The 72,089-nt window shown below is 37.8% G+C and overlaps 2 pseudogenes; one reads left to right on the forward strand and one right to left on the reverse strand.

The window, feature by feature from the left end:
• The first annotated feature begins 23,323 nt into the window (after positions 1-23,323).
• Positions 23,324-29,420, forward strand: LOC116854904 (annotated as a pseudogene).
• Positions 29,421-66,726: 37,306 nt separating this feature from the next.
• LOC116854889 lies at positions 66,727-67,673 on the reverse strand (annotated as a pseudogene).
• Between the last annotated feature and the right edge of the window lie 4,416 nt (positions 67,674-72,089).

Below are 72,089 nucleotides of genomic sequence, written 5' to 3' on the forward strand. Positions count from 1 at the left end.
TTGTTTTTGTTGCTATTTGTTTATCCATTCATTCTTTGAGGATTTATAAGTGCTTACTAAATTCTAGGCACTATCCTAGATGTTAGAGATAGAATGTGAAGACAAGTCAAAATTCTTGCTTCGGGGAGGCTCTAGTTTAGAGTGGAGAGAGAGGGTGAGTAAAACAATACAGTCCGATAAAGGATGTGATGTACGGTATCCTCAAGGGACTGTGGAATAGCAGAGGCAAGTCTGCTACGGATCTGAGATAAACGAGAAAGACTTTCTGGAAAAGTCAGGCTTTGCTTGATCTTGAAGGAAATGTAGGAAGTAGGCAAAGGAAGAAACCAGGGAGAACAGAAGGTATCAGGCTTCTCAGCCTCCTTGCCTTTGTCTGTCTGGCCTGTAATTTGGGGGGCGGGGTAATGGAAGAAGTATTTGGAGAAGTAAACAAGGGCGAGGGCCTAGTGCACTGAAGATGGTTGAAAATCAGTGAAGGATACTGGGTTTTATGGCCCTGAAATAGTCTTAAACTTAACACTTTGTAGGGGGCAATGTGCTGTAGTGAAAAGATCATCATTTTAGAGTCAGACAGATCCACATTCAGTCATTTCTTTATTGTGGACATGGGGCAAGCTCCTTAACCGCTTTAAGTATGCTACTTTACCATTAAGAGTGAGGACGATTATTTCTGCTTCCTGTTTGTGTGAACAAGTTAACGGTATACGTGAAGTTATCAAGCACAGAACTAGTAAATAATCAGTTTTTGTTCATCTTATACTCTTCCTCCATTTCTTTCTTGCTTCCTTCCATTTGTCTTCTAACTAATCTTTTCTTCCTTCTCTCCCTCTGGAGATTTGCTGGGTTTACAGAAATTATGGGTGTCTTATGTGGCTTGATGTCCTTGTTTATTTAAAGGCTGACATTTAGAAAACATTTTGTGCAAGTTCTGTCCTCAAGGTAGTAAATGTACCAGAGCACAGCAATGTCCACAATTGATTGGATCTGCTTGTTGTTGCTGGGTGACATATTTAAATGAACCTGTCATAGATATGAAACATGAAACATTTTTGCAATTTGTAATCAGAACTTTACCTAACAAAATTATTGCAGCTGTGGTAGGATTGAATTCACTCTTTCACTCTCCCTCTTCCCAAATCTATCAAACTGTCAGCAGCCTGCCTTTTGGAAAAAACTAGACATTGTTTTGCTATATATTTTTTTCCAATGTTACCCTAAGCAATCCTTCTGCTTGTGCTATGAAGATATCTGAACATTTTTTTGGAGGTGTAATTGACCTACAACATTATATTAGTTTCGTACGTACAATGTAACAGTTCAACACTTGTATACACTGTGAAATGACCACCACATTAAATCTTGTCACCATCCATCACCATAAAAAGTTACAGAAAAATTTTTTCCTTGTGATGAGAACCTTCAAGATCCACTTTCCTAGCAACTGTTGCATATGTGCTACAATACCATTGGCTGTAATCACCATACTGCATACCACATTTCTAGGAGAACATTTTTCATATGTTTATAAGAAAATGTCATTTCCAATATAATGTGTTTGGGGGAAAAAACTCAAGAAGTCAAGGATCTTAATAGGCTTGAGGAGAGTGAGTGTCCATACTATTCTAAATTAGAGTGACTATTGGATCCTCACTGCTCCTGATGGGTTGGGTATGGAGTTCACATACATACATTCCTCCTGTTTTATGCTTGAGTCCCCTGTTTAGCTCTGCTGTCAATGAACTATGGAGCCTCCACTTTAGCAGGTTCAGTGATTGGATGGGACAGTCTCTATTGCTTAAGGCAGAATATTTCATCTTTGAACTTTTGCTATTTAGAAGGTGCTTCCTGAATTAAACTAAAGTGTCTTTTTATAGTCTTTGGTCCTAGATTTATGACTTACAGCCAAAAGGAATAGGCTTAATCACTTTTTTCACCTTAAGACTTCTCAAATGTTTGGAACCAAACTCAAGCTTGACAGAGTCTCTCTTCCACTACTCTTTCCTCTCAGCATAATGTTTCCATTTCAGTCAGTGGTTCCCTATAAGAACTGATTTCATCTTTCTCTATCATTCCTGTCAAGTGCATCTGAATGTATTTGTCCATTTGCTTCTTAAAGCGTACCACCCAGAATGCTGTGTGTACTCACAGTATGCTGCAGCCAATGCAGGACAGTCCTACTGTGCTTTTGGTGGCCATACCACAGTGTTCTTTCATATCAAACTTACTATTGACTAAAACTCTAAACTTTCTATTATATACAATCCATCACAATCAGTCCCTTCATGCTCTTAAAATTTTGGTTATGCTTTCTAATGTGTCTTCTGTCTTTTCCAGCTCTGCCATCTCCAACCATGGCAGATCAGCCTTTTTGTTCTTCATCTAAAAAATTGATAAAGTTGTACAACATCAAAGAACCAGCTCCCCAGAAAGAACCAACCCTGCTGATATAATGATTTCTGACTTCTATCCGTCTGAATTATGAAGGAATAAATTTATGCAAGAGAATAAATGTAAGGAAGGAAGGGAGAGAGAGAAAGAGAGAGAGAAAAGAAAGAAGGAAGAGATGAAGAAAGGAAGAAAAAAAGAAAGACAGAAAGAAAGAACAAATGAATGAACCAGGAAGTATTTTTATTGGAAATATGCTAGTATAGAAGTTCTTTATTTTATTTATTTTATTTGAAGGGGGAGGGGCAGAGGGAGAGGGAGAGAATCTCAAGCAGACTCTGAGCTCAGTGTAGAGACAGCGCAAGGTTCTATCTCATGACCCTGAGAGCATGACCTGAACCAAAAGCAAGTGTTGGACGCTCAACAAACTGAGCCACCGAGGTGCCCTTAGTAGTCCTGGGATTCATGAACCAATAGAAGCTTGATGAATTTTATGCAAATGTGTGCATATAGGTATTTTTTTCTGGGACAAAACTCCATAACTTTTATTATATACTTAAGGGTGTGCATGGTCCAAAGAAATTAAGAAATCATGTTCTAGAATGGCATAGAAATCAATACTCTGGCTGCACATTCATTCAATCAGTTAAAAAATCTATTTGAAAGGTTTCTAGCCAATGGTTCTCCATCTTGAACACATGAATGGCATAAAGGACCATGTTAAATGCTTTCATGTATGTATACTTTTTATTTCATGTATCTCTGATTTTCAAGGCTATTGGCCATGTCAGAGAATGAAATGAAGCTAATTTAAGCTAATCGCCACTTATATTTTTAGTTGCTCATGAAAAATTCTTTTAATGGTCTATTTTAGAATTTTTCCCATGACTCAAGTAGTCTATCATTTATTCAATACATAGTTATTTAGTTTTGTCTCTGTGTTGGGAACTATTCTAAACACTAGGGCTAAAAGAGTGAGAAAGACAAGTCTTTGCTTATTCGGAGCTTATTTACTAGGGAGGGAGTCAGACAATAAACAAACACACAAGATAATTTGAGGTAGTGGTGAATGCTCTGAATAAAATAAAAAATAAAATAAGGACATTGGATAAAAAGTTCCTGGAATGGGGTAAGGGCAGTAACTAGATGGGTCAGGGAAGTCTTCTATTAGAGAATATTTTAGCTTAGACCTAGGTGACAAGGATTTAGTTCATACATATATAGGGGAAGAATATTACAGGCAAAGATAACAACAATGCAAAGGCCCTGGGGCAGGAATGATCTTGGAGTGTTCAAGAAACAGAAAGATGATCAATTCGACTGAAGCATAGTGAACAGTGGGGCAATAATAAGTGATGGAATTTAAAAGGGAGGCAACAAGTCACGGCCATGGTAAAAAGTGTAGACTTTGTTCTAACTTCAGTGAGGGTTGTTGGATGACAATGATAAAGAGTATATACTTTGTTCTAAGTGCAGTGAAGGCTGTAGGAAGCCACAGGGTTTCATGGTCTGATCTATGTTATTCAAAGAATCTAACTGCTGTGTGTGGAGAATGAATTGTAAAGAAGCAAGAGTAGAATGGAGACAGTTTACCTGTATTTAATTGTGGAATCTGCCTTCTTTCTTATCTTTTTTTTGTGGGGGGGGAGAGTGGCAAAGGTAGAGGGAGGGAGAGAATCTTAAGCAGGCTCCATGCCCAGCATGGAGTGTGATGTGAAGTTCGATTTTATAACCCTGAGATCATGACCTGAGCCAAAATCAAGAGTCCAATGCTTAACCGACTGCCTTCTGTCTCATCTTAAAAAAAAAAGAGAGAAAAAAGAAAGGAATGCCTCTTAAGCAATCTTCCACAATTTCTTCTCTTCATGATTGCTCAAAGGTAATTAAGATAGGTTCACCAACTGTATACATTCATGGAATTAATTCATTAGCCACAGGAAATTGGGTGTGGATTTATACACCTTAAACCATTTGTCCCATGTGAAGAGGCAAAAGTCAGTCATTGAGTAACCCATGAAGAGCCAGTGGATGATCTGCTGCACCAAATAGTAGAAGGGTTGTAGGACAAAGATGGAAGCTAGGTTGTTTACAGTTGGGCTCTCCTGAATTAGTTTCACAACCTGTCTTTCCACAGTAAAAATGAGGAATTCCAACTGGAAGCAGACCCAGTGGTCATGAGTGTAGGGTATGCCAGAAGGCCAACAATAGCAATGAGAATCCCTGGGATAGTTCCTTATCTCCAAGGAACTTGAGTCATTTGAAGAAGTAATGGGCCACCCAGACATTGGTATTGTCATAGAAAGGAAGGAAGGAAGGAAGGAAGGACGAACGAACGAGCCAGGAAGTTTTTTTATTGAAAATATTCCAAATATTGGAAATATCTTGAGCCTACTATTCATATTGCCTTATGTTCACAAGCCATGGAGCAAAGGAAAGTGAAGTTAAAGAAAATGGAATATTCTGGGGTGCTTTGGTGGCTCAGTGAAGCATCAGACTCTTGATTTTGGCTCAGGTCATGATCTCCAGGTTGTGAGACAGAGCCTTGTGTTGGACTCCATGCTCTGTGTGGAGGCTGCTTAAGATTCTCTCTCTACCTGTCCCTCTGCCCCACCCTCACCCCACGCATACACATGTGCTCTCTGTCTCTCTCTCTTAGAAAGAAAGAAAGAAAGAAAGAAAGAAAGAAGAAAGAAAGAAAGAAAGAAAGAAAGAAAGAAAGAAAGAAAGAAAGAAAGAAAGGATAGGTGGAAAAATCTATATAAATAGAGGAAGGTGGAATAAATAAAGGAAGGTGGAAGAATCTATATCCCTGGTGGCCTAAAGCAGGGTTGATGCAGAAACGTGTCTCTTTCCATAGCACTCCTTTGCCTCAGAGCACAGAGAACACAGAAGCTAGGGAGTGGGAAGACATGGTATTCTTAGCTTCTACTGCTAGCCAAGTCTTCATCTGGAGCCAAAGGGGAAACTTTCACGAGAAGAGTAGAGGGCCCATGTTTCCCTTCTGGGATTCCCCCATGCATGTTGCCTTATCCCTCTCCCTCTAGCCAGGAATCTGTTGTGTTTTTCTTCTGCCAATGTACTATGATTGTATATGTGCCTCTACCACCACCCCCCATGGTGGGGAGTGGAGGGGTACAAGGCCCTCTCTGCTCTGCTTTTTCTACCTTGGAATTATGCCAGATAAAATAATTTCTCTTCGTTCAGCTTTTTTTTTTTTTTTAAGAAATGCCTTTAAAACACCAGAATGCTAGGGTTTTGTGCACGTGCTCACATGTGTATGTGTGTGTGTGTGTCTTATAATCTTTTCAACCACCTCCAGCTTAAGTTTTTTCTCTACAATCGTTGTTTTTTACACTTTTCAGCCTGAAAATAATTCTCTTTGACAGGGAAGACAAAAATGAAATAGGATTTAAAAGAGTCTACTTTCCTCATGTCATCCATCACCCTGGACAGCTCTCTGGTTTATTTAGGTATTCACTTCTATTTTTTTCTGCTACATCAGTATAATTTACAATGGTATCATTAGAATTGTCTTTTTGAGTTTCCTTAAAGCACATCTTGAATTCCAGTATCCCATTCTAGCTCTGCCATTTACTATCTCAGACAAAGTATTTAACCTTTCTGTGTCTGTTCATGCAACTGTAAAATGGAGACAATAGTATCTACGTCATAGAGTTGTTGTGAGGATTTAATGAATTAAACATGTAAAATGCAGGACACTTGGGTGGCTCAGTGGGTTGGGCATCTGCCTTCAGCTTGGGTCATGATCCTGGGGTCCTGGGATCGAGCCCCACATCCGGCTTCTTGCTCAGCAGGGAACCTGCTTCTTCCTCTGTCTGCTGCTCCCCCTGCTTGTGCACTCTCTCTCTTTCTCTCTCTGACAAGTGAATAAATAAAATCTTTTAAAAAAAATGTAAAGTGCTTTTAATAATGCCTGGCACATGGAAAATGCTCAATAAATGTTAGCTGCTATTATTACTGCTGGTGTTCTTATTATATCTGGGACATGAGCTTCAGGTTCCATAACTTCTTCATATTACTTCAGGTTACCAGCAGCCTTACAATGTCTGTTATTAGATTCAGTGTTAGATTCTCTTAGTTTCTCCTTTTTTAAAAAAGATTTTATTTATTTGAGAGAGAGAGTGGAAGTATGGGGAGGAACAGAGTGGGGAGGATGAGGGATAAGCAGACTGTGCTGAGCACAGAGCCTGATGTGGGTCTCAATTCCAGGACCCTGAAATCATGACCTGGGGCTGAAACCAAGAGTCTGATGCTTCACGGAATGAGCCACCCATGTGCCCCTCTTGACTCCCCCCCCTTTTTTTTCTGTGCACTTTTTCAACATCAATTCCCAGAGCAACATTTGGAGGTAAGTTATACTGACTTGAGTTTGAGTCCTGGCTCTGACATTTGCCAGTTCTGTAACTTTGGAATAATAGGGATTTCTTTAGCTGCTTCTTTAGTACAACAGGAATAATATAATCTTCCCTTGTTGGTGGGGGGTTGCAATATATGTAAAGCTAGTAAAGAGTATAACATATGATAAAAGCTCAGTAATTTCAAATCTGCTTCACTTTTCAGTGTTTTTTGCTTCGCCAAAGTTGTTGTACTATCTGTAGGGAAAAAGAGAATGCTTCTTGGAGTACGATGCTCAAAATGGGATCTCTTGTCCAGTCTGACCTTCTGGCCAGCTAGGCTGCCCTTCTGAAGTTTTCAACCTTGTACCCATTCCTTGGCAGTTCTTGGCCCTTTGCTGCCCTTGAATAGCCACTAGTTATGTTTAACTACTTGAAACTTGGTGATTTCTCATGGTAGTGCCATCTTGAGCTGAATTCCATGTATAATTTATATCATAATCAATGTAGTTTTCAGGAAACAAATCCATATGGAATGCAAACTTTTCCTAATGATGTCATTCAGTAGTACTGAATCTGATACTGTCAGTCTGATCTAGTTCTTCCCCTTGTTTTAGTTTGTCTTACATTAGCTTCTGTTTCCTCCTTGGTAAAGTGAGGATGATTACTGTACTTAACTCACAGGGTATTGGTGAAATTATTAAGATATTCAGTTACAGTGCTTCACACAGTGCCTGACTCACAGTAAGTACTCAATAAATGGTAGATACATAGACATAGGTACATAGGAATACATCATAACAGATGTCTGAATCATCATCATGGACCCGTGCTCAATTCCCAGTATCGCTGCTGATACCAGGGATCCCCATTTCTTCTGATTTTCATGGAAAATCTATTGCTCTTATATTCTCTCCATTCAAGGCCTTGCTTCCTTGTTACGTAACTGTCTTCATAACGGCATGTACTGAAAGAGTTAGTTATTTGCCTCTGCCGTGGGGGTGGGGTAAGTCCCCTTAACTCTACAAAGAGGAAACTGTATTATCCCCTTTCTACAGATGAGAAAAATTAAAACTCAGGGAGGAACAACTGATGTCATCGGCATACCTGTTGGATTCCAATCTCTCCTGATCAGCGGAGCTGAGCTTCTGTTTCAAGGCACCCAACTCCTACAGTCCAGCATCCTGGCTCCACATCCAGGTTATATTATCACAAAGCTCTGATGCTCTGCCTGGCTGTGGTCAGTTCTTGCTAGTCTCTTCCCACAAAGTATCAAATCCTGTCCCTTAGGCCCACCATTTACTGGTTCAAGAGGTCTGTTCAGAACGAATCACTAATGCCAGACTATGATGTTTCTACCTTCCTGGCTTCAAGTATCCCATGCTTGGAACTTCCTGTTGCTGCTATGCTCCGCAGGGGAAACTTGGTCTCCCCTGGCTGATATGGCTAGGTAGAACCAAGGATGAGGTACCACCCTGCCCTGGTGTTTGTTCCTCACACTCCCTTGGGCCGGTACTGTTATGATCCCATCAGGCTTTATGCTGGAACCCATGGGGAATGAGAAAAGAATACTTTCAGTCTGTGTGGATGAATCTTCTTCAGATAAAGGCCTTCCTTGAGCCTTTTAAATTTCACTATCCATTTCTCCACTTAGTAAGTCTGTTATGCACCCTGGAAAAGCATTATAGAACCTTCTTTAATTATTTGTCAATATGGAGAAATAAATCTGCCCAAACTAATAATAATTGTGCATGGTGCTCTTACTTGCAAAATTTGTCAATAAATAAACCAATATGTTAAAACTAGAGTCATTTCCTTTTAGACTTGAACCCATCTGGTTTGGGGGTGGGGGCTTAAAAAAACAAATGTTATGGCCGTTGTAATGATTAATCATATACCTTTTTATTTTTTTAAAGGTCTTCTTATAGGAGCAAATGTTATTGTTCTGTCCTGTAGTTTTGGACTTGGTGGTGAAAATGAGCTTACCTAATGTGAAAGATACCATCAAATGCTGACATGCCAGGAAGTCTCACTTTAGATATGAGCATTTAGAAATTGAAAAGAGTGCCAGTTTTGAGGGAGAAAAAATGAGACAGAAGATCAATAGTGAAGAAAGAGTGAAGCCATCTTTCCATCTTTGTATGAGATGGAATTAAAGTAACTTCTAACTCTAAGGATTTCTGCGATGTCTCTTGCTATGGCAACTAACACCATAGAATTTATATAGATGATGAAAGAAGAGAATAAACTTTTATGTTCTGATCTATTAAATTGATCTAGAGTTTATAGATATATATATCAAGGGATCAGGATAGTGAGGTTCTCAGCTTCTTGATGGGCTTTATTTATGGTTTGAAGTTTATTTTGGTACTGAAGAGAGCTTAAATTCAAAGAATGTTATTTTTTAAAAAATCTCTAAATCTTAACAGAGATAAATTGCCTTAGTTTTGTGAAACCCTACTCTCTGAGAGTCAGTAATTTATTGTGAAATGTTGGAACAAAGGTAATTAAAGGTATAGAAGTTAGTGATCAATCATTTAACAAGTGACCAAGTGCCTTTAATGTGCCCAGCAGCGTGCTTGCAATTGGGCTAAATACATTTTGCAGTTTGTTCAGGTGAAACAAAATTGTGGGAGATGTCCCTTTACATATCCTCTTAAGTATTCTTGGATAGGTGTGTCTTCAAACTTTCTCCTCTAAGTTAGACCTAAAGCGAGTGAATCAAGTCAAGTCTGAAAGTGAGCTAGAAGTTTGCTTAATTAAAAAAACACACAAAACATAAGGTTTGGTGTCATGACTTAAAAATTGTCAAGAAAGCCAGGGATAGGAAAAAATAATCAAGCCAGGGCTCAGATATCCTCCTAAGTCAGGAAAACCAAGTATCAAGTGATGCTAGAGAGAATGATGGGACTCAGTACACTGGCATGCCTTCCTTCCTTCCTAAGAAACCTTCTCTTCCCTGATATCTGACAGCACCTCACATGTAAGGCTAGACCTACTCCTGTTTCTTGAAACTGTTGGAGTGACCACCACTCAGTTTAAAACAGTTAACAGTGCTCAGCCACTGCTTTATTGCTTTGTTTCCCTCTGTGCTTTGCACATGGTAGACGCTCAGATATTTTTTTGATGGATGGAAGAGCTCATGTAATGGTTGTTGAGGAGAAAGAATTCAAGACTGGAGGTAAACTGCCTTGACTGTTACATTTACTCCCCCCTAGGAAAAAAAAAAAAACTCGATTGCATCTTTTGTGTTTCATGTTAGAAGTTGTATGTAGTTCATTTTAAACCACCCAAAGAGCCCAGAAAATACAAAGAACAAAGTATAAATCACCTGAAGTCCAGATATTTATGAGGCCCACGGTCTCTGCATTTGTCAGATGGGAATAATAATAGTACTTGAATCATGTGCTTGAGGCCGGGTTAAATAAGGCAGTGCTGGGTACAAATAAAGTGTTGGATAAATGTTAGTTACAATCTTCATTAGTATCATTGCCATCATCATCAGAATTAACAGTCAAAAAAGGATAGAAAGAACTAAAATTTAGTAGTAGAGATGTTTCAGCAGTAGAAAAAAAGTGAAGTTGTGCCTGTCCCTTTGAGATTTATAGGAAAGGAGAAAGAAGAACTATAGAAATAAACATGATATGTGAAGAGTAGATCAGGGAGAACATTTTAGGGGTATTTCACTTTAAGAAAATAGATCATTTCCTGACAGCAAGAATGTAGGGGGTAGTAGGGGGAATTGGGGTTTGGATGAGAGGAGAAGGTCTAGTCCCCAAGGTGCCATTCAGCAATAAATTGTATGAATCTGTGCCTTGTTGCTGTAGGGAATGAAACAAGAAAGTATATTTTCCCTTTCCCCAGCTTTCTCAACTATCTAGAACACTGAAGATAAATTAAGAGAGCCTTGAGTGAAAATTTCAACTTCTAAAAGAAAGAAAATGGTGTGTGGGGCAAATAGTACCGATAAACAAGTGGATGTCTGAACTATGGCTTAATTTAAAATTCTACCATAATGGCTTTTTACCGCAGCAATTAGAACAAAAATAAAGCTCGTAGTTTCAGATAAACAAAAGCTGAGTGTTGATGGGGCTCCTAAAGAAACAGAAGCTACTGATAAAAATGGAAGTTCAGCAAGCACTCTAGGGATGAAGGGCAGCCAGGGTAGTCAAAGTGATAGGCTGTTAACAGGCCTCTCAGAAGAGCATATTGCCAGGCAAAAGGAATTGCATATGGGCACCATTTCCAAGGATTAATGAGTGAGAGGAAGGATAAGTTATTTTTGATATTTTTGTTTATCTTGTTGAAGAAAGAAAAACTAGTGGCTGGCAAACACAAATCTTGAGAAGTTAATAAGTTAGATGTTGAGTCTCATGTTTGAAGATGAGGCTGGATAAACAGGGAGCTAGGAAAGAGCTTTTATTAATTCTAGCTTGGTCAGGGGCAAATCAATATATCTTCTGTGGGTATTTTACAGATACCTTAGGCTCGTACCTCAGTTGGCTGGCTTAGTGGGAGATAAGGGCATTTTGGTTAGCTGGACTTGTTATTGTTTTAAGTGTTATTAACTCATCTATGCAGCAAAGATTCCTGACATGGACACCCCTACAAGCATAATACTTCTCCAGTTTTATTCATGTGTGTGCAATTGTATTAGTGCAAGTCGAGATTATGCACTGTTAAGAAATAGTAGCGACCAAATGTTATTTTTTAAATAGTGAATGATATGGCACTCTCCTACACTGTCGAAACCGGACCCGTTGGTCTCCTTTCAGTTCCTTGAATGTATCATGATCTCTTATGCCTCAGAGCCTTCACATGTGCTAGCCCTTCTGCTGGGAATGCTCTGCCTCCCTCCCTTTTCCCTTTGCTTACCCGAGCTTCTACCTTTTAGGTGCCAGTCAAATGGCACTCCCTCAGGAAGTCTTCCCTCATCTAGATGGCCTTGTAGCATTCTGAACTTGCCTTTTATAGCACTAAATACGAGTGTAGTTCATTATTCTTTAGTTATTAGCTTGATTCCATCTTTCCTACTAGACTGGCTTGTGGGGATAATCATCATTCACCCCCTAACCTTCTGGGTTCTAACCAGTTGAACCTATACACAAAGAATGGAAAACAGTGGTCAATACCCCAGAGATACAGGGAAAATTGTTAGAGGGCACAGACTGGGCTTAATGCTAAAATGGCCTTTCTGTTCTCCAGCCCCTTGGTCCCTGGTGCTAATATGACCCATCTACCCACCCTGGTGAGAAGCAGAAAAAAGCAGAGCCTGTTGACACAGGCAAATCCAAAAGTCATGAGGGTGCTGCCTTTCTTACAGTTGAGGCAGACAATAGAAGAGACAAAGTAAATCCTCTTTCCTGCTTTTGGAGGCAAAGGGACCTCAGTCACTGGGATAACATGGCTCAGTGAGTGATTGAATCCAACCAATCAGATTAGTCATTCCTCCTCCTGTGGAAGAACTGAATGTCTTAGTAAAGAGAGAGGATAGTAAAAATAAGTATTAGGGCTGGGGTAGGGGAAGGAAGAAATATATCTATCTGCACTTCCATCAGACTATAGGCCAGGGATCTTGTCTGTTTTATTTACCCACTGTATCTACTGTGTGTTAAAGAGTAGTTGCAAAGTTTAAAAAAAATTAAAATATGTTCTTAGCATGGTATCTGGCACATTGGAGCATTCAATATAGATTTGTTGAATCATGAATCAGCCTTTACTGGATTACTGACTCATGGCTAAATGGTCAACCAACCTTTGCAAAAGACATGGTTATTTAGTGGAAAATGTGAGGCAGGAAATCTGGTTTGCTACTTGGTGTTTGACCTTGATCAAGACACTTAGGATCTCCCTTGAATCTCAATTTTTCTCATATGAAATATAAGGTGGTTGAACAAGCTTGATTGTCATTGGTCCTGCCTAGCTCTAGACTGTGATTCTAAAATGCAAAGTTCAAATGCCCTTTGCTTTAACTAAGCAGAAAAAAACCTCAGGGCAAAAAGTAAATTCTCTTTCTTAAGAGTTATATAGCTGAAAAGTTTCTTTTTTAAGATTTATTTATTTATTTGAGAGAGAGAGAGAGAGAGAAAGAGTCTAGGAAAGGGGTAGAGGGAAAGGAAGACAGAGAATCCCAAGCAAACCCCCCACTGAGCATGGAGCCCAACATGGGACTTGATCCCACAACCCTGAAATCATGACCTGAGCCCAAATCAAGAGCCAGTCGCTCAGGCAGCTGAGCCACCCAGGTGCCCCATGACTGAAAAGTTTTCTAAAATCAGTCAGAAATGGCAAGTTTTGAAGAGAAAAAAATAATAAGAAATATAAGAAGCTACAGGTGATTCTGAAAAGAACCCAAAACAAATGCAAAAACAATTTCTTTTTTTTTTTTTTAAGTAGGCTCTGAGCTCAGTGCAAAGTTCAACATGGGACCTGAACTCACAACCCTGAGATCAAGACCTGAGCTAAGATCAAGAGTTGGGTGCTTAACTGATTGAGCCACCCACATACCCTGCAAAAACAGTTTCTTAAAAAAGGGCAATTAGAAAGTGTTATTAAATGTAATTAGCAAAACAATTTAAATCTCAGGTTTTTGCCTTGCACAATTTAGTAACCAAAGATAAATCTCTGTCAATTATTTCCCCCACTTCAGTTAAACCACCGAGGTTAAAAGCAGTAAGCTCTAGAGTTATTAAAGGGTTACAGGCAAAGCTATTAGTTATGTGGCTTCTCTTTATTCAATCTGCAACCCAGGTTTACATTTAATATATGTGACTCATTAATTTCTGAATTAAGGTCCTTAATTAATATCTGGCATTTTTCCTTTTATCTGAAAGCTTTACACACAATTACAGAGAGTGTATATATTTAGAGTGTTTTCTTGACTTACCCTTAGTTACGAATAATGATTTTCCATTTTATAATTGTTGAGGCTTCTATTAGCTGAGATGTTAGTAGTCAGGCAGGACTTTCCTGAAGTTCTGAATTTATGATTATTCACAGAAAATTACTTTGTTTTTTAATTTTTTATTATTAAACATGTTCTTTTATAAGCCCAAATTAATGCTTTTAGCAAAATATTTCACAGATTCTACTATATTTCAGGAATAATGATAGACATGGAAAATACAAAAATGATTAAAACCATCTTTGGTTTTAAGGAGTTGGCAATCTAATGGAGGATAAAGTCATGCAAAAACATAATTCCACTAGAAATAAAAACATTAAGTTCTTGAAGTTGACACGTGTACAAGGTGCTATGGGAGTATAGAGAAAGGATTGAATAATTCTTTCCCAGGGAGCCATAGGGAAAATGCCATTTGAATGGGTATTAAATAATGCATAGGGATTGAGTACATTTCTAACAGAGAGAACAGCACATACAGAGGAAAGGAGCTAGTAAAAGGAATAATTTGTTCAGGAAATGTGAGAAGAATAGTTTCTTTGGTATGGAAATATTTACAACAAAATGACAGAAGATTGACATCTGTCATATAGAGCTTTTATAATTCAGTGAGAAAAGATGAACACCTCATTAGAAAAATGGAGAAATATTAATATAAAATATTTCTTGGACACTTAGTATATTTACAAAATAGTAACAATGATATACTCCCTGACATCGTGGAGCTTGCCATCTAGTGGGAGACACATGTAAGTAAATATAACAATTACAATTTAGTGTGTTGAGATTATAATCAGAACACAGAAGAGGCATCTAATTCATAGTTGGGGAGCCAGAGAAAGCTTCCTGAAGAAGTCAAACTTCTAAGTTTTAAAGGCAAAAATTGGGTAGTATATAGACAGATGCAGAAGTGGGCTGGGGGTGAAGGGGCAGATGAGTAGTCTAGTCAGAGCAAACAACATATGTGAAGACCTGGAGCTGAGAGAGAGCGTGGTATATTTGGGGTAAATGAAGGCACCTAAGTATGGCTGCAGCAGAGTACAAAGAGAGAAGTCAGATAATGTAAGTTTTGAAAACTATGTGCATAAGTTTGGGTTTTCTTTTTTTCTTAAAGATTTATTTATTTATTTGAGAGAGAGAGTATGTGTGAGTGGGTGGAGGGGCAGAGGGAGAGAATCTCTAGCAGAAGCCACGTTGAGGGCAGAGCCCGACATGGGGCTTGATCTCATGACCCAAGAGATCATGACCTGGATCAAAACAAAGTGTCTGACACACTCAGCTGACTGAGCCACCCAGGTGCCCCAGATGTCTGCATTTTCTTCCTTTTTTTTTCTTTAAAGATTTTTAAAATAATTTATTTGACAGAGAGAGAGAGGGAGAAAGCACACAAGCAGGGGGAGCGGCAGGCAGAGAGAGAGGGAGAAGCCTTCTCCCTGCTGAGCAGGGAGACCCATGTGGGGCTTCATCCCAGGACCCTGGGATCACAACCCAAACCAAAGGCAGACACCTAAACGACTGAGCCCACCCAGGTGCCCCAAGTTTGTGTTTTCTTAAGGAAGCCCTTGAAATGTTCTCAGTAGGAAGGCAATACTATGACAGATTTGGGCTTTAGCCAATCTGACTGACTATAGTATGGAGAATGGATTGGAGTGGGCAACATGTCCATTTAAGAGGCTTTTTCTGTAACCTAGTACAAAGATGATGGTGGAATGATAAGGAGGGCATCACTGGTAATAGAGAAAAGTGGATGAATTTGAAATTTATTTAGAAGGTAGAATTGGTAGAACTTAGTGATTGATATGATGTATCAGGAGTGGTGATAAAAAGAAGTAAGAACAGCTTTGGAAATTAAGATGATAAATAATGTTCAGGACATGTTGATTTGTAGGTGTCTAAAGGAAATGGAAATTTCTGGAATTTACTTTTATGAGTCTGGAACTCAGGTGGGAGGACTTGTGGAGTGGAGGTATGGGAATCATCAGTCCTGAGTTCATCCGGAGACAGTTGAGTATTGTAAGAAGATGAGAGGGATAAGACAGAACCCTGGGATAGAACTCTGCCACATAGAAAGGAAGAAAAATTCTCAAGATGAAAAGGAATGGTTGAGAGGGTAGGTAAGAGGAAGGCCAAGGTATTGTTGTGTTATGGAAACAAAGGGTGAATAGTAATAAAAAAAAAAGTAAATGGTTAGCTCTATCAAATGTTGCTAAGAGGGGTGTCTGCGTAGCTCAGTCAGTTAAGCATCTGACTCTTGATTTCAGCTCAGGTCATGATCTGAGGGTTGTGAGATCGAGTTCTACATTGGGGCTCCACATTCTGTTTATCCTAATTCCTCCCCCTACTTGTTCTCTCTCTCTCTCTATTGTAAATAAATAAATAAAACTTTTAAAAAATGTTGCTGAGAGGTTAAGATAGTAGCACTGAAGTGAGTCCTTTAGGTTTAGTAACAAGGAGGCTGACAGTGGTCTTGTGGAGAACAGTTTCAGTGGAGTATTGGGGGAGGCATCTAATGTGTTCGCCAGTGGGTGGGAAGTGAAATGATAACAGGAATCAGACAAAATAGCATTAACACATCACTCACATAACAAGAAATACAAAGGGTCAAGAAACATAAAGAAATTCTACCTCTTTAGTAAAAACAAAGACAAAAACAAAAAACCCCCACACAAAATAAAATGAGACACTATTTTTGGCCAGTCAAGTTGGCAAAGATAGAAAATTAATATACTGTCATTCACCACTTGGTTGAAATGTCACTTGATACAACTTTTGAAGGTCATTTGGCAACATCAGAAATTTTTAAAATGCGAATACATTTTCAGGTCACAATTCTGTTTCCTCCTTGGCATAGAGAAAGATACATGCTCCTCATCATGCCTTTTCGTTCTTGTGTTCTCTACTATCACCACATAATAGCTTTTTGGAGCTGAGAACGACAATAATTCCAAAGGGGGAAATTTTTCTTGTTCTGCATGTCTCTTGTTGTTACTGCTGGTGTTTTGTATGTTCATACTCGAGTGAATGGTTTATTTGGGGTGTGCTGGGATGCCAGGTGAGATTATTAGGAGTGTTATCTGCTAGAGGACATGCCACCTCAGGCTTTTTAAAATACAGAGTTAAGAGGGGCGCCTGCCTGGCTCATTTGGTAGAACATGCGACTCTTGATCATGAGTTCAAACCCCACATTGGGCGTGGAGCCTACTTAATTAAAAAGTAAAATTAAGGGGCGCCTGGGTGGTGCAGTCTTTTAAGCATCCGACTCTTGGTTTCGGCCTCAGGTCGTGATCTCAGGGTCACGATGTCAAGTCCCGGACCAAGCTCCATACTTAGCATGGAGTCTGCTTAAGATTCTCTCTCTCTCCCTCTGCACCCCCTTCCCCACACACACTCTCTCTCTCTCTCTCTCTCTCAAATAAATAAATAAATAAATAAATATTTTTTAAAAGGTAAAAATAAAAAAAAAGGAAAGAGTAATAATAGAGAAAGAAGGATAAAAGTCATGCAGAGAGCCAGGCCACCCAAATAATTTTCTGTCACAATTTCTAAAGGACTTGGGATGTGTTGCCTGGCAGCAGGAGCAATAAAGGAGAAAGGAAAGCGAAAAGTTCTTGAGGAATTTTTTCTTCCAATTATCCAAATCTCACATAAGGAAAGAGGTAAACTAGTTAGCAAGAGGTGTTTGTTGAATAAAAAATATAAATATAAATAAACAAAATCAAAATAAAGCCAAAGAGAAGCTCCATCAGGACAAGGGTTTATGTCTGTTTCACGACTTCATTGTTACCCCCTAAAGGAAAGCCTGGAAATAGTAGGTTAATAATGGTTGAAAGTAGAAAGAACATTGAATGGGAAATTTGATAAGCTACAAAACCAGAGGAGTGACGTGTGGATTGTTGACAGTTTGTTGAAGTTTATCTTTTTCATCGTTGCTCTTATTTAACAACAAACATGAAATCTGGAGGCATCTGACTGCGGTTGTTTCTTTGTTTTCTTCTTTCCTTCTTCCAGAATGAGAAAGCGTTAACTAGAAATCAAAACGGCTTTGCAGATAGATGGTGATTTTAAACTAATTTTGTCATCTGCTCTGTGGAGAGAGGAGAAGGGAGAACATTATCCAGACACGAAGCTTGTGTTAATATTAATTGGTGATTATTGCAATGTGCGCTGCAGCTTTTAGTTTTTCTAAAATGCAACCATCTGATTAGTTAGCTCCATTTGGAGGAGAGGCAGTCACAATTACAGAAATAGAAGAAATGAAAGTGTTTTCAATAAGTTGCGTAAGAATACAGCTTCTTAAGGGTTGTTTTTATTTTTTTTTTTCATAGCAAAATTGGATATAGGAACCCTTCAAGTGTACATGGAGGAAATTACAGTACTTTTTGATTATCTCTTGGCTCTCACCCTTTTCTCCTATACCTCATAATTCTATTTAAATAATAATAGTTTCCATACGAAAACTTTCACTGTTGTAAAGCCAACAAGACGGGGACTTGATGCAACGGTTAGCAATGCGGTTGTATGATTAACAACAAAAAGAAAAAAGCTATGCTGGCTTTTTGGACTCTATAGTTTAAACTGTTGACTCCTTGAAATGATTGATGGTTTGAATTTTCTTGATGCAAGACTCTCGTGGTTTTCCACCTATACCTTTGGCTTCTTTCCTTCTCTCTTGTGTGTAGATTCATCTTATACTACTACCTAGCCAGTTTTAGAATCTCTTCTCTTCTCACTCTGTGCTCTTTCTTTTGGAGATCTTATTTGAATTACCACCTTACTCCAATGACCTAAAATTTTATCTCTAACACAGGTTATTCTCTTCGAGCTACCTACATAATGTATCCTCTTATTCTAAAGGCAGTCAGACTCACCATGTTCAAAAATAAGATTAAAATTTATCTCTCCAAATAAGGGTCTCTACCAAACATGTCAAACCAAAGTCATCTCTGATACCTGTCTCCTCTCCTTTCCTTGCCCCATCCAATCTGTCACTAACTCTCTCCATTTCTTCTCTTACTATCTCTCAGCTCTGTTTCTCTTTGGCCCTACCACCAGTACTCTAGTGCAGTTTACACTCGCTCACCTTCAAAACCTTCTAAATTATCTTCCTGCATCCACCTTTGCCCCATTTCAATCTGTTTTCTGCAGTGCAGCCATTTCAAAATACAGATATGAACGTGTAATTCTCTGATCTTGAGAAAAGTTTAGAAGTTTTAACAAGACCTAGAAAGCTTTGAATGATCTGAACTGTTCTCACCCTCTTCAGTGTCCTCTCACCTTGCACTTGCTGCAGCTCTCTGTGCCCCAACTGCACTGGCCTTCCTTTAATGCCTGGTCTCTCTATGCTACATCCTGCCACAGGACCTTTGAACATGCTTTTGTCTTGGATAGGAATGCACTTGCTTCATTTTGTCTGGTCAGCTCACACTCATCATTCAGATCCAAACTTATTTTTCTTTAAGAAAGATATTTATGACTTCCTTGACTTGTCAGCTCTCCGTAGCTTACATTGTCCTATTCCACTGTGTGTCTCTTTATTATGCTTGTCACATGGGTGTGTGGCTGGTGAGGGTGGGAGCTCCCAGCTGCCCAGGGCAGTGGCAGGGTGGAAGGTGCTGTCATCTGGATGGGGGACAAGCTTTTGCTTTTCCTTTGTATCCTCACACATTGAATCCGGGAAGGAATTCCCTCAGCTTTAAGAAGCACCAGGCTGCTGCTTTTACTTAGATTCAACTCCATTTCATACTTACTGTTCCTTGACTATGTTCTATACTTTTCCAACTTGATGCTCACTCTGCAGGGTAGAGCCACCTCTTCCTTTTCCATCTGTAAAGATGCTACTTTCTCAATAATAATAATAATAATAATAATCAGAATGCTTTGCTAGTCGCTTACTTTGTGCAAGGTTACCTCTATTTTGCCACTCAATTCTTACAACAATCCTGTTTTGTACATTCTAGTATTAACTCCATTTTACAGATGAGGTAAGTGAGGCTCCCAGAGGCTAAGCAACAGCATCCACCACAAAGTGTGGAACTGTAGGAGCTAGAGTTTGTGCGGAGAAACCTGACAAAACTGGTTTCTCATGATATGTTCTACTTGGTGAAAAGACAATTCAGTCATAAAGGCTTTTTTGATGCACTCAACAAGAAGTGATCTCTTTTTGCAACTTTCTCTGCCTTGTGTGTATACTTCTTTTATGTGATTATCATATTCTGTGCTTTATTATGAATATGTGTATTCCCATGAAGCAGATAATAAGGTCTTTGAGGGCAAAGACTATATCTACTTACCGTGCTTTACCCTTGAAAGACTTTAGGATAGAAAGTTAGTCAACCTCTATTATGTAAGAAGGTTGAACCAATCAGTAGTTGCAAATTTTTTAAATAAAGATTTTATTTATTTATTTGAGAGAGAGAGCACGAGCAGGATAGGGGAGAGGGTGAGGGAGAAGCAGACTCCTGGCTGAACAGGGTGCCCGATGCAGGCTCCATCCCAGGAACCTGGAATCGTGACCTGAGCTGAAGAGGGTCATGACCTGAGCTGAAGGCAGACACTTAACCGACTGAGCCATCCAGGTGCCCCAGTAGTTGCAAATTCAAATGAGTATAGGGTTAAGAATGTAACAAATGACCGAGATGGTCCATTTGGCTGTGTTATACCGAAGAACACAGCCCTATCTGGAGGGAATAGCAGCTATTTGGTTCCTCTTGATTGTGATCACACTGAATTGTGTGTTGCCTTGTGTTGCCAGTTCTTTTGATTTTTCAAGAGAATTCAGAAATCTGGATTTTTATTTTTTCTTTTTCTTTTTTAAAAGATTTTATTTTTAAGTAATCTCCACACCCATCGTGGGGCTTGAACTCACAACCCCAAGATCAAGAGTCACATGTTTCACCAACTGAGCCAGCCAGGTGCCCTAGAAATCAGGATTTTCAGATAAATAAAGTGATATCTCCTGCTTTTTAAGTGTTGGGAAAATTAAAACATAGACTAGACTGATACGGGGTAGCTCATGGCCAATGACTGGTAGATAATGTTTCTGCTCTTCCTTCGAGCTCTTTTTTTTTTTTTTAAAGATTTTATTTATTTGACACAGAGAGAGAGAGCACAAGCAGGGGGAGCACCAGATAGAGGGAGAGAGAGAAGCGGGCTCCCAGCTAAGCAAGAAGCCAAACACGGGACTTGATTCCAGGACTCTGGGATGATGACCTGAGCCAAAGGCAGCCGCCTAACCAACTGAGATTCCCAGGCGTCCCTTCCTTCAAGCTCTTATTTTATACAATAATGATTCTATGTAAATGAATATTCTAATACTATCAAATTTCTTCTAAAAATCACTGCTATTGTGAGAAGTATCTTCTACAATGTTTGAGAGTAGGAAGAAATAGAGAGAAGAAATATCAAACCCCCAAGGTTTCACTAATGTTTTGGAAGAACATACATATATTTGATAGAACAGTATCTGAGTGCCCATTCTATAATTATCTGTGTGTGTATTTATAAGCATAGATGAGATATAATTTGCATATGTATCATTGAATATGCATATATTTATTTTATACACAGAATCTACAGATTTACATTACATTTTACATTTATGCAAATTTACACTTGAATTTACCAAATATGTAGATTCATGTCAGAGATTTTTGAAAAATTAAAAAAGGCTCAGATTCAATTTTAGCTGAAAAGGGTTGAAAACTGGACAGTGATCTCATCGCTTTGATAATCTAATTCCCTAAACTAGCCAGATCTTGGAAAATGAGCAGCTTAAACATGCTTGTGCCTGTGCTAGAATTTGAAATGACTGTTTAATCTGTTTTGGTCCTAACTTGTATAATAAGAATATTTTTGATAAGCTACATGTTGATGGGAATGAAAATGAACTAGATCAGTCACCTTCAGTACATGCAAACTAGAAACTCTTTTCAAGTTAAGCTCTATTGCAAGAGCTGAGTTTCTCAGGTCACCAGAGTCTTATACTGAAAAACAGTCTAGATCAACATCTAAAAATAGGTGTAAAGAGCCTATAGTGGACGTGGCCCAGCATGAAATACTGTGGGAATATTGAAGAAAGGTAACATGTCCAAGGAGTCGAAGTTTGGTCAGTCTTGGAAAGAATGTAAATATTTTAGGGATTTCCTTCCTGGATTGGCTTTAGAAATAGGCTAGACATTAATCTAGAAGATGCTCAGTTTCTTTCCAATTTGTTGATGCTTTATGTTACAATTTCTTTGGGGGAAAGAGTATTGTCTTAAAAGCACATAACTTCAAACTTCCTTCTTTTAGAGTTTCTTCTAGGGTGCAGGTTGCATTTTTAGCACAAAAGTAAATAGAGGTGGTTATATATTAACCAGAGGAATGACTACAGGAAGAGAACATAATATAATCCCCTTGACATTCTGTAGATTACAGAATGTTGGAGCTGGAAAGGACTTTAGCAGTTCCTTAGCAGTTGTCTTACCCTCTTGGGGAGTTAGATTAGATATCTCTAAGACCCTTCATAGCTCATGTGTCAAATGGGGCAGCTGAGGCCCAGGGTCAGAGTTTATATTTACTGAGGATCAATCTTTCAGGGGAAAGGGAGTTGACTCTTAAAATACCAAAATGAATTCATCTGAACCCATGTAAAATTTGCAACAATTTATGTGGCATTCCAAATAAATGGGGCAGAATTGGTCTAGTACTTGAGATCCTAGAAATAAAAATTTTCTAGCACATCTCTTTCTTTAATCATAAATTCTAACATATCTTGTGCATCTCTGTGGAAAGAAGCAAACCAGTTAAACAGAAGCGCCTAGCTCAGTGCTAAGTTCATTGCAGGCTTTCAACCCATATGTGTTCAGTGACCAGAGGCAGTGACGCTCACCATAGATTTCTATTTAGTTTTTCATGTTTCTAATCTAGATGTCTCACTACTGGCAGTGGAAGTAACTTTGTGATATTCAGAGTATATTTTATTTGACCTAAGGCTATAACTCTTCTTTGAGACATAAACTAATTGAACAATTCATTTTGGTATTTTTTTTATCATGAAACTGCTGCAAAAGGGATATTTGACTGCTATATAATTTTGTCAGATATATGAAGAGAAAAAGCAATTATTTGCCTGGATTTTATGTCCTATTAAAATTAAATAAATGCATAAAATACATAAATAAAACCTCATTGAATGTTGGAATGTCAGGGAAGAGAATGAAATTTGTGTCTATTATTCTCATTTGTTCAGCACAGCTGAGAATAGGAAACTGGTGCTATTAAGTTTTAATCTTTCTCCCTTCACATCAGAACACTCATATATATGATTTTTTAAAAATTCAGTGGGGAAACTGTATGTACTTCAATATAAATTGCTACAAATTGATAGTATTTCATATGAGACATTTAAAAATTATGAACTTTACTTTTATGTTCATCTTTCCCATAACTGCCAGGATAATCTCTTACCAATAGTATTTTCATTATATTCGTCTCTTGCTCAAAAACCTATAGAGAATGCCTATAGCTTTAGTGTTGTAAGTAGGAATTGTAGAGACAGAAATTCTGGGTCTGATTCTCTACTTTTTGCTTGCCGTGTGGCTTTGGGAATGCCATTTTTTTCCTCTGAGGCTCAGTTTCCTTATAAACAAAGTGGGGAAATATATTACAAATGATAATATTGTTGTGAGGGATACATGAGAAAATGTTTGAAGCTCTTCGCAGAGCACCTGGCCTGAGGTAAGCCCTGGTACATACTAGATATTCAGTAACTATTGATTTAATTAGCTGATAGATATCTAATGCTTAGAAGAAAACATGCAAATTTTTCACCCTACCCTGTAAGAACTGGCTCCCATATTTATCCCAGGCACCAACACTTTTAGTTTGTTATGGCTTAGTTAGGATAGGTCCCTTTGTTTTGGCCAGACTGATTTCCTTTCTGCCCTTATACACTACTCAGCTTCTCGGTCCCATGCTTGCACTGTTTTCATTACCCCACAGAAAGTGCCCTTCACTCTTCAATGCCACCGTATTTCAATTACTTTCGTAATCTTGCACGAAACTCACCTTTTCCAGGAAATTGCCTAATTAACCCCATCTGACTTAGGTCTCACCATTATTCTGGTTCATCTCAGCACTCACGTAATCAGTCTGTATAATCCTCTGCACCTGCAAGCATACAGTTTTGCCTTGTTCTTAATTCATTTTCTGCATATTTTGCTCCTTCTCCAGCCAGTTTCAAAGCTCTTCAGTGGCAATGAGGAATGCATCTCCTACTTTGTTTGCAACAACACCCTTTCCCATATTACCCTTGGCCTCTAGTTTCAAGAAAGTTGCAAATTTTGCTGAATAAATGAATCAGTGGTATTTCATGAAATTGCATTTTGCAGCTATGGAAAACCAAACATCAAGTGGATACAATTTCGTGCTTATGATCTAAAGCAGCCAACCAGGCGTTCTGACAATGAACAGATATTTGTGATTATTTTTATATTTTCTGCAATGAGGTTGAAAGAGCACACTTCATTATGTGACTGCAGGGACAGTGGTTAGCCTAGCATATGACATCACAAAATGTTCTACTGGTACAGAATGAGTGTACAATTTAAAATAATGATATAGCTGTGTGACCTTGGGCATGTCGATTAACCTTTCAGGTGCTTTGTTTCCCCATCTGTAAAATAAATGAGGGGTTAGGTTCTGTTATCTCTGTCTGCTCTCAGTTCTATCATTTTCAGGTTTTTAAATCATATACTATGGCCTCAGTTGGTAGTGTGGCAGTGTGTATATGATGTGAATGGTTACTAAGTGATATCTATCTCAATGGTCATCGACTGTTGCCCTTTGAGGGTGCCCAAGTATATATTGAATATATGTAGCTTTTGTCTTGGGCGGATGACATTTGTGATCTATTTCCTAAGAAACCACATGGTCCTAGGACTAAGATAAACAAGATTCAGTATTTTCTAGCAGGCTAAGAATGAAGAGGGAAAGAGAACGAGAAGAGGTTTTAATTCAAGAATAGACTGAGGCTTAGGGAAAACAGGGTCAGAATTTGCTTTACCAATAAGAAGTATCTTTCCCCATTCTCTTGCTCCCCTTCACTCACTACACCCCAGAGAACCACCTTCCCCAAGGAAGAATTTATCATCCACTAGAATTCAAAATATCATAAAAATTCCTATTTTTAAAAAGATTTTATTTATTTATTTGACAGAGAAAGATCACAAGTAGGCAGAGAGAGAGAGAGAGAGAGAGAGAGGAGGAAGCAGGCTCCCTGCCAAGCAGAGAGCCTGATGTGTGTGGGGCTCAACCCAGGGACCCCGAGATCATGACCTGAGCTGAAGGCAGAGGCTTAACCCACTGAGCCACCCAGGCACCCCAAATTCCTATTTTTAAGAACATAATCTTTTTTTAAACATGTAAAGGGGTGTCTGGGTGGCTCAGTGAGTTAAGTGTCTGCCTTTGGCTCATGTCATGATTCTGGAGTCCAGGGATTGAGTCCCACGTCTGGCTCTCTGCTCAGTGGGGAGCCTGCTTCTCCCTCTGTCCTTCCCCCTGCTCATATTCTCTCTCTCTCTCTTTCTCAAATAAATAAATACAATCTTTTTTAAAAAAGAGAAAGCATGTAAAAATTTTATTTACACAGGAAAGTAGAAGGACATGTAAATTTATCGCAATGAATATAAATCCCTTGCAAAACTGCCAGTGCCCTAGGTTAAGGAGATTAAAGAACCAGAAGAGAATTGTGAGGAATTTATTCCCCAACACCAACCCAGAACTAAAAGATAGGTTATATTGACCAGTCTAGTTTCATTAAAACATTTGTTTCTAATGACTGAGTGAAAATTACTTATTTGAAAACATTGTCTTTCAAACCATGCACTTTTTTTAAAAAACAAGAAGTCTATGAAATTACAAAATTATGTTTTTCCTGAAAATAGATATCATTTCAATGAGTAATGAGTAGACAGAGAATATATATGGTATAAGAGTAAACCTTCCATAATGAGAATCAGTTTTGGAGTTTTGTCATGTTACAATAACCTATCCTGGCTTCTCAGAGCTTGGCTGTTTATGCAGCACACCGAGCATCTAGTTCTTCAAGCTATGATATGAATGATCTAAATGGATTATATTTATGTATCCCTTATACATAAAATAACCACAGAGACATGTTGTTGTACCCACATGACTTGACAAATGGGGCCCAAAGGAAACTGAGAAGCAACCTGAGAAATTTGTCCAAGGGTGTTTTACAGCATCAAAGGGGCTACATAAGCCTTCTACCAAGACTGGAAAAAAAAGAACAAGTCACTGTGAGGTCAAGAGTATGTATAGTGAGAGCGAAGCTGGAAGGTAAAGGGTTGCTGGAAGCATAAGGGATAGAAGTCAGATAATAGGATATTGGAGTTAAGGATTTCTGATGCAGAGCAGTTCTGGTGATGGCAAGGTCTAGAGGGGCTTCCATGGCTGTGAGTGGGTAGAGAGAAGTGAAGGTCAATGTCACAGGTGTTGAGGTTAAGACTTATACATGTAGGGTGTTAGTGGACGGACTGTCCATAGGGATCTTTATTGACTGGATGAATAGTGAGCAGCTATTCTGTGGAAATGAGGAAAATGAGGAAATGAGGAAAATGAGGAAAACACAGTCCCTGACCTCAAAGACCTTCCATTTTAGTAGACAAGATAGACAATTTAAGCAAATCATACAATAAAATATAATGAATGTTACTTTTCAGAAACCGAAGAAATACATTTAGCCAAGGCGGGGTCAGTTCTCTGGTAGCTAATGATAAGGGAATTATCTTTAGGAAGCCTTCCCTTCCTCATTTTTCTATCATTTTTTGAAGTAAGAATAGGCTTTCAGTTATAGATGAAAATAAAATAGACTCAGAAATTCAATAATTTGTCTGCTGTCATAGAGCTAGTGAGTGGTAGAGCTAGGATTCAAAACTAGCTCTGTCATAGTTGTAGTTCTGCTATGGCTGTGTAAGTTGACTATAGCCCATCCTTCTGGCTGATCATGACAGAAAAATATGGAAAAATACAAAACCTGCTATTTGAGGACTCTAAAAAGTTAATAGAAGCAGTAAGGTTATGGAGTGAGGTCAAAACTTGGAGAAGTGACCCGCATGGGGGTGAGTTTCCATTTTTTCCCCTTGTGCTCCTTTGTGCCTAGAGTGGATCTCAGTCACGTAGTGGTGTTGGAAATAAAACTCTGATAGAGAGATCATGAACTTTCTGGCCAGAAGAACAAAGGATAGGAGCACCACAAATCTGGATAGTGTGGGAGGAATCACAGTAGGAGAGAGCTGGAGAAGAGGCCTCTTAATTGTGTATAAGTCTCAGCCAGACTCCTGAGCATGGGATGGGCCATAATTAGCCAAGCAAAGGCTTTGAGGATTGGAGTGAGATTAGAATCATCCACACAAGTCTCACATCAACCCTGAACAATACCTGCATAGTACAAATCCAAATAAGCAGAGCACCTTCTTAAAGAAAGAAAACAAGATTTAATTTTTGACAACTTTATTGAGGTATACTTTACATATGTACAATTTATCTGTTTTATGTTTAAAATTCAGTGATTTTTTTAATTGAAATCAAGGACCATTTCCATCACCCCAGTAAGATCTCTTGTTTCTGTTTACTGTTAAACTCTGTTCTCAACTCCAGCCCCTGAAAACCACTAATCTAATTTTTTTTTTGGTCTCTGTAGGTTTGTATTTTCTGGACATTTCATATAAATGGAATCATACAATATGTGGTCTTTTGCATCTGGCTATTTTCACTTAACATAATGTTTTTGATGTCCATCCATATTATAGCATGTATGCATATTTTGTTTCTTTTTTAAGGATGAAAATTATTCATTGTATGGTTATTCCACATTCAAAACTAAGATTTGACCTGCCACCCATGTAAGGCAAGACAGAATATATGGTCTAAACCTAACAGGGTGATTACCTGAGAAAACAAAACAAAACAAAAGTCAGTGTTCTCCAAAACCCCAGAAGTTTCAGGACCTTGAGTCTAAACAACTTAGTAGTCAAAATATCTGAGTGACTATGTATACTAGACGTATTAAGAGCCTGGAAAATATGGCCAATCCTCAAAGGAAAAGACAATCAGCAAATGCGAACCTTGAGAAAACTCAGATGTTGGAATTATCAGACAAAGTATTTAAAACATCAGTTATACCTCGGCTCCATGAGGTTAAGGAAAAAACACTTGAATGGATAGATATTCTCAGCACAGAAATAAAAAGTACATAAAAAAAGAACCATATGGAAAATTTAGAACTAAAAACTACAACATTTGAAATGAAAAAATTACCATCTGGACTCAATAGTAGACTAGAGATGACAGAGGATAGAACTAGTAACTAGAAAAATAGGTCAATAAAAGAAATACTGTATGATTTCATTTATGGTTTTTTTTTTTTTTAAAGATTTTACTTATGGGGCCCTGGGTGGCTCAGTCGGTTAAGTGTCTGCCTTCTGTGTAGGTCATGATCCTGGAGCCCCAGGATCCAGCATGGCATTGGTCTCCCTGTTCAGCAGGGAGTCTGCTTCTCCCTCTGTCCCTCACCCCACTCGTGCTCTCTCTCGCTCTCTCTCTCTCAAAAAAATAAATAAATAACATCTTAAAAAAAGTGGTAAAATACTAACACTAAACAGATTGCGAAAGTTAAGTGTATATATTGTAATTTCTACTGAAGTTATGAAAAATATAATTCAAGGGAAAACAGCAAACAAGCCAATATATTAATTGAAATAGAATAGTAAGAAAAATATCCAGCCAACTCAAAAGAAAGCAGGAAAGGGGTTAGAGAAGGGTAAAAACAGTGGGGACAAGCAGCAACAAATACTGTCATGGATCTAAGTCCAATCATGACAACAATTACATGGAGTGTTAAAACTCTAAACACAAATTAAAAGGCAGAAATTGAAATTAAATTATAAAAAACAAGACCCAATTACATGCTGTCTGTAAGAAATACACTTTAAATATAAAGGCATATATAGGCTAAAAGTAAAATGATGGAGCCATCTGACTGTGAGACAGCAGCAGGTGGAGCCACGTGATCCTGTGCTGGGGACCAGGCCGAGACCTGGCGATGGAGCCTTGCCAGGCCCTGCGCCCTTTGCTGTGCTTCTCACCCTGTGCTTTCAATGGAGGTACTGTATTGGTAATCGCTGGAGGAGATTTTTCAGTTGTTTCTTCTGACACTCTCGATTGAGCGAAGGGCTTTTAATTCGCACCTGGGATGGCCCCAGGTGTTACAAATTAGCAGACAAAACAGTCACTGGATGCAGCGGTTTTCATGGAGACTGTCTTACCTTGACCAAGATTACTGAAGCAAGACTACAGACATGTAAGCATTCTAATAACAAGACCATGACTACAGGGGCAGTAGCTGCAATGCTGTCCACAACCCTCCATTCAAGACACTTCTTTCTATATTATGTTTACAACATCATATCGGAACTGAATGAAGAAGGGAAAGGAGCTGTGTACGACTTTGACCTGGTCTGATTCTACCACTGAGACTCTTTCAAGGCTAGAGGCTCAGCAAATGCCATGCTACAGCCCCTGCTTGACCACCAAGTTGGTTTTAAGAGCAGGCAGAATGTGGACCATGTCCCACTGTCCTTGGACAGAGTCACGCATCTTGTGAAAGATGTCTTCATTTCTGTGGTGGAGCAGGATGGTTTTACTGGGGATGAACTCATATCTGCATCATGACTAAGGAGGGCAGAAGGGAGGGGACTGTTCCCCTGCGGAAGGATTGAGCTGTGTGTTGTTATCATTAATCACTTTAAAACTGGTTAGTTTTGGGGCGCCTGGGTGGCTCAGTGGGTTAAGCCTCTGCCTTCAGCTCAGGTCATGATCCCAGGGTCCTGGGACCAAGCCCCGCATCAGACTCTCTGCTCAGTGAAGAGCCTTCTTCTCCTCTCTCTCTGCCTGCCTCTCTGCCTACTTGTGATCTCTTTCTGTCAAATAAATAAATAAAATCTTAAAAAAAAACTGGTTAATTTTGTATCTTGGAACTATCCAACTCATTTCTTTTATTAAAAAGTAAAGCCTGAAGTAATAAAGAAAGTAAAATGATGAAAAAAATATACAGTGCAAATAATAATTGAAAAAAATGCTGTGGTGGCTATGTTAATATCAGACAAAGGAAACTTCAGAGCAATACCTAATACCAGGAATGAAGAAGGAACTAATTATGAAAGAATTAGTTCACCAAGACATAACAATCCTAAATGCATATGCAGCTAACAACAGATCTTCAAAAGACACCTGATAGAAAGTAATTTAAATGAAAGAGGAAATAAACAAATACACAAATGTATATGGTGACTTCTATACAGGTATTTCAGTAATTGATAGAAGAATTAGAACGGAGATGAATATAAATATAGAAAGCCTAAATGATACTGTCACCAGCTTGAATTAATTTTATCAAGTACACATGGGACATATTCTGGGCCATAAACAAACCTTAAAATCGTTAATGGAAGTCGTACAAAGTACTTTTGCTGACCATAACGATATTAAACTAGATAGTAATAACAGAGACAAAATAATATATGGAAAATCCTCTAATATTTGGAAAAAATTACTAAATAACCAGTGAATTATTGGTAAAGACCATGGGAAATTAGAACATACTTTAGCTGAAATCAAATGTAAATTGTAACATTTGTGAGACTCATCTCATGTAAGTTGTTCAAGGGAAGTGTGTGGCACTAAATGCATGTTTTAGAATAGAAAAAGGTTTCAAAGTGGGGGTCTAAGCATCCACCTTAAGAAACTAGTAAAGCAAATTAAATTCAAAGAAAACAGAAGGAAGGAAATGGTAAAGATAAGAGCAGAAATTAATGAAATTGAAAGCAAAAACAATTGAGAAAATCAATGAGACTAAAAGGTATATCCTTGAAAATTTTCAGTAAAACTGATAAATCTGTAGCAACACTAACAAAAAATTGAGTGAAGACAGATTGCCAAAATCAAGAACAAAAGAGAGAATATCACTACAGAACATACAGGCAGAAAAGGATATGAAGGGAATACTAAAGACAATTACATGCATGTAAATCTGAAAACTTAAATTGAACCAATTATTTTTTTCTCTATCTATTGATTTATTTATTTGTTCATTTATTTATTTTTAATTTAACTTTTTCATGTTGCAAGATTCATTGTTTATGCACACACCCAGTGCTCCATGCAACATGGGCCCTCCTTAATATCCACCACCAGGCTCACCCGTCCCCCCACCATCCCCTCCAAAAACCTCAATTTGTTTCTTAGAGTCCACAGTCTCTCATCATTCATCTCCCCCTCCTATTTTCCCCAATTCCCTTTCCGTTTCCTTCTCCTAATGTCCTTCATGCTATTCCTTATGCTCCACAAGTAAGTGAAACCATATGATAATTGACTTTCTCTGCTTGACTTATTTCACTCAGCATAATCTCCTCCAGTCCCATCCATGTTGATACAAAAGTTGGGTATTCATCCTTTCTGAACGTTGTGTAATATTCCATTGTATATATGGACCATATCTTCTTTATTCATTTGTCTGTCGAAGGGCATCTTGGCTCTTTCCACAGTTTGGTGATTGTGGACATTGCTGCTATGAACATTGGGGTACAGATAGCCCTTCTTTTCACTACATCTGTATCTTTGGAGTAAATACCCCGTAGTGCAAAAATGTTCATCATTATTAGCTTCAGGGAAATTCAACCAATTCTTAAAAGATACAAACTACTAAAGTACACTCAAGAGGAAATAAGAAACTAGATAGTCCTGTATCTATTAAAGAATTTGAATTCATAGTTAAATAAACTTCCAAAAAGAAGACTCTAGGTCCAGGTGGCTCCAATGGTGGACCTTGTCAATCATTTAAAGAAGGACTGATATTAAATCTATACCATCTCTTTCAATATCATCCTGATATCAAAATCAGAAAAAAAAACAAAGAAAATTAGAATCCCAGTATCCATCATGAATACAGTTGTGAAACCCTAAACAAAATATTAATAAGTAAAAATCAATAATATATGAAAATGATAATATATGAGAACCAAATGAAATTTATCTCCAGAATGTAAAGATGAGTTATTACTGAAAATCAACAAATTTAATTCACCATAATAATAGATTAAAGAAGAAAAAATCTGCAATCATATAAAAACAGGAAAAAAACTTTGATAAAATTCAACATTGGTTGGTGATTTTAAGAACTGTATATAAACAAGGAATCAGAGGGGACTTTATCCAACCTGATAAGGAGAATATGTTTTTTAAAAAAGACACCTAAAAACAAAACAAGAAAAAATCCCTTAGGTGATAACATATTTAATGGTGAAAGACTGAATACTTTTTACTTAAGATCAGGAATCAGGGAATAATGTCCACTTACCTCTTATGTAACTTCATACTTGATGTCCTCTTGAGTGAAATGAGGTGAGAAAAAGAAATAAAGTGTATACAAATTGGAAAAGAAGAAACCAATCTGTCTTTATCCATAGATGTCATGATATTCTAAATAGAAAATACCAAGGAATCTACAAACAAGGTTCATATACAAAAATCAGTTATTTTCCCAAATGCTGACAGTGAACAACTGGAGAACAAAATTTTTAAGTCCATGCCATTTATAATAGTGCACACAGCATGAAACTCTTATGCATAAATTTAACAAAATACACATATCTGTTTGCTGAAAATTAATGAGCATGGATAAAAAGACTCAAAATTGTTACATTTCATTTCTCTCCAAACCAATCTATAGATTCAATTCAATCACATAAAATCACAGCAGGATATTTGTAGATATAGAAAAGCTGGCTCAGAAATGTATATAGAAATGCAAAGGAACTTAAATAGACAAAACAACTTGGAAAAAGAAGAGTAAGTTGGAGGACTCACACAATCTGATTTCAAGATTTACTATAAAGCTACAGTAATCAAGACATGATGGTATTGGTGAAAGGATAAACACACAGATTATTGGTACAGAATCTAAAGTACAGAAATAGAGCCACAAAGATATAGATAATTTTTGTTACATCTACTTGATTTCTTTTTGTTCCTGCATTTTTTTAAAAGATTTTATTTATTTATTTGACAGAGATCACAAGTAGGCAGAGAAGCAGGCAGAGAGAGAGAGGAAGGGAAGCAGGCTCCCTGCTGAGAAAAGAGCCCGACATGGGGCTCGATCCCAGTACCCCGGGATCATGACCTGAGCCAAAGGGAGAGGCTTTAACCGACTGAGCCAGCCAGGCGCCCCTGTTGTTCCTGCATTTAAAAAAAATATATTTTTTTGTGGTAAAAATGTATAACATAAAATTTACCATCTTAACCATGTCTAAATGTATAGTTCAGTAGTGTTAGGTATATTCACATTTTTGTGAACTAATAATCTCCAGTACTTTTTCATCTTGCAAAACTGAAACTCTATACCCATTAAACAACAGCTGATTTTCTTCTCACTCCAGCCCCTGGAAACCACTCTCCTACTTTCTGTATCTATGAATCTGACTACTTTAGATACCTCATATAAGTGAAATCATACAGTATATGTCTTTTTGTGACTCCCTTATTTTAAGTCACATAATGTCCTCAAGATTCATCCATGTTGTTGCATGTATCAGGATTGCCTTTCTTTTGGCAAACTGAATTTTGACAAGGTTCCAAAGTCAATTAAATGGAAAAAAATAGTCTTTTCGAAAATCATGGCTGAAAAATTGAATAGTATGCAAAAAGAAAAAAAACAGTATATCCAGTGCCCACATCTTGGTTACTATTACTATTATTATATAATAGTTACTATTACTATTACTATTATCTTGGTTACTATTACCATTCTCCAGTGAAAGGAACCCTGGACTCTTGGAAAAATGGCTAACTGTAGGGGCAGGGAAGAAATATACAATATGAGCCTGGAACATTTTGTATTGCTTCAAAGTAAGGAAGCAAGCAAGCAACATCAAGAAAAACCCCTTGATGATGGGGAAATGTCAGAGACACAGGCTCTGACTGAGAGAGGTCCCAGTGGCCAAAGCTGGAATAATTTAAGCCAAAAAATAAATGAAATAATGTCATATTATAACCCAAATATGGAATAAATACCCATGACTCCACACTGTCATAAATGATGAACAATAAAGAGCAATAACCTACTGAGTTTTGAAATTTTTGAGTACCATTACTCAAAACAACATTGGTGGATTCAAAATAATTGTGACAAGTAAAATAAGCCAGACATCAAAGAGTATGTCCTTTATGATTCCATTTATATGAAATTCTAAAAAGGCAACCCAATCTATAGTGACAGAAAGTAGGTCAATAGTTGACTGTGAATGATGGTGGAAAGAAGGATGGAATGCTGCGTAAATATCCTTTTAGGGGGCCCTGGGTAGCTCAGTTGGTTAAGTGTCTGCTTTGGGATCAGGTCATGCTCCCAGGGTCCTGGGATTGAGCCCCATGTCAGGCTCCCTGCTTTGCAGAGGGTCAGCTTATCCCTCTCCTTCTGGCCCCTCCCACTCCTGTGCTCTCTCCCTCTCTCTCAAATAAATAAATACAATCTTTTAAAAATTATCTTTTTTTACGATGATTGAAATGTTTCTTATCTTAATTGTACTGTGTTTTCATAGCTGTATACATATGTCAAAACTAATCAAATTTTATACTTCAGCTATGTGCATTTTATTTTATTTCAGTTAGGTCTCAATAAAGTTTTAAAAATTGTGGGTTTGGCCCTCAGTCTGGAGCTCTTTTTATTACAGCACAGTTGCATCTCTGGGTTGACAATGGAACCTTTGAGCATGGCGGACAGAGAGAAACAATCAGTATTTATCAAGTGATCTGTTAAGAGTCTCCCAGGTCTTGAAACATAGTATTAGGTCAGACCTCAAATAATAGATTGGACTACATGAAATTGCTCTTTTTATAGGCTGAAAGTGGTTGTCAGAATATCATATGGTTCAATCTATAATAATTTATGTTTTTCCAGTGGGGGGTTGTGCATCGAAAGAGCGTAATATATGCATTGCATGTAGATTTAAATGCAAATTCAAAGAGTGGTAAAATGTGACATCTGTGAGTTGATTCAAGGAAGGATATTGGCTTCTCACTTTGGGTGCAAGTCATGAAGTCTCAATAGAGCATGTGAATTTTTTTTCTTAAAATGGAAATAGCTTCAGATAATGTAGAAAATTTAAAGAAGTAAAAATCACCCAAAGAAAATCACTGTTAATTTGGTGCAGATTCCTCAGGATTTTTTCCGTACACATGTAAACTCACATAGATTATAGCTTATTTTTTAAAGTGATACCATGCTATAGAACCGATTTGATATGAATTCAACACATGTATTTTTATTTTTTAATCTTAGCCTTTTTTTTAAAGATTTTATTTATTTATTTGACAGACAGAGATCACAAGTAGGCAGAAAGGCAGGCAGAGAGAGAGGAGGAAGCAGGCTCCCTGCTGAGCAGAGAGCCCGATGCGGGGCTTGATCCCAGGACTCTGGGATCATGACCTGAGCCTAAGGCAGAGGCTTAACCCACTGAGCCACCCAGGCGCCCCTTATCTTAGCCTTTAAAGGAAATATATGAAAGAATATTATTTTGCTTTTTAGCTTTCACATTGTTTTGTCATCATGTGGAGGAATTCTAATTACTGTTTTTTAAATCCCGTGTTGTTAACATTTTGGCAGTTTACAGTTGCACTAGTCTACAGAAGAGTCTAATGAATATTCTTATAGCTACATCCTTGTACACATACATAAATATTTCTGCAGAATAAATTGCTAGGAGGTGGTCAATGGGTAAACATTCTTGAGACTTTGGATATATAGCTGGCAGTTTGGTAAATCCTTCTTGCAACACTGTTTCTTGGGGATGCTATTAGTCTCTTGGTTTCCTTTTAACTCATTGGCTTTTCTTTTTAATCCACTTCCTTTTAATCTTTGGTTAATCCATTAACCATCCTGTCTCCTTTGCTGGATCCTCTTTCTCTTCATAGTATCCAAATGCTCAGTCCTTGGAGCTCTTCTTTATCTACAATGGCTTTCTACATGATTTCAGCTGGTCTCATGACTTCCAAATTCTATCTCCAGCTCTGACCTTTCCCTGAATTCCAGGCTATCCACTTAGATAGCTAATACACATTTGAAACTTAAATATTGTCTCAAATCAATGTTTTTATTCCTATTCCACCTCTCAGTCTGCTCTTCATTTATTATCCTTCCCACCCTCAGTAGCTTAAGCCAAAATATGAGAAATATCCTTGATTCTTCTCTTTCTCCCTTCATCCAAGTATAATCCATCAGAAAATTCATGCAGGTCTACCTTCAAAATATATCCCAAATCTGACAACCTCTCACCATCTCTGCCTCAACGATCCTAGTCCAAGACATCATTATATGTCAGCTGAACTGGCTCCTAAGTACTGTCCCCTTTGCCCCTCTATGATCTACTCTATGCACCATAGAATGAGTAATCCTTTAAAAATGCAAACAAGACTATGCCAGGGACCTTTCAAAATCCTCCGATGGCTGCCCAGTACACTTATGAAATTCAAGGTTTTCTGTTCCATATGCACTGGGCTCCTTGCCATCTCTTGAATGTCCCCTTTGTTCTTAGGGTCACCTTTGTTTTTTTACTTATTTCACTTCTTTTCCATTTAAGTGTTACCTATTGGGGAAGGACCTCCCTTTGACCACCCAATGTAAGATACCACCTCCTGCTATTCTTTTCCCCCTTATCCTGCTCAATCATTTTGTCATAACATTTCTCAGTACCTGACACAATATATATTCATTTGTTAATTAATTTATTTTGTCTCATAAGAATGTAAGCTCTACTAGGGGCATGGCCTTTTTAATTTTCTTGCTATATATATAGCAGACATTCACTGAATACATGAATTAATGAGGCCATTTTTCAGTAAGCTTGTAATAATTTCCATTTCTACCAGCAGCATCTGAGAGAATCTGTTTTCCCATACCCTTGCCAACAATGGATATTATGGATATTTTTCATCTTTGCTAATCTGTAGATTATACAACAATATATCATGCTGAGAAACTATGAAAAGATGGTCAGAATAGAGCTTTTTGTCTTTCCTAGGGGTATATAAGATAATGTGCATCTTATAGCTGATGACATCTGACTTGATGAAGCATGGCATTTGGACTGCCTGTCAATTTGCCTTGCATTGTACATACAGAATAATTAGAGAACATGGTTCCTGCCTTTGAAAATCTGAGAAACTAAGTGGTAAGTAAAATGTGCATTAATAATTTGAATAATATAGGACTAAATCAGGTAGAGATCATTATACAATCATTAGATTGATTAGTAGTTTTCTGGTTCTGTTTGGTGGGCCTGCACCAGGGGTCTTCAGACAGTGGGTGAGGAGTGGACAGTCCTGTGAGCTCATAGTCTAGTTTAAATGGAGCAGCTCTACTTTGACCTGTGTTACATTTTGGATTTCCTTGGTCTTCCCATTATTTCACTTGAAGAAAGAGTGCCATTGATTAGAAATAAACACAGATATTTGAAAACTATTGTTTCCAATGTTTAGAGAAGGGCCAAAAGGTTATGTTCTAGAATTGTAGAAGACTTGCATTGAATAGACAGAGGGAAATTAAAGAATATTTCTTTATACTTTTATAGTACTTTATACTCTTCCAAATGCTTTTATAAGTATTATCTCATTTAGGTTTTATCATATCCCTATGAGTTAGGCAAATCAGCTAGTAATATCCTCATTTTACAAGTGGAAAACAGGATTCTGTGAGTTGTTCAATATTATATGGCAGTTAATCTAATCTATGGAAGGGCCAGAATTCACAAATCAGAAATCTTGGTATTCTGATTCTAATAGAACAGCATTAGGAAAATGTAGACTCTTTCTTAAGTAAGAGATCCCAGTTAATTTCTAGGACATTGATTCTCTTACCACATTTTTATTTAACATTATTCCTCTGAACCATATTTACCTTAAGTTCAAATTTAATCCTCATATTACATTTTTTTCTATGCATAGGATTTCTAGCTCAGTTTTGTTCTCTCTAATGCCCTGAGAAAAGGGGAACGCAGTCCCATTGTAATATATGTGATTGGGTTGCTTTTTTTTTTCCCCAAAATATAGTCATTAGTAGAAGCTTCTAAGAGATTGCAAAAAAATGGCTTTTAATGTTCTTGTATTCCAGAATCATAGGGTCAATGATGAGGAGATTGGATATAGGTGACTGAATCTGGCAGCTTAACAATAATTGATGCGCCAGACATAATTACTCTGTGCCAGACACATTACCCAAATAATTCCATTTGACTCCCACAACCTTATTTGATTGATAGGTCATGAGCTGATTCCCCTCAGTACCACCATCCCCTTCTTCCCCAAAGACATTCCACATGAGATCAAACTTGAAGAAAAATTTTGTTGTTCTTGTTGTTTTTATAACTAGCATTCAGTTTTTTGGAGACATTTGTATTCTTTAATATTAAACTCTAGTTTTTGACTATTATTTAACCTTTAAAGTTAGACTTGAACAGCCAAGATTTAGAGATCCTTCATCCAACAAGTAAAATACTTCAAGAAATGATAAATTAACCTGTAGGGCGCAGTTTTTGATGGAGTGAGATAAAGATTAATCTATTTCAAAAGGCAAGTTCTTAAGGATGGAAAGAAGACATCAGACTTGTAGCTCAATCTTACTGGTGCAAGAGTGGACTCATTTAGAATAGGTGTAAAAAGCCTGGGACTTTTCAGGCCTCTCAGGAGGCTGTTTCCCTAGGACAACATGGAGTTAGATTTCACACAGGATCTGTCCAGATTTCTTCTTCATTCACCTATCCCCACAGCTGAGACTACTTTAACTTGCCTTGAATTCTGAGACCAGGGGCACCCGGCTGGCTCCATCCATAAAGCATGTGACTCTTGATCTCAGGGTTGTGAGTGCAAGCACCATATTGGGTGTGGAGCCTACTTAAAAAAACTTTTTTGAGGAGCACCTGAGTGGATCAATTGGTTGAATGCCCAACTCCCGATTTAGGCTCAAGTCATGATCTTGGGGTCTTGGGATCTGGGCCACATCAGGCTTCCCAGTTGGCGGGGGAGTCTGCTTATCTCCCTTTCCCTCTGCCCCTCCCTCCTGATCATGCTCTGTCTCTCTCAAATAAATAAATCTTTAAAAAATCTTTAAAAAAGTTCTGAGTCCGATTCCACTTTTACACTAGAGAAATGGAAGGAAAGTAATAACATCTACTGGGCACTTCCTTTGGGCCAGGCGCATTATCTGAATCATTTTGTTCAATTCTTCACAATGACATCAGTTATTGCCAACTCATAGCAGCTAAGACAATAAACTCAATGAATACTTGTTGATTGAGCAAACAGGCAACATAGTTCTTTATATTCCCATTTTATAATTGAAGAAATTGATACTCAGGTAGGTTAAATTTATAGCTCAAGCTTACACAGGTGGTAAATTTCTTGCCTTCCTTCTTCCCTTCCTCTTTTTCTTTCTTTAGTTTTAAAATGTTTTCAGAAGTTATACATGCTTGGCCTTAAAAACCTAAACTTTATAGAAGTATAAAGAGTTAAAGTCAAAGCCTCTTTCTCCACCTCCTCCCTGCTTTACTCTCCAGAGATACTCCCCATAAGTAATTTGGTATATCCATGTCCTTTCCATCGTATCAGGCAAATCTTAAATTGCTGCCCTGACTCTGGGTTGAACCTTATAATTCCTACATTCATATGACTGGGCTTTGTCATGATCTTTGGCTGCAAGCTCTCATCTTGTACCCCCGATTCTGCAACTGGCTGTTTTTATTATTGTAACCTCATGCTTTTGTTTCTGCCATGGTGAGCAAGAGTATATTGGCATTGTTTACGTTGTTTATAATAAAGGTATATTACTTCAGCTGAGTTTACCAAAATTAAAGGTTTTCTATTTAACTTGCCAGTAGACACTTGGGGGAATGTGACAGTTAAAATGTACTCTACAGCAACTGTTTTATGACTGTGGTAGCAATTGAAAGAGTAAGCATGACAGCAGTACGCACTAAAACTGATAAATGGATTGTAAAGAAAAGCAGTGCACAAAGAATGGGTAAGTGCTTGTCCCTGCTCTCTGGTGATAGAACCTCAGTCTTTCTGGAGGCAATCTGTGCTGCTGCAGAAAAGGTGAAACTATCTTAATAGATCTTTAGTTTATCATCACATTTCTTCTTTCATTGTGTCTTGCCGTTGTTTATCTTTAGTAAGGGATCTTTAGCAATTCCATTTCCAGCAATTTGTTCCCAAACTTGTTCTTTATTTGGCCCATCATACTGCTTCTTCAGTAAGTCCATTCCAAGAATCAGCTATCATTACTTTCTAACCACAATATTTCCTTCCTTATCCTTACCCCTTTAGAACTACTGACTTTTCTTCTTTTGCTCCCACCCCACAAATAACCTCCAGTCTATTTAGGTCTTCTAATGAATTTTTCATTCAGTGTTTTTTTGTTTTTAATTTCCTTGCCTACCCATTCTGGGACCCATGATCATCTACTTTAACGTATCTGTTCATTAACTCAAATAATCCTTTATTTCTTTGATCTTTTGTTAAGTCTACATAACCCAGTCTCAATTCTTGTTACTCTGTTCCTCTCATCTTACTCCTAGACCATAATATCTGAAGGAAGTCACAAAATCATGATGACAAATTTCAAAATAAATCTGGGCTCCTGAACTTCAGTTGGATTTTGTAGTTTAGTTGCTAGCTCTTTTACTGCTGCTTGACATTTTCTGATCATTTCCTATGGTAGATACCCAAATTTTAGACAAGCCCTAGTATCTCAGCTCTAAATATGGCTACTAGTTAATTCCTTGGGTAAGACTGAGGTCATTTGATATGGCTCCTTGACCTTTCTTCATTTCCTTCTAAGTAAATTTCTATTGCCAAACCGTCCTCTTCTAACCATCCAATATCTAATCATCTAACACCCTGTCTTTGTCCTATAAGAGACACTTTTTAAAAAAGATTTTATTTATTTATTTATTTGACAGACAGAGATCACAAGTAGGCAAAGAGGCAGGCAGAGAGAGTGGGGGAAGCAGGCTCCCCACTGAGCAGAGAGCCTGATGTGGGGCTCGATCCCAGGACTCTGGGATCATGACCTGAGCGGAGGGCAGAGGCTTTAACCCACTGAGCCACCCAGGCACCCCAAGAGACACTTTTTAAAAAGATTTGATTTATTTTAGAGACAGAGCATGCACAAGCAGGGAAAGAGAGAATCTCAAGCAGACTCCCAGCTGAGCACAGAGCCCAATGCGGGGCTTAGTCCCATGACCCCTAGATTGTGACTTAAGCTGAAACCAAGAATTGGATGCTTACCCGATTGCACCGCCCAGGCATCCCCAAGAGACTTTTTCAAGGCAGGTGCCTTTTGTTCTCATCCTTTCTGCACTTCTCTGGCATCTCATCCTCAACACACTCCTCTTGCTATATCACTAATCCCTTCTCTACAATGGCAATCTCTCTTCTCTTCCCATGAATAAGATCAACTTCCCCCAGAATCCTCCACAGTCTTCCTTGAAATTGGGTTTCTCCTAAAACTGCCATCTCATTTCCCTCCCACACCCTTTACTGCCAATACTTTTAAAAGAATAGGCTGCACTTGCAATTTTTCTTCCTTACTCCTTCTTTGTACTCCTTGAAATCTGGTTTCCATTCTCACAACTGTACAGAAATTCTTTCTCCAAAGTTCTGATGTTCTGATAATAGTTTCATATAATGACTTTCCCAATTGTCATCCTCTTAGCCTTACTCTAAGACTTATGACTTTCTAAGGCATATGTACTTAAGATGTAAGTACATATGTTGACTACCATATCCTTCTTAAAATTCTTTTTCCTTTATATGGAAGAACTTCTTTGTCATGGATTTTCTCCTACCTAGCTATAGGTGTCCTCCACATCAACTTCTGTTATATATTATAAACATTTGCATGGAAAATTGAAAGCATTTATTTATGCAAGACACAATGAAAATTGAAAGCCATTTATCTAAGTACAAAGACCTGTACTTAATTGCTTATGGGGATTTACTTACAATTGTCAAAACCTAGATTCAACCCAATAGATGAATCAATAAATTGTGGTACATTCATAAAATGGAAAACTACTCAGGAATAAAAAGAAACAAACTACTGATACACATAGCTTGGGTAATTCTCTCCCTTTTTAAAAAGATTTTATTTATTGATTTGAGAGGAAGAGAGTCAGACATATCAAGAAAGAAAACAAGCAGGAAGGAGAGAGAGAAGCAGGATCCCCGCTGAGCAGGGAGCCCATGTGGTGATCCATCCTAGGACCCTGGGATCCTGACCTGAACCAAAGGCAGACACTTAAATGGCTGAGCCACCCCAGTCCTACAACAAGGGTAATTCTCAAAAGTATTATGCTAAGGGAAAGAAGCCAGATACTAAAGACTGTATACTGTAAACTTCAATTTATATGACACTCAAGAAAAGGCAAAACTACAGTGACAGAAAACAGATTAGTGGTTGCCAGCTTAGTCTGAGGTTAAGGGAGGATATTGAGTACCAAGGGCCAAAAGGGAACACTCTGGAATGATGGAAATGTATATAATGATTTTAGTGGTGGTGGTTATATAACTGGATACATTTGTCATTGACATTTAAGAATTTTATTATATATAAATTATACCTCAATATAAAGTTGACAAAAAGTTAAAATATAAAACTCTAAAACTAGTGCAGTGATTTTCATATCTTCATATATTCCCCTCAAAGATCAATTGTTCTTTTTTTAATGATCATTTTCTTTTATAAAATATTTTATTATTTGCCTCAATATGTTATAAACTTATTTTTGGATCTACCACTGAATCCAATATTGTTAGTTACGTAGAATGTACTCTGCAAGTACTTGATTTGTTGATGCAGTTATTTTGAGGAGAAATTCACACTTGAGAAACAATGTAGTGTAATATTTAAAACATTTGTCATTAGAGAAACTTGAGTTCACATCATTGCTTTGCAACTTGGCTGTGTGGGTTTGGACTAATTTCTTCTATTTATGCTTCTCTTTTTTCTTCTGTAAAAGAGGGAAAAGACTAGTAATTATTTCAAAAGTTTATTGTAAGAATTAAAAGTGACAATGCTTGTAAATAATTGGCATAGAGAAAATAGCAAAGGCAAAAAGCACTGGACAGAATAAAATTTATTTTATCCTTTTAAAAGAGCTTATTCAGTGTCTAATTTTTGCATGTATAGTGGATTTATTCCTCATTAAAACTATAATCACCGTCCCCAAACAGTACTCCATAGTTATCTAGACAATCTTTGATGCTGGAAACAATTACCAATGTATTCTCTTTCTATCATACCTTACCATATTACCTATGTTTCTTTCTTATCTTTCTTCACTCCTTTGCCTTTATCCTCTATGATGTTTATTATTACTTTTTAGATATGGGATTTTAAGACAAGTCCTCAAGAAGCCATTTATTTTATTTCTATTACTTCGTTTGCAATTGAAGTGAATTGGTTGATGACTTGTTTAAGGGATAGATCATTTTCCAGGTGATTATTCTTTAAAGATGATAAGTAGTTCATAAAAATAACTAAGTAGACCATTAAACACTGAACAGTATTATTAATAAATTTTAGAGTGATAATGGACTAAAATTTAAATAAATCACAGAATTTTCTTTTTTTAGATTTTATTTATTTATTTGTCAGAGAGAGAGAGATAGAGTAAGAGAGCACAAGTTGGGGGAGCAGCAGGCAGAGGGAGAAGCAGACTCCCCACTCAGCAGAAAGCCTAATGCTAGATCTCAGGACGCTGGGGTCATGATCTGAGCCAAACACAGATGTTTAACCCACTGAGCCACCCAGGCATCCTAATAAATCACAGAATTTTCTAACTACAAGTCATGTAAGTAGTTATTCACTGCAAGTCCATCATTACTTGTTGAGAAAGCAGAGACCAAAAGGGATGGAATGACTTGCCTAAGGACATGAAGCTAATCAGCGACATAACTCCTAATTAAATCCGTTCTTAATCCAGTGGCTTTCCATCAAAACCAGTTGGCATCTATATAAACATGATTACTTACTTTAGTAAACTTCATCGCTAGAAAGTTTTATTGAACATAGCTTTTATTTTGCCTCAGAATTAGCAGAATACATTTATCAACTCACATTGAATCTCATAAAGTAAGAGTCAGATGTAATATAATTTCCCTAATAGTGCCATGATTCCTCTGCTCTCACCTTTCTCATTGATCAATATCAAAATATTCCTGCATCTTCTTATATCAGGCTGCCTTACTCTTCATCTCTCAAGACAACTGAGAATGAGTTTGTATCTGACTGAAGACTTAATTTCTGTCATTTGACCTATCTTGCAGCCTTCTACTGAAGCAATATTAAGAGCTCTCAGTTCTTTTGATTAGTTTGGTTCATGGGTCAGCAAACTATGGCCTATGGGCCAAATCTGGCTCATCACTTATTTTTGTAAATAGAGTCTCAATGGAACAAGGCCATGCCAATTTGTTTATGAATTGTTCATGGTTGTTTTCACATTACAATGGCAGAGTTGTATACTTGTGAAAGAGACCATAAGACCCACAAAACCTAAAACATTTACTCTTCGGCCCTTAAGAGAAAAAATTTGTAGAGTTCCCTGGTCTAGATTATGATCAACTTTTGGAGATGATCATGAGCTTTGGAAAAGAATGTGTATTCTCTTTTTAGAATATTTTTATTAGATATATACCTAATAATTCAAATGGATAAAATATATTTTAAAAATTTCTCCAGTATCATGTGTTTCTTTCTGCTTTCCTCTACCAAAGATCAAGTGATATGATACATCACTCTCTCACTGCAATTATGTTTTCTCAACTTCTTCTTGAATATAGAACAGATTTTGCTTATATGCATGTGTAGCGGTAGAGATACTATGCTATTTTATAATGGTTTGTTGGTGTTGCATCCTCTTCGTAAGTTACACATTTTAATAAAAACAAATTACCTTCTGTGTCAGATAAGCTCCTTTTCTTTGACTTCTACTTTGGTATTAATTAGTATTAGTATTATGATTCTCCTGATTTGTTCTGTTTTCATCTACATAATTGTTCATTCTTTTACCCAATGTTATTTTTAAATTTTTTATTAATTTTTTATTTTTTTAATATTTTTAAAAATTTTTTATAAACATATAATGTATTATTAGCCCCAGGGGTTACCCGATGTTTTTACTGTCCTTGGGAAGGAGACATATGAGCTGGTAATCCAGTACATCTAATATGTGTGATTCCCCTATATTTATCTTTTCCTCAACCAAAAGCAATGGCCTGGGTCTTGCAGTGTTGGATAAGACAGAGGAAGCCCCCTACAGCCAATTTTCCCCATTAATGACGACTAAAAATTGTGGACAAGACACAAATGTGACCAAGTGACATCTCTGAAAAGTAAAGAGTAGTAGTTAGATTGGGGAAAGAAGTAAAAACTTGAAGAATGACCAGGAAAGCTTTGAGTTTACTGTATTTTTGTTTTTTCCACATCGGGCTCTCTCCTTGGTGGGGAGCCTGCTTCCTCCTCTCTCTCTCTACCTGCCTCTCTGCCTACTTGTGATCTTTCTCTGCTGAATAAATAAATAAAATCTTTAAAAAAATAAAATAAAATGATAATGGCCAGTTTTTTTTCTTTGGAAAATTTCTTGATATTCCTAATGCCCATTTTCACAAGCTGGGATCCTAATCTTTTACCGACTAATGTTTAATGGGTCGCCCATTAAAAAAAAAAAGATTTCTGCAGTAAAATATGGTTAAGAAATATTGCATTAGATAATGTAAACATTTTAAAACAGATTACTATAGGACATTTTAGAACATTTTGATATATGAGTAAATATTCATTTGAAACCTTGAAGCTGGTGATAGCAGCACCTCCCAAACTTATTTGATTATGTGGCATGTTTTTAAGGTACACCTATTAACATCTCTCAGAACTACTAATCTGTAATACACTTTGGGAAATGTCATCCAAGCATTCGGAAGTCCATGAACGTAGTATATACATGATTTTCAAGCTTTGAATTGGAATGTGTAGGGGTAGGGACCAGTACCAGGCTAGGAAATTTAATTGGGCAGATGGATTAATCATGTGTGTAAAAGCATAGAAACTTGGTACACAGATCTGTACCTTGTCATCAGCAAAATATTTACAAATCCTCTCTTATTTCAAGTCAGTAGGACAATTTCCAAAGTTGGCAACCCTGTTCTTCTGTTTTTTAATTGTAATCTAACTCCAGATGTTCTTTCTTAGCCCAGCTTCTCTGGTATCTGTGATCATATTCTTTCTGATTAATTTCTTTAGCAAGGTTTTATTTAATATCTATTGCATATATTTTGCTGAAATAGGTATTTAAAAGCCTGAAAAAATGTACTAAACATGTTTCCTGTTCTTTTTTTAATTTAAATTTAATTAGCCAACATATAGTACATTATTAGTTTCAGCTGTAGTGTTCAATAATTCATCAGTTGCGTATAACACCCAGTGCTCGTCACATCATGTGTCCTCCTTACATGCGTCACCCAGTTACCCCAGCCCCCTACCCATTTCCCCTTCTGCAACCTTCAGTTTGTTTCCTATAATTAAGAGTCTCTCATGGTTTTTCTACCTCTCTAATGACTTTCCATTCAGTTTTCCCTCCCTTTCCCTATGATCCTCTGTGCTGTTTCTTATATTCCACATATGATAATTGTCTTCCTCTTATTGACTTATTTCACTCAGCATTATACCCTCCAGTTCCATTCATGTTGAAGTAAATGGTAGGTACTCATCTTTTCTGAGGCTGAGTAATATTCTACTGTATATGTGAACCACATCTTCTTTATCCATTCATCTGTTGATGGACATCTTGGCTCTTACCACAGTTTGGCTATTGTGGACTGCTGCTAATTGTGGACATTGCTGAACACTGGTGAGCAGGTGCCCATTTGGATCACTACCTTTATATCTTCAAGGTAAATACCTAGTAGTGCAATTGCTGGGTCGTAGGGTAGTTTTATTTTTAAAATTTTTAAAGCTTTTTTAATTTTCTTTTTATTTTTAACTTCTTAAGGGAACTCCATACTGTTTTCTTGAATGGCTACACCAGCTTGCATTCCCAACAGTGTAAGAGTGTTCCCCTTTCTCTGCATCTTCACCAACATTTGTTGTTTCCTGTCTTTTCTGTCTTTAATTTTAGCCATTCTAATTGGTGCGTGATGGTATTTCATTGTGGTTTTGATTTGTATTTCCCTGATACAAAGGGATGTGGAACATTTTTTCATGAGTCTATTGGTCATTTGTATGGTGTCTTTGGAGAAATATCTGTTCATGTCTTCTGCCACTTCTTGACTGGATTATTTGTTTTTTTGGGTGTTGAGTTTGATAATTTCTTTATAAAGCATGGATACTAACCCTTTATCAGATTTGTCATTTGCAAATATCTTCTCCCATTCTGTAGGTTGCCTTTTAGTTTTGTTGAGTATTGTCCTTTGCATGCAGAAGCTTTTTATCTTGATGAAGTCCAATAGTTCATTTTTACTATTGTTTCCCTTGCCTTTGGAGATGTATCTAGCAAGAAGTTGCAGTGGGTAAGGTCGAAGAGGTTGCTCCCTGAGTTCTCCTCTAGCATTTTGATGGATTCCTGTCTCACATTTAGGTCTTTCATACATTTTGAGTTTATATTTGTGTTTAATGCAAGAAAATAGTCCAGTTTCATTCTTCTGCATGTGGCTGTCCAATTTTTCCAACACCATTTATTGAAGAGACTGTCCTTTTTCCATTAGATATTCTTTCCTGCTTTGTCAAAGATTAGTTTACCGTAGAGTTGAGGATCTATTTCTGGGCTCTGCATTCTGCTCTGTTGATCTACGTGTCTGTTCTTATGCCAATACCATATTGTCCTGATGATTACAGCTTTGTAATATAGCTTAAGGTCTGACATTATGATGCCACCAGCTTGGTTTTCTTGTTCAACATTCCTTTAGCTATTTGGGTCTTCCTTGGGCCATATAAAGTTTAAGATTATTTGTTCCAGCTCCATGAAAAATGTCAGTGGTATTTTGGTAGGGATTACACTGACGTGTAGAATGCTCTGGGTAGCATAAGCATTTTAATATTTATTCTTCATGAGTATGAAATATTTTTCTACTTCTATGTGTCTTCTTCAAAATTTTCAGAAGTGTTCTGTAGTTTTTAGAGTACAGATCCTTTACCTCTTTGGTTATATTTATTTCTAGATATCTTATGGTTTTTGGTGCAGTTGTAAATGGGATTGATTCCTTAATTTCTCTTTTTTCTGTCTCAGTGTTGTTATCTAGAAATGCAACTGATTTCTGTGCATTGTTTTTATATCTTGCCACACTTCTGAATTCTTGTATGAGTTCTAACAATTTTGGGGTGGAATCCTTTGGGTTTTCCACAAAAAGTATCATGTCATCTGCGAAGAGTGAGATTTTGACTTCTTTGACAATTTGAATGCCTTTTATTTCTTTTTGTCTGGTTGTTGAGGCTAGTACTTCTAGTTCTATGTTGAACAAGAGTGGTGAGCATGGGCCTCCCTGTCATGTTCCTGAGCTTAGGTGAAAAGAACTCAGCTTTCCCCTCATTGAGAATGATATTTGCTGCAGGCTTTTCATAGATGGCTTTTATGATATTGAGGTATGTTCCCTCTATCCCTACACTATGGAGAGTTTTAATCGAGAAAGGATGCTGTATTTTGTTAAATGCTTTTTCTTCATTAATCAAGAGGATCATATGGTTCTTATACTTTCTTTTATTAATGTGATGTATCACATTGGTTAATTTGTGAATGTTGAACCACCCTTGCAGCCCAGGAATAAACCCCACTTGGTCATGGTGAATAATCCTTTTAATGTACTGTTGGATTCTATTGGCTAGTATCTTGGTGAGAATTTTGGCATCCATGTTCATCAGGGATATTTGTCTTTAATTCTCCTTTTAATAGGTTTCTTTGGTTTGGGGATCAAGGCAATGTTGGCCTCTTTCAACAAGTTTGGAAGTTTTCTGTCCCTCTCTATTTTTTGAAACAGCTTCAGAAGAATAGGTATTTGTTCTTCTTTAAATGTTTGGTAGAATTCCCCTGGGAAGCTATCTGGCCCTGGACTCTTGTTTGTTGGGAGATTTTCAATTACTACTTCAATTGCGTTGGAGGTTATAGGTTTGTTCAGGTTTTCTATTTCTTCCTGTATCAGTTTTGGTAATTTATGTGTCTGGGAATGCATCCATTTCTTCTAGATTGCCTAATTTGTTGGCATATAGTTTCTCATAATATGTTCTTAAAACTTATTTCCTTTGTGTTGGTTGTGATCTCTCCTCTTTCATTCATGATTTTATTAATTTGCGTCCTTTCTCTTTTCTTTTTGATTAGTCTGGCTAGAGTTTTATCGATCTTATTAATTCTTTCAAAGAACAATTTTCTAGTTTCATTGATCTGTTCTACTGTTCTTTTGGTTACTATTTTGTTGATTTCTGCTTTAATCTTAATCATTTCTCTTCTCCTGCTTGGTTTAAGCTTTATTTGCTATTCTTTCTACAGCTCCTCTAAGTGTAAAGTTAGCTTGTGAATTTGAGACTTTCCTAATTTTTGAGAGAGACTTGTATTGCTATGCACTTCCCTCTTAAGACCACCTTTAGCAAAGTATCCCACAAGTATCCCAAATGTTTTGAACAGTTGTATTTTCATTTTCATTAGTTTCCATGAATTTTTAAAATTCTTCTCTAATTTCCTGGTTGTCCCATTTGTTCTTCAGTAGGATGCTTTTTAACGTCCAAGTTTTAGAGTTCCCTCCAAATATCCTCTTGTGATTGAGTTCAAGTTTCAAAGCATTATTGTCTGAAAATATGCAGGGAATAATCCTGATTTTGGTATCAGTTCAGACCTGATTTGTGACCCAGTATGTGATCTATTCTAGAGAATGTTCCATGCACACTCGAGAATGTGTATTCTGTTGCTTTAGGATGGAATGTTCTGATTAAATCTGTGAAGTCCATGTGGTCCAGTGTCTCATTCAAAGCCCTTATTTCCTTATTTATCTTTTGCTTAAATGATCTGTCCATTGCTGTGAGTGGGATGTTGAAGTCCCTAACTATTATTGTATTATTATCAATGGGTTTCTTTAATTTGGTTATTAATTAGTCTATATAATTGGCTGCTTCCAAATTAGGAGCATAAATATTTATAATTGTTAGATCTTCATGTTGGATAGACCCTTTAAGTATGAAATAGTGTCTTTCTTCATCCCTTACTACAGTCTTTGGCTTAAAATCTAATTTTCTGATGAAGATTGCTACCCCAGCTTTCTTTTGAGGTCAACTGGTGAGATAAATGGTTCTCTACCCCCTCACTTTCAATCTGGAGGTTTCTTTAGGTCTAAAATGAGTCTCTTGTAGACAGAATATGAATGGATCTTGCTTTTTTATACAATCTGCTACCCTGTGTCTTTTGATTGGAACATTTAGCTCATTTATATTCAGAGTAACTCTTGAATGGTAGGAATTTAATGCCATTGTATTTCCTGTAAAGTCCCTGTTTCTGTAGATTATCTCTCTTTCTGGTCTGTGTTACTTTTGGCTTTCTCTTCTCTTATAGGATCCCCTTTAATATTTCTTACAGGGCTGGTTTAGTGATCACAAATTCTTCTAGTTTCTGTTGTCCTGGAAGCTCTTTATCTCTCCTTCCATTCTAATGACAGCCTTGCTGGATAAAGTATTCTTGGCTGTGTGTTTTTCTCATTTAATACCCTGAATATATCATGCCAGGTCTTTCTAGCCTGTCAGGTCTCTGTGGATCTGTCTGATACCAGTCTAATGTTTCTACCATTATAAGTTAAGGATCTCTTGCTTTGAACTTCTTTCAGGATTTTTTCTTTATCTCTGAATTTTTCAAGTTTCACAATTATATGTTGGGGTGTTGATCTATTTTTATTGATTTTAGGGGGCATTCTCTCTGCCTCTTGGTCTTGAATGCCTGTTTCCTTCCCCAGATTAGGGAAGTTCTCAGGCATGATTTGCTCTAATATACCTTCTGTCCCTCTCTTTCTTCTTCCTCTGGGACTCCAATAATTCTAATATTATTTCCCTTTATGGTATCATTGATTTCATGAAGCCTTCCCTCATGGTCCATTAGTTGTTTTTCCTCTCTTTTGCTCAGCTTCCTTCCTTTCAATCATCTTGTCTTCTATATTACTGACTCTCCCTTCTGCCTCACTTACCCTAACTGTTAGAGCATCCAATTTAGATTGCATTTCAGAACATTTTAAATTTCAACCTGATTAGATTTTATTTCTGAACTAAGAGATTCTCTAGTTTCTTTTATGCTTTTTTCAAGCCCAGTTAATAACTTTATAATTGTTATACTGAATTCCAGCACTGACATTTTACTTATATCTGTATGGATTAGATCTGTGGCAGAGAGTATTTCCTCTGGTTCTTTCTTTTGTTGTGAATTCCTCCTTCTAGTCTTTTTGCCCAGAGGAGAATGGATGAACGAGAGAACAAAATAAAAAAATATCAACCACAAACTAAGCAAAATACACACTAGACAAATCTGAAGAGGTCAGAAACCAAAAAAGAAAAGAAAGAGAAAAAAGGGAAAAAATGGAGAATATAATCTTTCAGGTGGACAAAACAGGGTGATCCACTTGGTCCTGGTGTATTTTGGTCTGTTTGTTAGAATACACTAAAGTAGAAAATTGTAAAGAAAGCAAAATCCATAACTATTCAAAAATAAAATTGAATACAATGAAAGGAAACCAAGAATGAAGAATATATCTATAAAATATAAATGTAAAAATGAAAGTTAAAAAAAAATTAAAAACAAAGAGTTGATAGGGGCGCCTGGGTGGCTCAGTGGGTTAAAGCCTCTGCCTTTAGCTCGGGTCATGATCCTAGGGTCCTGGGATCGAGCCCCGTATCGGGCTCTCTGCTCAGCAGGGAGCCTGCTTCCTCCTCTCTCTGTGCCTTCCTCTCTGCCTATTTGTGATTTCTGTCTGTCAAATAAATAAATAAAATCTTTAAAAAAAAATCCAACAACAACAACAACAACAAAAACCAAAGAGTGATAAAATAAGAAACTAGTTGAAAAGGAAGAAAAAAGAATAAAAGGAAAAGATAATGTAAAACTGAAAGATAAAAGAATCATGAGAAAAAAACACAAAACAACCCTTGGTTTCTATATACTATTTTCTTTTTTTAAAAAAAATGTTTATTTATTTATTTGACAGATGGAGATTACAAGGAGGCAGAGAGGCAGGCAGAGAGAGAGAGGAGGAAGCAGGCTCCCTGCCAAGAAGAGAGCCCGATGTGGGGCTTGATCCCAGGACCCTGGGATCATGACCTGAGCCAAAGGCAGAGGCTTTAACCCACTGAGCCACCCAGGTGCCCCTCTATATACTATTTTCCCCTAGAGCTGGAGTTTTGCATTTCTGTGTACTTGGTAAACTTGGTATTTCCCTGATGTTTCAACTGGCCATCTGGGGGAAGGGCTTGCTGTTCTGATTTTCAAGTGTCCTTGCCTGAATGGAGTTGCACCACCCTTCCAGGGGCCAGGCTCAGTGTAAGCTCTTCTGGGTTCTTCTATGTGGCTTCTGTTCCTTGAAGGCTTTCTGTGCCTCTTTAGAGGATGAAAATAAAAATGGTCATGTCCTGGTCCCCAGCCCTGGAGTTGAAACATCGTGGCCCCCTCTCTTCAGTAAACTCTCAGGGAAAAACAATCTTCACTTTTGTATCTGCCAAACTCTGCAGACTCCTGTAGTGCACACCTGTGCTCATCCTCCTGGGGGAAGGAGGAAGGTCACTGTGTCTCTGCCCTTTGCAGGGGTTCCACATGGAAAGCAGTTGCCTGGTTGTGTTGTGGTTCATGTTTTACAGCAAACTGATCCAAGAGCCCACTCCCAGGCTTGCTGACTATAGCCAGTTTCCCCGCTCCGGTGTTTGGGAACTGCCGGCACAGGCACTCCTGTACTTTAGCGACCCTGGGGATCCTGAAACCTCACTGTCCCACCTAGGATTCTGTCCCACTTCACCACCTGAACACCTTTCAGGAAGGGATCTAGCTCAATGGATCAGACTTCTAAAGGTTCCAGTTTGGGGCTCTGGTGCTGTATCACTTTCCAGCTTAAAGAGGCTCCCTCCCCCTGACATTTATCTCCCCATATATGATCTCAGATTCACTTCTCTGCAACTCCTACCTTGCAAAAAGTGGTCACTTTTGTATTTGCAAAGTTCCAACAATTTTTTCCGTACATCTCAGGTTGAATTCATAGGTGTTCAGAATGATTTGATAGTTATCTAGCTAAATTCAAGGGACCAGATCTAATGAGGTCCCTTACTCTTTCATTGTCGTGCTTTTCTCCCACATGTTTCTTGCTCTTGAAGAGCAAATTATCCCGTGTGTGAGACAAAACCCAATACTCTTGCAACCTTCTAGCTCATTGCAGATAATATAACCATTAAAGCCATGTCCTCCCCATTCGAATACGTACCATGTCAACTTTGTTCTCTGCCCTTTTGCTTGTGCTGTTCTCTTGCTCTAGAATGATCCTTTACTCCTATTTCTCCATCAATAATTGGCCTTCTTGTAAGGCTCAGCTGATGTTCCCATCTTTGCTCTGCAGCCTTTCCTCTGCTCCTCTGTTATCCTTTCTTTCATACTTAAGTTTATTGCTTATGTGTATTTATTTTGCTTTTTCAAATAGATTTTAAGTTCTTTAACTGGGAAATGTTTTATCTGTGTATTGTTTATGGTACCTAGCATGGTCCTGGACCCAGACAGAGTAGGGTTGATGTACAAAACATGTTTCTGTATTTTCATAGTATCTTATAGATGGGGTTGGGGTATGGGCTGGGAGGAAAAGAACAGTTTAAGCAGAACTATAGATGGTTAAAAACTACTAAGTTATAGTGACATGACCTTAATATTCAAATGTTTTAATTTAGTGACTAATTATATTTCCAGACAAACTAATACACTTGAAATGGTATTTTGGCATAGTTCAAATGGCTACAGGTAAAACCTTAGAAAGGATGTATTTATCATTTTTGTCCACATTCAAAAATATTCATAGGACATACCTTAAGCAATCAGTATATATTCTCAATCTGATGCCTGTGAAAATATTTTATGTGAGCACCAAGAACCACTTTTTCTCAGAATTATCACAGAAATTAAAACTAAACTTTTGGGCAAGATTAAAAAGACTACCTTGTCACCTTTTTTTCATTATGCTAATTTTCTACGTGAAATCAGCTCACTTTGTGATATGTAAAAGGACATACCAATATGAAATAAGTAAAATGAAAAATTAATGTACATGCAAAATAGAGTTCATGCAAGCCAATTTTAAATGATAAGTAAAATGAGCTGCATTGTCTACTTTGTAGAAGGATATAGGATACATTATTTTCATTACCAGCTGCTCTTGTAAACAACACAGTTTAGTTCAATTAGTGTGACTCATTCAAACAGGTCATTAAATCAATATTACAGGCAAACTGAACTGATTAATCAAAAAATTCTCTCATGCCTGAAAGTCACCACATTATGTAAATTCTGTTAGAGTAAAACCTTGATTGACCTGAATCTAACTAACCTGAACTTTCAATTAACAGGATTTTTTAAAACCTCCGCTTGAATTTTAAAAGAACAAGATAAATGACAAGACAATTTCATATCAAGTATAGTGTCAGTGTAGTTGATAATCATACGCTGTTCCAATGAGTAGGCCTATTCCTTGTGTTTTGAGGAACCCTGGGAAGAATTCTAGTTCCAGAAATAGCATCCTGTTAATAATGCCTGAACTTCTACCTTTGTTATTTATCTTCGAAGGAAAAAAATAGTGAAATACAACTAACTGTACTTGATAAGAGAATTACATAATTTTATTACTGGGTTACAACTTTCAATAGAGTTTCTTAGATATTTCCCAGCAGGAAAGTTCACTGAGATGCCCGTAACAGGTAAGTTTAGTTGGGGTAAGGGGAGGTTGAATACCAAGGACAGGATAGTGTCCAAGGAGGGCACACCTCACATGGCTCCCACATGAGTGACCCTGGTTATCTAGCAGGGAATTATAGGAAGAAGCATCCTTGGGGATAGGCAGTTAAAGGAAGGCTGGAAGATACCAAGTCAAAACTTAAGAGTTTTTCTGAGGTCAGCCTTACATTCTCTCCCAACATTTCAAAATAGTCTCACATTTTCTTTTCCTAGTGAGGTTTTGTGCACAATAACCATAAGGAAATTCTCCCAAGAGAAAACATGCACTCTTGGAGAGAACACAGCCATAGAGCCAAGCTGCACCTTAGTCATCAATTCTAAAGGTTTCTTTAGACAACAGCCTCCCTTTGAAGAGAATAAAATACCAAATAACATCAGTCATAGTGAAGTCCGAAAGGCTATCCATTCCAGCCAGCTCCACTTAATTTAGAAACAATTTCTCCATCTATGAAACTCTTATATTGGCCTTTAATTTTCATTACACCAATCTGAACTTTCACAGTACCATGTAGAGACTCCCTTGGACGTGGGGTGGGGCTTGTAAGGAAGTAAAATTTTGTTAGGCTGGAGATGCTAACTCTGCTTTTAACATGCTAGTACCTTAGATTCAAGGTAATAGTTTTCACAGAATCCAAGTTTTTTCTTTTTTTAAAAAATGAGGTATGAGTTCAAATGGGAAAAGTAAAAGAAGATACATCTATAGAATAAGCTGTAATTATAATCAGAAAAAAATCAGGGGAAAGACGAGTTATACAGGTCCTGCTTTGAATAACTGTTAATTAATTAATAATCATATACTTACTGAGCATTCATGATATACCAACAGCTATGCTAAATGGGTGATTTGTCTATGATCTTTTCGTGTACTTCTTCTTTGTTAGATATTCCCAGAATAAAAGGCCTTAGTTTCTAAAGTATTTAAGGTTTATTCTGAGGGTAGTAGTTGGTTTTAGAATAGGAATGGCATCCTGAGATGCACGCATTAGAACAGATTTCTCTTATGCAGGATAATAAATATTTTCAGATGGTATAAAGGATAACATGGGGGCACTGATCGGGTATGGAGGGAGGACAGCATGAAAGAGAGGGCAATTGGGGATGATGTCCAAGTATCTGGTTTGGTGAATGAGGTTCATGTTGATAATATTGGCCCTCTTGCTGCCCTTTCAAGTGTCCATTGTGTGCCACACACTGTGCTAGACACTGTTGTTGGTCTAGGGAGGATTCTGTGTTTCAGTGGAAAGCTAGGCCACGTTTGAAGCAGACCTTCAGGGTTATCTAATCCTGCTTGGACGGCAGTTATCTTGCAACCCTGTAGATTGGAGATAACTGATATTAATGCAAAATAATCATTGTTTATAGGCAATAATGCTTGTCTATACACAAGCAAATCTGTTTCTCTCAGGGCATCTCCTCCCCTGTGGAAAAAAGTTTTGCTTCCCCTTTATACATTCTGAAATGTCAGCATTCTTGATCTATAAATGTGCCTGTTCTTTGGATTCTGTTTTTAACTGGTTGTAACACTTTCCCAGTTTCTTCATTACTGAGTTAAATAAAATCTTTAACACATATTTATTTCTGTATTTGTGTGAATGTTGTGATTTTGCCCTTTTTCGGAGCATTTTAACGGTAGTGAATTTGACAGGCCTACCTTTGTCCTCACGGAACTTAAATCCTAGGGGGGTGGGCAAACAGATAACAAACCCAACCAGTAAGTATATATGTACAGTGAAGTAGGCATGGGTAGGTGCCGGGGAGGAAAATGGTATAAGGTGTGGGGGTGAGTGGGATGAGAAAGTCCTCTAGGGCCAAAGTCAAGGACATATCTTTGACTTTGGACTATATCAGGGGTACACAAAATTATGTGCCTATATAGACCACTATTATAATCCTGTAAGTTTTCCTCATACATGATACTGTCTCTTCCAGAAGGGAAGGAAGAGTTTATTGCCCCACCTGTCTTTTTGTTTACCTCTGCCCTTTTATCTTGCTGGGGGAGCTATTCCAAACTTATCCGCTCCTTTCTCATCAGTATCTTATCTTCATCTAATGGAAGCTGGTGGTTAACACTCAATGGACCTCAGTAGGCAGGGCCCAGTCAGTTCAGAGACAGCTTTCTGAAATAGATCTTAAAGTTAGGAAAATTGCAGTTTATACCAGAATTTTTTCAGAAAAGGTTGGGATCTCTCCCAGAACAACCAACCAATGGGAAAATATTTGTTGAATTTCTTCTATGTGAACGACATTATACTTGGCACCGTAAGGACTACAAAAAGAGAAAAGTACTTTAGAAAAAAATATTTTATCTAAATTTGACAGAAGTTCAAATAATTTGAAAACAGACCATTTGAATGATTTTACCGCCATTTCCATATTTAGAAGGATGTATGCAGCTGTTTCTTCCATGCCTGTATTTGGAGGGGTAAAGAAAAGCGTAATAGTTCTTTTTAAGCCTCCCTTTTCCCAATACCCTCCAATCCCTTTGGGCCATGGTTGAGAACCACTCCTGGAAGTAGTGCTTTTAAATATCTTTTTTTTATGTGTGTGAAAATTCAGTTACTTAATCATGGTTTCAGAGCTTCGTGTAATTGCTAAACTTGCCATCTGGATATTAGAGACAGAATTAATTAAAAAGCCATCAATTCTATTTCCAGTGTGTTCACAGGAAAATGATGGAAGGCAGTTTTCAGGAGGTATATATCAAACAGTGACTCATCCATGTGTTCCTTCACCGCTGGAATAATCCAGCACACACCTAGATGGGTGGAAGTACATGCTGTGGTTATAGGCTTGTTTTCACAGTGTCCTTGTGACCTTGTCACTGCTTCATTTACCCTCCACCGTTTAGTTCTATTTGGTGCTGTTGTTTGACTTTTCATCGGTGTTAACTTTGTCTCCCCAGCTACGTTCTAAGCTTCTGCAAGTTAGGGAGTAGTACCAGGCTAATAGGCATCGCTCCATTAATGTTTACAAACAGATGCCACATCTCTTATGCCCGTTAGTCCTTTATCTTGTGGAGTCAAAATGTTCTCCCTGCTGTTGGAGAGGTTGTAAAAATACCATACCAGAATTTATGGGCTCACAAGTAGACAAAGGGAAAGAAATAAATAGTTTAGGAGGAAAGGCAGGTCTAAGGTTTTGTAAAGCCCAATCACAATGCAAATGTGTGATCTGGTGGGGGTAATGCTTTACATCATTACTAGCGGTCAAGATCGTTGCTATATAAATTCACCAAATGAGTTTAATTAGAGCTCCTGAATGAGAACAATCACAGGAAGGAGAGGTCGGGAGGATGCTATGGGACATAAAATATGTTAAGGGGGTAGCAGAGAGAAGAGAGCCCCACTCTAGGAGGCTTGGACAGGCACTCAAAAAATATCATTAGCTCTGAGACTACGTAGGGTGGAGAAGTTGAATTAGGGGAGCAGAGGTGAGGGCAGAGGGAGAGAAAGAGAAAACAGAAAACCTCCTTCACAATTTTGTCAAAGGCTAGCCCTTTGGACATCCAAAGGTTATTTTTTTTTTCTGCAAACATCTTATCTCATCTTTAATAGTTTGTTTTAGGCTATACTGGAAATTCCCTTATCTGCTTGTTCCTTATCTGTTCTTGATTCCTTTGCGTTCTTTGACAACAGGGCTGAGGGCCGCTTGTGAGATCCCCTGCTTCCTGGAAACAGAATTCTTTGCAGTTACAGAAGACATTTGCTTTACCCTGCACGCTTGGCTGGGCTCCGGGGATTTACATAAAGCGATATTTGAATCAAAAACTGAGGCTCTCTCATGTTTTGGTGTCACGTACAGACTGAGTTGATGAGGGGGTTAACTTCTTTTCCTGCCAAGGTCATCAGGAAGAAAGCTGTCCCCTGAGACACTCTAACATTAACCTGAGAACTGAGGGACCTTTGAGCTATAAGGCTTTCACAGTCAAACTGCACTAAATCAGAAAAATTTAAAGAGCAAGGCCACTTGAAGGGAAAAGCTCAGATTCTACATTCTTTCAGAAATTCAACTTTGTTTCTTGAGGACTAGCACAAATCCTCATATACCTAGTCTGATTATAACAAGCCAGTGTTTTGAAGGCTAGTGCTGTTATCAGAAAGGCCACACACCAGGCTTTGGTGTGGAAAGACTTGTGTTTGAAACCTAGTCGCAGGATTGAAGAGCTGTGTGGCCTTGATCAAAGACACATAGCTGCTATTGCCTCATTTTTGTAATCTTTAAAATAGAGATACCAATGTCTGTCTCCCAGGGTTTTAAGAATTAGAAATAACAGAGGAAAAGTACTAGTGCAGTGGTCTCATAAACTAGGTTCCCAGCCAGTGTGATGTGGAGGGAGAATCCACGTTCTTTCCTCTGCCTGGGACATGGGCTAGTCGATTTATGGGAAATTCAACTTTGGGGGCAATTGGTCCTAATTAGTAACATTCATTTCTATGTAGACCACAAATATGCTAAAGAACTGTTAAATTGTTATTCTCTTAAGTTGATTAATTCTGTCTCTTGTTTACATCGACCAGAGGAAATTGTTTGATAGCCACTTAAATGTCAACATTGGTCTAGCCTGGCTAGGTCTGATCTAATGGGTTTGTGATACAGCCAGGTAAAGTTCTGGTTGTTTTTCCTTTATTTGAAATTTCATTGGTGGCATATTGTCCTTAAAATTGAAATAATTTTTATTTAGGCTTTCACTATCAGCAAGTGGCCTATGGGCACATTTTTTTTTTTTACTACTCAGATACATTTTATTTAAAAAAAATACACTGAGGAATCACTGACACATCCTTATGAAAACATATTCACGTGTAACTTACAACCACACTAAACCATATTTGAAAGGTTTTTCAAGGTCAACTTTGGCATGAGCTGACTTTATACCATTTACTCAGGAATTATTTTAGTCTTTGATTAAGGGGCATATGTTTGGTCTGTAATATAATTTTGTGAATGCTAAATCAAATTGTAATTTAATTAGGTTGCTTTAGTGGTTTGGGAGAAACGTTTAAGATATTTTTGGTTCCTTATTTGTTGCTGATTTTTTTCAAAACTTTAAGTGCAGTATAACGTACAGTGTTATGTTAGTTTCAGGTGTACATTATAATTATTCTATACATTACTCAGTGCTCATCACAATGTGGATTCAATCCCCATCACCTGTTTCCCCTGACCTCCCACCCACTTCCCCTCTGGTAACCATCAGTCTGTTCTCTATAGTTAAGAGTCTGTTTCTTGGTTTGTCTCTTTTTTTCTTTGTTCATTTGTTTTTTAAATTCCACATATGAGGGAAATCATATAGTATTTTTCATTCTCTGATTTCTTTCACTTAGCATTATACTCTCTAGCTCTATCCATGTCATTGCAAATGGCAAGATTTCATTCTTTTTGATGGCTGAGTAATATTCGTGTGTGTGTGTGTGTGTGTGTGTGTGTAACACTTGTTCCTTATTTATTCGTCTGTTGATGGACACGGGCTGCATTCATAGTTTAGCTATTGTATATAATGCTACAACAGATGTAGGGGTTTATGTATTCGTTTGAATTAGTGTTTTTGTATTTTGGGGGGATAAATACCCAGTAGTGCAAACACTGGATCATAGAGTAGCTCTATTTTTAGCTTTTTGAGGAATCTCCATACTCTCTTCCACAGCGACTGTACCAGTTTGCATTCCCACCAACGGTGAGAGAGGATTCCTTTTTCTCCACACCTCCATATCTCCAATCCTTGTTGATTCTTGTGTTTTCAACTTCAGTCATTCTGATGAGAGAGAGGTGGTATCTCATTGCATTTTGTTTGATTTGCCTTTCCCTGCTGATGAGTGATGTTGAGCATCTTTTCATTCAGCTGTTGGCCATCTGGATGTCTGCTTTGGAAAAATGTCAGTCAGAACATGTATGTACAAATGTCTCTTTGAGTCTCTGCTTTCATTTTTCTTGGGTATGTACCTAGGAATGGAATTGCTGGATCATATGGTCGTTCTGTGTTTAACTTTCTGAGGAACAACCAAACTACTTTCTGCAGTGATTGTATTGCTTTACATTCCCACCAACGATGCATGTGAGTTCCAGTTTCTCTACATCCTTGCCAAGGCTTATTTTCCACATATTTTTTATTAGAGCCATCCTAATGGATGTGAAGTGGTATCTCACTGTGGTTTTAATTTGCATTTCTCTAATGACTAATGATGTTGAGCATCTTTTCATTTGATTATTGGCCATTCGCGTATTCTCTGTAGAGAAATATCTATTCAAGTTCTTTGCCTATATTTGAATTGGGTGGTTTGGGTACATTTTTAATTGCTATTTTTGCTAAGCTCCAGTCTGCTCCAGCGACGGAGCAGAGTAAATTCTTCTCATCAAGAAAAATAAAACTAATTTAGAAAATCAGGGACAAAATTGTGAAGAGAAACCTACCACTAACTGTGGAGGATAAATCATGTTCCCTAAGTGAAGAGGAAGAGAGAGAAAGCAAATAGAACAAGAAAGCTGCAGGAAGATGGAGAGACCACAAGAAACACCATTCCTTCAATTAGCTGGGATAGCTAGGCAGGGTGGCTCTATCATGCTTGACTAAGTCAAGGGTAGGGTGCTAAACTACAAGATATTGAAGATAAAAAAAATCAGGAAAAGTAGTTAAGTGCAAGTGATAACAGATGTGAAGATTAGCATTCAAATGAAATATTATTACACGGTTGGGGCTTGGGGTGAGGTAGGTTGTGTGATGACTTTTGAGAAGCAGTGAACAAAATTATATTCTGGAATTCAGTTGGTTGACATTTGCTCTAAAGAATTATTTTAGGACTTAGTTATCATTTAAGTTTATATTATGCTTCCTTTTCTTTTTTTAAATTTAAGTTCAATTAGCCAACTCATAGTACCTCATTAGTTTCAGATGTAGTGTTCAATAATTTATCAGTTGCATATAATTGGGTGATGGGCATTAAGGAAGGCACTGAGTGATGAGCAGTCTGTGTTATATATAATATGCTTTTGATATGAACACGGTGCAAAGGGACGTTTGTCTTTTACCTCAAAACATCTTAGTTTATACCTTACAGCTCAAACCTTGGGGGCGGTGGCATACAACTGCCATCTGGTGTTGGCATGTTCTCATAGCAGCGTTATGTGTGTAGTATGTTAAAAAAAAAACTACTTGGGGACAGATTATGCAAACCAATATTGATGAAGTGATAGTAAGTTCCCCAGCCATCTAAATTAATAAGGTGTTATTGTTTTCAAAAAAGAGGTTAGGAAACAACCTTTGAGAATTCTTCCTTATGGAATTCAGAGTAATGCAGAAACCGTGCCTATTATTGGCAGAGGGGAATATTTTTTTTTACGTGGCTGTGGACAGTCTGTGAATTGTGAATGAACTTATTGTTTCAGTGATCTGGTTTACACTTGAATATGCTGTAAATGTACACAGCTGAGAAAGTGATTACGAAAGAAGTGCATTTGAGAGATGTTTTGTAAGCTCTAAATCTCTCATTTTAAAGGTTACAGTCCCATCAAAAAAATCAAGCATTTTTTTTCTATTGTTGTGTAGTTCAGTCTTTTTCTGCATCTCGTAAAAGTGCTTAATGCTTCCAGAATTCATTTGACTCAAAGAAATCAGTTTGATTCATCAGGCCCCATGATGCTTGCAGAGTTAAAAGACCTTCCCTTGAAAGTAGGTATCCTGATAGCACAGATGTAAGGGATTTGCTCTAGTCACCTGTAGTCAAGAAGGTTGGCAGGGACAGAACTTCCAGTCCCCTGTTGTCTTCTCTTAGGAGTCTAGCTGCAGAAACCTTGTCATTTTTGAGCTGCCCTTCAATTAGCTGATCAGGAGAAACAGGGATGGAAGTAGCCCGAGGGAAACCTCCGAGCTACCCAGTTGAACATTACAAGACTGGCTCTATCATCGTAGAAAAGCTGGAGTATTGCTTAATTATAAAGTGGAAAAATAACATTGGGGATGATTGGAGTTAGGAAGGAATGAGAATCTTAAATGCATTTCTTACTACTGTGGGCCTGGAGAAAGTTTGCTTAAGAAATTGTAACTTTATAAAGAATACCACTTCCCGGTGGAAAACAGTCTATTTTGTTGAGTAACAGTGGAAGTTGTAAATGACTTTTAGCTTTTTTCATAATTCCCTTTGTGAGCAATTAGCTGCCCACAGTGGGGAGTTACAGGCAAGGAAGCTGAGAGCGGCAGGAGAGGAATGTATCTGGTCATTCTCAGGAAACTGCATTGGGTATCTTCCCGATCCTTGTTCACCCCATCTTGAGTCATCAGGTCTTATTAAACCTCAGCTGCTACTTTACACATTTATCCTGATTCGGCCTAAAGCCTCTGACATCTTTAGTGTTAGCGCTGAGTAATGTGAGTAAATACACAACAGTCTTTGAAACCCAAGACTAATGTCTCTTTTGTTCTCCACCTTTCTTTCCATCTCTTTTCTTCTGTCTTTCTACTTACCTGAGGTGAATAGTTTGAAGATGGGGCTCCCGATGATTAGTAGTCAGGAGTCAAACGGACACCTTGCTGTTTCTAACTCTAGTGCCTCTTCACAGGAGTGTCTGGATGTCCTCTATTTTCTGTTTCTTATTTTTTTACGACATATTTATTTATTTGAAGGGGGCCGGCTGAGAGAGGGAGAATCTCCAGCAGACTCCCTGCTGAGCAGAGCCTGATGCGAGGCTCAATCCTAGGACCCCAAGATCATGACCTGAGTGGACACTTAACTGACAGAGCAACCCAGGCACCCATGTTTTCCATTTCTATAGCCACCACATAAGTGTAGGTCTTCTTGCAAAAATTGCAACAACTATGTGGTTTTTCTACCTTCTATTTCTGTCCCATCAAAATCAATTCTCTCAAACATTATTTTCTCTCACTCAAGTGTTTCAAATGTTTAGAGTTCATGTAATAGAGCAAATCCAGATTCATTGGTATGACCTTCAAAGCTGTCACTAAAAATTTCCATTGTGTACTCTCTTATTAGTTCCTGAGGTGGGCTCTGTGGCAAACAAGCAAAACACCTTTCATTGGCTTATATTACTGAGTTTTCATAATGACTTTATAATGCAGGTACTTTTATTCTTACTTCCACTTCACAGATGAGGAAACTGAGTTTTATAAACATTGATTACTTTGTCCATGGGTAATGAAATTAGTGATGAACCTGGGATTACAATCAGTACTGATTCCAGAATCAGTGGGGAATACCCAATAGGCAGTCTTTAGTGCCTTCTGCCCATGTTTGAAGCAGGGACATATTTTTCTTTTTAATTTGGTTTGATATTAAGAGGGGGTCATTATGGAAAAAAACTAGAACATTCTTAATCTTTATTATATTACTTTGCTTTCACTTTCCTCCTCTCATGCTTTTGGGACTTAGCTGGTCTCTTAGAAAAACTTGGTGAGAAAAATGATACATTATCTTTTTAAAACTTTGTGTTATGGAGAATTTAGAATGTATACAAAGTAGATAGAATAATATGACGAGTCCCTATGTACCCAATACCCAGGCCCAATAATAACCAATCTGTCAGGGGTGCTTGGGTGGCTCAGTCAGTTAAGTGTCTGCCTTCGGCTCAGGTCATGATCTCGGGTCCTGGGATCGAGCCCAGCTTCAGGCTCCCTGCTCAGAGGGGAGTCTGCTTCTCCCTTTCCTTTTTCCCCACCTACTCACTTTCTCTCTACCCCTCAAATGAATAAAAATCTTTAAAAAAATCCCATCATGCTTCATCCATACCTCCATTCACTATCCCTTCCCATCGTATATTTAAGCAAATGTCAGTCATCATATCATCTGTCAATATTTCAGTATGTATGTAAAAGAACAGGACTCTTTTTTAACATAATGACAATTATTTCATCTATAACAATAATAATTACCCTAATAATATCAACTAATCTGCCATTGTACAAATTTCCAATTGTCTCATGTTAAAATACTTTGCACACCATTTATGAATTAGGATCCAAACAAGGTCTACATGTTGTGATTGATTGCTCTATATTTTAAGTCTCTTTTAATCTGTTAGTTACCCCTCCATCTCTCTCTCTTTGCAATGTGTTGAAGAAACCAGGTCAGAGGTGCCTGGGTGGCTCAGTCGGTTAAGCGTCTGCCTTCACTTCTCTCTCTCAAATAAATAAATAAAATCTTTTAAAAAAAAAGTTTCTCTTGTAGAGTTTCCCAAGGTATGGATTTTGCTGATTGCATTCCCATGGTGTAGTATAACAAGTTCCTTTGTCCTCTGTATTTCCTATAAAATTGTAATTGTGGCTGGAGATTAGCCACAATTGGAGCTAGAGACTTGATTGGATCTAGAGGTTTGATTCTTTTTTCAAGACTTAATATATGGTATTGTCATATCCCATAGGAAGCATACAATGTCTGATTATCTCCATAAATACATTTATATTAATTTAGAATATCATATGTGTTTATCCATCATTTGATAAATAGTTCTATTTATTGGAGTTTAGCTTCATTTTTCTTTTATAAATTTCATCCATTATTGTGTAATACTTTTCAGTTTCAGGCTCTTTAAAGTGGAGTAAATACTTAAGGACTCTCGAAGTTAGCTGAGCAGAGTTCTAGATGTTTTTCCTTCTAATATCTTATAATTCTCTATCCTATGACTAATTATGCAGCAAATAAATTTCAACTTGTCTTTATTGATTCTTAACAAGGCATTCAACTTAATTTGCATAGAAGAATTTTCCCATCTGTATTTTATCTGTTGACAAATTAAACTAAGTTATGTAATTACAATGTAAGTAAACTGGAATACACAGGTTTGGGAACAAACACAACTGGATGTTTTATAAGCAGTTGAACTGGGGGGTGAAAAAATGTGTGGTTACCCATGCATTTCAGTATGTCTTGGTTATCAGTTGATAAGTTTTGTAATGGGAATACAGAGTTAAAGAGGCAAGTTAGTTAAATGGAAGCCTATTAAAAAACCTTCAAGCACACTGCTGTCCAAGAGAACTTTCTGTGATGGGGATGTTTTATGTCTGTGTTGTCCAATATGGTATCCACTACCCACATGTGGCTCTTGAGCACTTGAAATGTGGCCACTGTGATTGAAGGGAAGCTAGAGAACTGAACTTTTAATTTAAGTAATTCAATTAATTAACTTAAATTTAATAACCTTGAGCAATTTGGTTCTAGGACACAAATTTGCACTGCAGAAAACTGGCTCCAAAGTCTAACTCTAGAGCCAGCACTCTTAACCATAACACCATAGTTTTGTGGCTTGGTGTTTCTCAGGACTTTTTTTTCAAGGCACTAAATGCACATTCACATTTCTTTTATCTATCTATCATCTATCTACCTATAGTGATTTTCACATTATATGTGTGTGTGTGTGTATGTGTGTGTATACATACATATATATATATATATATATATATATATAAAGCAAATGACAAAGACCCAGTTTACCAGCCCAAGTTTAACACTACGTATTTAAACAGTTGTCAAAACTCACTAAGTTGCCAGCATTCATGCACAATTAGAAAGCATCCTCAATTTATATTAAATCAGAAATGTATTATCATTATGCATTAATCTTGCACTACTAAATACTGGAAAAAATGAAATTATTGTTGTGGAAGATTCATCCAGGCAATATGAACTACACAGCAAGTTAACACGACTTGTCTCACACTCCAAACACATTGAGAAAAATAGATCCATGCGGGTATTAATGCATGAAAGAGCCATAGCCACCTTGGACTATATTTAATAAAAAAAAAAGCAAGATGCACACAAAGATTTACAAGAATTTTAAAGACAAAATAAAATAGTCCTCTGAGGCTCCAACAATAAGTCAAGAGTCTGACAAATAGTGGCTAACATGAGTTGTGGTTATGAATACTTAAGATTAGGTACAGTAACACTGAAAGTCAAGTTCATTTGAAATCTTCAAAAAAGAAGTTCCTGCTAATCCTCAAATGGTACTTGTATAGTTAACTTCTGCATTAATTGGTTGCATTGAATTACTTGTTATCAAAGCATAGCAGCTGCCCCTTACCACTTATGGTTAAGGACTTTAACTGGCTGTCTTCAGCTTTGACTCTTTCTTGACCATTTTCAACATTATTCTCTTTGCAGTGAGTTTCCTGCCACTAACAATTTTAGTCAAAGCTGATACGGATTTGAAGCTGCCTGCCGAACTAGCCTAAAATGACATGGAAGAGAATGAAGTGAGGCTTCCATGACCTAGTGAACCTAAAGACATAAATTCTATATTGGAAAGAGCGAATTCCCTTCAAAATATGGAAATCCACTGAAGGCAGTGAAAAACAATTCTCTGCCTCAGCTTCTTTGGGGCACCTCTGTGAATCCCCAAAAAAGTCCACAAGTGGGTTTCAAAGAAGTTGAATAAAAATCGGTCTCGTCCACTCAATCAGTCAATCTGTGAAGGCATCATCTGAGTTATGCAAGGTGAAGCCCAACTCAAACGGACTGTCAAAATGACTTCCACTTCCACCACTTAATCCTTCTTCGCCATATTTGTCATAGAGCTCTCATTTTTTAGCATCTGAATAATACGTCATATACTTCAGCTACTTGTTTGAATTCTATCTCTCCTGCTTGTTTATTCTCATGATTTTTTACCTGGATGCCACTTCAGTGCCAGTTTCTGATAATGGCTTTTTTAAAAGATTTATTTATTTATTTATTTATTTGACACAGAGAGAGAGAGAGAGAGAGAGAGACCACAAGTAGGCAGAGAGGCAGGCAGAGAGAGAGAGAGGGGGAAGCAGGCTCCCCGCTGAGCAGACAGCCCAATTCGAGGCTCCATCCCAGGACCCTGAGATCATGACCTGAGCTGAAGGTAGACGCTTAACCCCCTGAGCCACCCAGGTGTCCCTGATAATGACTTGTTAATATTTTTGGCTAAGGCATGTCTGAGCATGCCCAGACCTTCAGAGTAGTCCATATGTTTTAACAGGCTGTTAGAAGGAGTCCTCATTTCTGGTTTTAAGGTCATCTCTGTGGGGCCCAGGACTGGGGAGCCTGCTAAGTGCAGCCCAAGTCTCCCTTCTGTTGCCTTTCGCACGTTGTGTGGGTTAACAGTGGCAGCCTGATGCTTCTCAGGATTTAGTCTTACATGAGCTATTGCCTTTGTGCATGATATTCCTTCTAGCGGAAAATTGTACCCTTAGAATCTTCTTAGCCTGGTGTGGTAACCAGTCTCCATGATAGTTTCGAAAAAAAACCACACCTCCCTGGTGTGGTTTATTAAGTGTGGGAACACACTTATGTGTTCCCTCCCACACCAGCTCACGTTTAACCAATAAATTGAGTTGACTGTGATAGTGCCTGACTTTGGAGGCTGTTATAAGAAGCCTTGGAGCCTCTGTCTTGATTGGTCAGGGCAGAAGTTCTTGGAGCCCTGAGCCACCTTGTAAGACTCTACCTACCCTGCCGGAGGGCTCTTATGGAGAAGCCCCGATACTTCATGGAAAAAAGGAAGGTTCTAGCAGAGAGAGACTAATCTTTAAAGCTGTCTCCTTCAAGGTGCCAGGCATGCGAGTGAAACCTCTTGCAGTCTACCAACCAGCCCAGCTGTTAAGTAAGTACCCAAATTCTGAGATAGGATATTTGTTGGAGTTTTAAAGATACTCTGTTACACAGCAATAGAGAGCTGCAACACCTGGCTAGTTTTTACTCTTCCTTCAAGGGTTAGTTTAGGCATCACCTGCAAAGATCGTCTGATTTGCACTTTTAATTTCCCTTTCCCGTTTGAGTTAGGTGTGATCCTCTTTGCCCCTGTGCCATATAACACTTCATTCTACATGTGTGGTTTTGTGCTATTTGTCTTCTAGACTGTGGTCTCTCTGAACTTATGACTTATTCTCCTTTAGGAGAAGACCTTATCCCAGTACTTGGTGCACAATGGCTATTCAAAATAAATGGACTAAATCACAGAATCTTAGGACTTGGGGAACTTTCAATGCCCTGGAAAACAACCCAGTTTGATCTACAAAGTGTTCGTCCATCCAGCCTCTGTGGGAAGCCCCTCACGTAATGAGAATTTACTAATTCCTGAGGTAGCTTACCCCATCTTTAAACAGCTCACACTGTTAGCATGTGCTTGTCAGCTTAACTCTTTTATTTGACAGAGAGATCACAAGTAAACAGAGAGGCAGAGAGAGAGAGATGGCCGGGGGTGGGAAGCAGGCTCCCTGCTGAACAGAGAACCCGATGGGAGACTCGAACCCTGGACCCGGAGATCATGACCTGAGCCGAAGGCAGAGGCTTAACCTACTGAGCCACCCAGGCGCCCTCAGCTTAACTCTTGCTTTTGATCACTTTTTCATTTCAGCTCCTCTTGGGAGTCCTGTACTTGCTAATATGTTCATTTGTGCTGACCTCTACGCTGTAAACTTTTTTTTTAAAAGCCTTTTTAATATTTGTGTTGTAGGTACCTAACTGTATTATAAGTTTAGAAATAAAATTGCTCTCTTAGATGTATTTTATTGTCCCTCACTGGATGCATTGCCTTCAGAGGTAACTCAATTTATGCTCTTCGCTGACAGACCAGTAGAATGTACCAGTTAAGAGTGTGGGTTCTGATGGCAGAAGTCTTGGGTTCAAATCCTGACACTGGCACGTATTAGTGATTATGTGAAATTAGACAAGTCACCTGATCTAAATAAGTTGTTCCTATCTGAAGAAAGGTAACTTCCTCATACATTTGTTGTGAAAATTAAATGATATTGTGCACATAAGCAGTGCTTAGCCACAACTTTACATATTAGATGCTTAGTAAGTAATAGTGATACAAAACTAATATGGCAACACAGTGCCAGCTGACCAAATTAAGTATTCTTTTTCATATTGAGCATTAGATAACCACCTCATTTTATTTTGTCTTCCTGAACTGTTTGTCTCACTTTTGCCTGGCTGCTTTCTCTCTAAAAGTTTACAATAGTGGCATTCAATATTTTAAGCCTTACCTGCTTTTTTGGTAGAAGATTCAAATTAGTAAATAACCATATCTATACACAAGATGATAGATGTTGTTGTCAAAACCTTAGATAGTCACAAGACCATTTGGAATCAAGGCCTGTGTCTCACTTGCAAGAGCAAAAAATGTAGACAAGTCCATGATCTAATTGCATTGGTAACGATGTCCATAAAGAATTGAGATGTTATTCTTTTGCTTTCAACCTAGCTGTGTGCCTCTTGTAGAACTCAGCTGCCCCTTATATAAAACAGGCAAAACATTTCTATTTACCTCTCAGGGTTTCTGTGAATATCAATGAGATGATGAGGTCCTTGAGGGCAGGTGTTGGGGAGGGGAATGCTTCCTCTCCACTCCTGGTATTTCTTTCCAGATGGAAGGATATCCATTAGTGTGACACACCTGGCCTCTATTCTCTACTCATTCTTTACTGAGGGTGGGAGAGGAGTAAATTTTTTGGTGATTTTGGTTGCAGAAATTAAGTGTCCATAGTGAAGCAGCTGCCTACAGGAAGCATATAGACTGTCCTGTTCTCCAGGGACAGTTTTTCCGGGTCCTAACCTGCTAAATGGTTAAGCCTATAATTGTGGGATTCACATTATGAAATCTCCTTGGCTCTAGAAGCATCAGATTCTTGAATATCTGTTTTAGGAGAAGTGAAGTGAATATTTTGGTATCTACCTAACTTACTACTATGTCCTACATAGGGCAATAGAGTTGGTTCAGAATTTAAGCAGGAAAGAGGTATTTTATTTATGGGGCTGCCTCAAAGACCTCCAAAAGCAAGGGGCTAGGTTTTAGTCCTTTTTTAGTCATTTTTATTGTTCTAGCACTTAGCACAGTGTCTGGCACATAGCAGGTCTAAATGCCTTAGGTCTGAACCCTTTGGAATAATATAAAGTGCTATGAAAATAAATTTTAATACTTACTATTAAGAAAAACCCACTGTGCTACCAGATTTGTATATTTCAAATCCAGGAGAAGCTTTTACCATGACATGCTTAATTCTCCAAGAAATTTATGTAACAATTGTCTTGCCATTTTGGCCTATTCTTTTTTTTAAAGATTTTATTTATTTATTTATTTGTCAGAGAGAGAGAGAGAGGGAGAACACAAGCAGGCAGAGCAGCCGGCAGAGGCAGAGAGAGAAGCAGACTCCTGGCTGAGCAAGGAGCCCGATGAGGGACTCTATCCCAGGATCTTGGGATCATAACCTGAACCGAAGGCATCCGCTTAACCAACTGAGCCACCCAGGCGTCCCCATTTTGGGCTATTCTAACAAAATATCATGGACCAGCTTTTTAGACAACATATTTTTTTTCCCCTCACAATTCTGGAAGCTGAATTCTGAGATCAGAAGCCAGCATGGTTGGGTGAGGAACTTCTTCTGGGTTGCAGATTTCTTGTATCTTCACATGGTGGAAGGGGTGAGCTAGCTTTCTGGGGCCTCTTTTTTAAAAGATTTTATTTATTTATTTGAGAGCGTAAGAGTAAGAGCAAGCTGGGGAGGGACAGAGGGAGAGGGAGAAGCAGATGCCCTGCTAAGCAGGGAGCCTGATGCAGGGTTCAATCCAGGACCCTGAGAGCATGACCTGAGCTGAAGGCAGATGCTTAACCCACTCAGCCACCCAGGCACCCCTGGGGTTCTTTTATAGGGGAATTACCCCCCTTCATGGAGGCTTGGCCCTCATGATTTAATTACCTCCCAAAGATCTCTCATCCTAATATCCTCAACTTGGGCGTTAAGTTAACAACATATGAATGTTTGGAATGAGAAGCACAAACATTCAGACCACAGCAATCATGCACTATGCCCCCCAAATTCTGTAACGTGGAATGAAGAGCTCAGTCTTTCTGCATATACTACAGATTAGAAAATTTAGGTACAAAGCAGTAGTACAATTTACTTGTGCTCTCATAACAAGTTCATGGTTATGTTTGCAGTAGAATAACAGCTTCAGAACTTTATTAGCTAGTCTGGGTTCTTGTTTTGAAATTTTATAGAATACACTGAGACCATATCTGTAAGCTTCCAAATCATTAAATGTAGATGCCAGACTTGTTTACAAGTCCATTTGTGAGATCTGAAATAGTTGAATATATTCTGGAATCTTTGGATCACAAAGCCATTGAGGCAGTTTGGATGGAGGAAGTAAGAGACTATCACAATAAAAAAGAAGTGTGAGGTTTTTGATTATTATCGGAAGAGTAATTACCAGCCAATTGCCACATTTATAGAGATAGCAACAGATGTGTGACAGCTGGGTTAATTGAATGTCTGGTGGGCCTTTTTCTATATAAGATAATTCCATGTGCATATTATGGGAAAGAAAGCAGGTGTGACCAGTCAACTGTCAAATGAGAATAAGTATCACCTGGAGAATG

Source organism: Lontra canadensis, unplaced genomic scaffold, assembly GCF_010015895.1.
Source record: "Lontra canadensis isolate GAN:19392208 unplaced genomic scaffold, GSC_riverotter_1.0 scaffold96, whole genome shotgun sequence".
Lineage (NCBI taxonomy): Eukaryota > Metazoa > Chordata > Mammalia > Carnivora > Mustelidae > Lontra > Lontra canadensis.